The 58,105-nt window shown below is 50.6% G+C and overlaps 3 protein-coding genes across 11 annotated transcripts; all 3 read right to left on the bottom strand.

Moving 5' to 3' along the window:
• Nucleotides 1-1,976: 1,976 nt before the first annotated feature.
• DMTN (dematin actin binding protein) lies at nucleotides 1,977-11,260 on the bottom strand. 8 transcript variants are annotated; one of them, XM_063084297.1, is made up of 15 exons: nucleotides 11,214-11,260; nucleotides 10,959-11,033; nucleotides 10,464-10,619; nucleotides 9,492-9,536; nucleotides 9,013-9,112; nucleotides 8,648-8,704; nucleotides 8,264-8,416; nucleotides 7,587-7,714; nucleotides 6,888-6,993; nucleotides 3,275-3,339; nucleotides 3,057-3,105; nucleotides 2,890-2,897; nucleotides 2,636-2,701; nucleotides 2,319-2,399; nucleotides 1,977-2,153 (listed from the first exon to the last, which is right to left on the bottom strand). In XM_063084297.1, exons 1-15 carry the CDS (start codon nucleotides 11,229-11,231, stop codon nucleotides 2,040-2,042), a joined length of 1,221 nt encoding a protein of 406 aa, XP_062940367.1. In that variant the 5' UTR covers nucleotides 11,232-11,260; the 3' UTR covers nucleotides 1,977-2,039. The 8 variants fall into 8 exon arrangements, with proteins under 8 accessions (XP_062940367.1, XP_062940381.1, XP_062940374.1 ...); XM_063084311.1 differs by lacking the exon at nucleotides 9,492-9,536; XM_063084304.1 differs by lacking the exon at nucleotides 2,636-2,701.
• A 16,541-nt stretch (nucleotides 11,261-27,801) lies between these two features.
• FGF17 (fibroblast growth factor 17) lies at nucleotides 27,802-32,778 on the bottom strand. 2 transcript variants are annotated; one of them, XM_063087819.1, is made up of 5 exons: nucleotides 32,744-32,778; nucleotides 32,529-32,565; nucleotides 29,449-29,593; nucleotides 29,144-29,250; nucleotides 27,802-28,095 (listed from the first exon to the last, which is right to left on the bottom strand). In XM_063087819.1, the coding sequence occupies exons 1-5, from the start codon at nucleotides 32,776-32,778 to the stop codon at nucleotides 27,802-27,804; spliced, it is 618 nt and encodes a 205-aa protein (XP_062943889.1). The 2 variants fall into 2 exon arrangements, with proteins under 2 accessions (XP_062943889.1, XP_062943888.1); XM_063087818.1 differs by having other exon boundaries at nucleotides 29,449-29,626.
• Nucleotides 32,779-33,363: 585 nt separating this feature from the next.
• On the bottom strand, nucleotides 33,364-57,313 carry NPM2 (nucleophosmin/nucleoplasmin 2). The gene is made up of 10 exons (XM_063087714.1): nucleotides 57,259-57,313; nucleotides 56,994-57,079; nucleotides 56,739-56,864; nucleotides 40,601-40,694; nucleotides 39,515-39,678; nucleotides 39,251-39,285; nucleotides 38,115-38,148; nucleotides 37,097-37,134; nucleotides 36,942-37,005; nucleotides 33,364-33,450 (listed from the first exon to the last, which is right to left on the bottom strand). Exons 1-10 carry the CDS (start codon nucleotides 57,311-57,313, stop codon nucleotides 33,364-33,366), a joined length of 783 nt encoding a protein of 260 aa, XP_062943784.1.
• Nucleotides 57,314-58,105: the final 792 nt, after the last annotated feature.

Below are 58,105 nucleotides of genomic sequence, written 5' to 3' on the forward strand. Positions count from 1 at the left end.
GTGGATGCAACAGAACTCCTACAACTTAAAATAATCGTTCACATTTGAGTGATTTGCATCCATTTTGCTTTTGTTTCAGCCACAGGGGCTAGAAACTCATCTAGGGACTTGGGTCAGGGCCCAGCTCCAATGTTAGGTTCACAACATGGGCACCCCTCCAATTCACTGGTCCCTCTGACAACAGGCCTCTTCATGTGCGCAGTCATGGTCAGTTCTAGCCAGGTAAGGCCGGCCCCTCCCCCCATGAGCTCCCACACCCACAGTCCTCCTCCTGATCTTCCCATCACAGCTGCACCCCTCAACCCCCACCCTTAGACATGCAGTTCCACGTCTGTTCCCCTTGAGAGGACTTGCCAATTCTACCAAGACCAAATCACCACCGTGCTCCCTTGGGCTCCACTTGACCCTTGCTCCTGCTATATTTCATCAGCCATTTCTCCATGCCTTAGTTTCCCCTGTCTGGTCCTAGACTATCAGCTCACTGCATGCTCACGAACTGTTGACCTCTTCTGTGTGTTTGGCCTCCTCATTGAACTGGGAGCACCTGGGCCCTGGGGGGCACGATCACGTCAGATATTGATGAGCTTGACCGCCCAAGTGAGCGTTTCAGGCCTTGGTGGAGGACAGAGGTGGTCTCCCCTCCTCGCTGGCTTGCATAGCAGGCTCTATCTCAGGTATAGGCTCCCACCATCCCCCAAACACAAAGATTTCTGACCTACTGCCACCATCACAGAGCTGCTGAAGGACAGGAACCTGATGGGACTCTGCCTAGACTAGCCCCTGCTCTGTGGCCCAGGGCCGGGGGTAGAATAGTGTGTGTGCCACGTCCTACAACTCTATGTGCCCCCATCGGAACCCTTGTTCCCATGGCTGCCCCTCAGTCTGACAGCACCTGTCCCTCTCACCCAGGTCTGGTGGCTCATAAAGAACAAACAGATTTAGGGACCCAATGCAAACTTTTAATTCCAAGCAGAGTCCACCTCCCCCAGCATTATCACACACACAGTGGAAAGGGGTGCCAGGGTCTGGGCAGAAACAAAACCCGGACCTGGCAAAAATATATATGTAATTATGTACACATATGTATTCAGAGAGGAGTAAAGCTGGGAGTGTGATCAAGGTAGGGCAGAGAGGTGAGGAAAGCAGCTGGGGGCACTCCAATAAATTACATTCTTTAGAGAGCATAGTGAGGGATGCATGGGGATGGTGGGATCTGGCAGCCGGGACGCTCAGAAATGTCCCAAGCCTGGCCTCTTGATCCCATCCAAGGGACACTGAAGGCCTGGGCTCTGCCCGGTACCTGGGTTGGTGCGAGAAGGTAGAATTCCAGCTGGCTTTGCCTGGAGGCAGGTGCTGGCAAGGGCTTTGTATAGGCGGCATCTCCACTCAAAGCCAAGGCTTCCAGGGAAGCCACGGGGCTGGAGCAAGAGGCTTTGAAGCTTGCAGGTCGCAAGTAGAGGACAGGGCAAGCTGGAGGGCAGGTGACCTCCCTGCTGAAGGTCAAGCTGCAGCCTGCTCCTGAAGCAGAAGGCCTAGGTGCAGAGAGGCTGTCAGAAGCGGGTAGAGGAGGAGTGCTCGGGTGTGCACAGGGTCCTGGAGCTCTCCCTGCCTGGCTCTTCCCACCCCAGCCTCCTCCCACCCATCCTCGGAGACAGCAGACTGGTCAGACTGGCTGACCGCCAGTCCCCTCCCTTTCCCCTCACCCTCTCCTGGGGACCTTCCCATTGGGGTGAGGGACAGGAAGAGGGTGCAAACATTAACTCTGTGTGTGCTGGAGTCCAGACTGGGTTTGCCCTGTGCAGTGAAGACCAGGGATGAGAGAAGGAGGCCCCCGGGCCCAGTATGGAAAGAAAGTCCCTGCCCCACCGGACTGCAGAGACCTTGGCTCCCCTTCCACATGAGGATCGGAGCGCACCCCACTTCTGGCCCACTTCCCACCGCTCCCAGCCCGCCAGGGGAAGCGGAGGCTTTGGGGTCTGCGACCCCAGCTCCAGAGCCCCGAAGCAGCAGGGTGAGGGGGCAGTCATGGGCGGGGGCGATCAGAAGAGAGAGGCCTTCTTCTTCAGTTCATTCCGCTTCCAAAGAGCCAGCTTGCTAAACTCTTCTGGAGACATGGCGAATACCCTTGAGAAGTCCTCGGCGGATAGATGCCTCTGTAAGGGGACACACAGAGGCAGCTTAGGGAAAGGAGGCACACGTGGGGGCTGTGCTGAGTGACGAAGGGGACACTCAAACAAAGAAGCCCTGGGTCTTCTCCATTGGATAGGGAGGATGCCTGTGCCGGCCCCGCACCCGTGCGGTGCATTTTCCCTGCATACCTCAAGCCTCATCCGGTCCACACCTGGAGGCAGCTTGGTTCGTCCCTTGTTGGTCACCACCAGCATTTCATAGGGATAGATCTGGGGGCAGGGGGTGGAGAGGGGCAATCTTAGGCTCATCAAATTTCCTGTCAACATAACCTCTCGACTTCCTATCCCCTTATCCATATGCAGAGGCCGCTGGGGTTCATGCCATCTTGCCATCCCTGCTGTCCCTCCCGTCACCAGCTCCAGGAGGACCCCGCAGCGCATTCCACTTGCCTGGCTTCTCCCCAGCCGCCACCCCCCCACTGGGGGTGAGTTCTCTTGCCCCTCACCTTCTGCTCCAGCACACAGGGCAGGGAGTTCCCCCGGTCCATCCTCCCCCTCTGGCCCTCTCCGTTCTGGGGAGACCAAAGCTGCAGTGAGCCAGAATGGAGCAGGGAGACCTTCCCAGCCTTACCCCAGGCTTCTCGCATCTTCAGTCTCTGCCAAGCGACGCCATGGCCCCACACCCCCCTTCCACACACACTTCTAGTCGCCTGGCCCTGGCTGCTGGTGTGCCACCTGTTCCCCTGCAGGAGCCACTCACCTGCAGACCTGCGGGAGAGAAAAGTCATTGTGAGAGGCAGCTCTGGGGTTGCCAGGCCTCCAGACCTCCAAGCTCAGCCTCCCTGACCACTCCTGCCCACTTGCAGACACAGCCGCCCAGGGAGCCTGTGTAAGCCCCTTGCCCAGCTCTGCGTCTCTGCATCTCACCTGGGCTTCCAGTCTCACTCCCCGATGGGCTGAAGTCTGTAGACTGTAGCTAGACAGGACACAAAGGGATCAGGGGAAGCTGGAGATAGTCCTCTTGGTCCTCTTGACTTTGAGGGTCTCCCCACTCCCCAAGAATGCCCAGGTGGCTCAGTCACTCAGAAGTCCCCAATAAGCATTCCTCTCCCACAGAGTCCGTATCTCCGGCCGTGAGAACTTACCCGGCTCAGGGTGGTCCTGCCATAGGCAGGGAGAGAAGATGACTTGGACGTTCCGGTGTGCAAGGCTGGAAGAGAGCAAGAGGCCCCAGGTTCAGTCCCTCTGGCCCCGACAGTCCTTCCTGAGAGGGCGCTCTCGCTGGCCTTCCCCTGCCAGGGCAGGGCAGTGAAGGGTGAAGCTGGGACACTGGTGGGCTTCGCTGGCTTCCAGCTCCTGCCCGTTGCCAGCAAGTGACACAGTGCTGGCGATTCTGAACCGTCTATAACGCCTTCCCTCTTCTCTCTAACTAGTAGGGCACTAAATAAGCAACTGGGCCAAATGCCTGAGTGTTATAATTGATCGTCAGCCGAAGCTGAGGTTCACCACCATAAAATCAACCTTGGGATCTACACATAATCTAAAATCTAATCAAAATAATGGAATTACAATTTTATTAACAATGTTAATAATGAAATTTTCAGCGTTTGACATTATACTCCAGAAACAGTCCTTTCCTCGATATCACTGGCTGCCACGTTGCACCAGCCGTCAATATACTTCACATCTGCATCCCTGTGTCACTCTCAATGTGTACATTTAATACAATCTCTAATTTTTCAAGCACTGCAGGTTACAATTCAAGAAAATGTGTGTTCGCTAACGTGTCTTCCTAGAAAGAACCTTGTACCTAAGATTCTTAGCTTGGGCAGATCTCAAAATGCCTTCATCTCCAATGACTAGAAATGGTTGGCATTCTATAGCAACTATTTTGACAAGCATTTTTGTTTAAATGTTTAGCCTCCATAGATTCAAAACTATACAGAACTATCTTCTTTTTCTTTTTCTTTCTTTCTTTTTTTTTTTTTGGCAGCTGGCCGGTATGGGCATCTGAACCCGTGACCTTGGTTATCTTCTTAAAACATTCCTATAGTATCTGTTGCTTGGAAGTCCAATTGGTCAGAAAAAAAGTGGGTTTGGGGGACCTCATTTTCTCTTCCTAGCACTTATTTTTACATGGAAAATTATTAGCTTTCACAATCACCATTCATTATGGAAACATTCCACTCTTATAATAATGAGTATACATTTACACTTCGACTGACAGAATTTCAACCTTCGAAGCACATATGAAGATTTTTCAGTCCAAATTACTTATAGAATGCTCATTTATGTTTGAAAGTGACTATTCCAATGTTACCATTAAATTAGAGTGAAGCTGTTAAGGCTGATTAGCTATGACAGTAACCTATGCAATCTTGATCATACAAGTTCAGCGATGCCAAAAATGATGTTAATGGAGGCATTTGGCTATTCAACTTTAGGAGGCCAAAATAGAAGTTAAAGAGTTAATTCTGGCTGAACAGATTCCAGTGGAACACTGAGACCGAATCCAACCTTTGGGGCTTCAGGCCTTCACTGTTGATCGTGACTCTGCCCGCCCACACTGAAACAGCATCCTGGGACGCTGTGGACACCCTAGCCACGCATTAACCTTACAGCTCCTGGGATCCCCCAGTCCCAGTGGCTTCCACCCCACATCAGATGACCCTTTCAAAGGGCCTTGCCCTGGATCTGGCATCAGCCACACTGCTCCACCTGGAAACTGTAAGCCTGGACATCCCACTTTGTGGCCACAGCCGCCTCCTGCTCGGCCTCACCCCTCCACCCTGGCTCATTGATCTCATGGGGTCCTCCAGTTTCTTCATCCCCTCTCACAGCCCTCTTGGCCTTCTGTCCACACCTATGCAGCTTCAGCCCTGTGACTGGGTACATTAACCACCTTTACTGGCACCTCCGTGGCACAGCCTGGCCCCTCAGTTCCTCAGCACCTTCCTCACAAAATGCTATCCCCAGATTGTCCCAACCCCTCCTGTCCCAGGCCATGGAGATAAAATCCATAGCACGCAGACCAGCATCACTGCACAGGTGAAGCCCTGCCCATTCCCCATTCCCCTCTTAGCTATTCCAAGCCTTCCCCAATCTCACCCAGCCTCACCCCCTTATGCTCTGCAGGCAACATCAACTTCTCACGTGGCCTGCTCCCAGGCCCGTGTCCCCAACTCTTGGAGAATGAGGCCTTTCAAGTTGGCCTCTGAGGCCTTGTCTCCTTCCTGGGCTCCTCTAAACCAGCCCTCCAGATGGATCTTTAATGGATCTGTTCCTAGGACACAGCCCTGGTGGCCTCCCCTTCCCTTCTCTCTGCACAATCTCATCTTTCTTCATCTTACTGCTACACAGAAGCTGAAGACCCTAGAGCCTCCAACTAGCTCAACTCAGCTCCTGCCACGTGGGGCACTTCAAACCCAACACATCCGAAACCAGTCTCTTCCCCTTTCCCTGAAATTCTGCCTTTTTCATGATCTCAGTTCCAAGTCTGTCATCACCCAGCCTTCCAGACAAAAACCCCGACTCCTCCCTCCCTCCTTCCCTTCCCATGTCCAATCCAGTGGATTTGATCCCCTATGTGTTTCTCAAATCCTTTCCCTTCTCTCTAGACCCATGTATGTTTTCAGCCCTCCCCCAGACACTGGATAGTGTGGTAGGCTGTTTCCAAACATGGCCCATACCATGCCATGCCATCACCTCCCATCCTGCATGCCTTTTGCAATGAGACCTTGTGGTTCCTCCATTCAAGAGGCAGAGTCAAAAAAAAAAAATAAATAAAAAAAAAAAAAAGAAAAAGAAAAAGAAAAAAAAGCCTGGCTGGTTTGCTCACTTTGTCGGAGGTGGTGTTGATAACACCGGGGTCAAGGATTCAGATCCCCTTACTGGCCAGGCACAAAAAAAAAGCGGGGGGAGGGCAGAGTCTATCATCCCTCCCCTTGATCCAGGTTGCCAATAGAATGCCACAGAAGTGACGTTGTGTGGCTTCCAAGGCCAGGCTTTCAGAGGCCTACCATTTTGGGGTTCTCAGATCTCTCCCTGTCCTCTCCAGCACCATGCTCTAGGGAATTCACGGCACAGCGTTCAGCCGGGGCTCACCCCTCTCTCTGGCCTCCCTGCCCACTACTCCATGGGCAACCTTCTGCTTTGTAATCCCAGGCTCCTGGAGGTCTCTGAGCCGCCCAGGATGGCTCACGTTCCCTGCCGTCGTTCCTACATTCCTACACTGTTCCTGATGTCTGCGGTGGCCTTCTCCCCCACTCACTTTGTCTCACCCTTCAAGACTTGGCTGAGCCCTTAGACCCTGTGACTGTTCTCCCGAAGTGCACACTGCACGACACCTGCCACACTGCCCTGAAACCTGGTGTCCATGATAGTTTTCCCCTCTGGCCACAAGCTACTGGAGGTCAGGAATGTGTGTTCTCACTCTTGACATCCCCAGTGCCTAGCTCGTGGTAGACCCTCAGTTCATGTTTGTTAAATTAAACTAACTGTACTAATTCTGCTTTAGCTGATGTCATATATATACATATATGTATATATATATATATATATATATTTTTTTTTTTTTTTCAAAGAGGCAGTGAACTTGAACAGCTGATACTATTTTTTATCAGCTAATCTTGTTCTTTGACTGGTATTCTTGCCCTAAGAAAAACATGAGCACCTTGGGCTGGGGACCATATCTTCTATGTCCAACAACTCACAGGCGAATACAGCCTGGTGGTTCCGAGCCCCCTCCGAGGCACTCACAGGTATGGAAGGGTGTCCGGTCAGGCAGGGAACGGGTTTTTCTCCGGATAGGCAATGACTTTTCCATCTCTTCTTTCAAGATCATCTTTCCCAAGTTGGAAGTAACCTGCGAAGGGAGAAAGGAACATGGAGCCAAGACTTAGCTACTCGCCCATCATCTCCAAAGGGCCGGAGCTGGATATCGGCGGGCAGGACCAGGGACATTTTCCTCTCTTGTCTGATGCACAGTCACGCTGGGTTCCACACCCCGGACAGCAAGGAGATGCTTTGTGGAGCCTGAGCTCCTTGATGGAGCTCCACCCCAGTAGTCTCCCTGTCCCATGCCACCTGCCCAGAGCATGGGCCCATGTCATTGTCATTGGCCTTCCCATGGCTCTCAGCACTCTCTCCTCCCCTGGAAACCAGCAGCCACATTCTCCTCCTTTCTCTTCCCATCAACTACTCATTCTGCTGAAGCCTGCACTGGTGGGGCCACTCTCTGCTGCACTTTTGACCCTAATATCATGTAGCGTCCCCCAAAAGCAGTATAAAGTCCAGTGTCCCTTCAAAACTGGCAACCTGGAATCGTGGGAAAGGAGGAGGATGTCTCTGCTCTAACAAGGATGCCTTTCTGGCATGAACCCCTTTAGATCAGTTACGGAACCAGAACTTTTGCCCCCAGGAAGACACGGGGAGCGGGTGTGTGTAGTGAGATGCTACCTTACTGAGTTCCTCTTTCTGACGCTCCCTGAGAGCCTTCATCTCCTCTCCTGAGTCATCTTCTTCCTCCTCCTCCTCCTCCTCTTCCACGCCCCTCCGAGATGCCTTCCGCTTCCTCCATTCTGTCTCTAGGAGACACAAGCAAAGGTGGGTACAGCTATCAATCAACCATTTGCTCAACAACCATTTAGCAGGAGCTGGCTCCGGGCACAGCACTTGGGCTGGACCTTGATGAGGACACTACAAATTATTTCTTAAAAGTAAGAGTAACATTTCCTTGCCTCACCCTGAAGCTAGGAAGGAAACATACACACACACACTCATACTTGAACTTAAATTTGCTGGGGACCAAGACCTTCTCTCATTTATCTTTCTCTCTCTCAGAGCTCCTATCATAGAGCCCGGGATTCAGTAAAAGTTTAATAAATGTCTGTTGAGTGATCAAATAAAGAAATGGAAAGTAAGGAATCACTGATTAAATAGGGAGTGCAGGGAACGGGTGAGCAACTGGCCTGGAGGGTGGGGGGATCATGAAGATGGGAAAAAGCCTTTGAAGACACCACAGGGGACAGGGTGGGGATGGAGGTGGGTTTCAAAATGGGGCTCCAACAGGGGCCAAGAGGGAGGTGCAGGGAGGTGTCCCCGACTCCCCTTCCCAGTCTCCCCGGTTCTCCTACCCACAACGGCCAGTGATGGGGGGCAGGGCCAGTAGTCCGTTTCGATCTTGGCCGGCTGGTTAGGGTCCGGGGGCTGGGCCGCAGGGAACTTGGACGACTCAATGATGAGGTCCTCGATGAGGTGCTTGCTCTGGGGGCTGCCTCCCATGGACTCTGCAGACAAAGGCCGGAGTCAGACCACGGGCACCCGCCCCGAGGCCAACTCGGCTCCCCTTTGGCCCCCAACTCCCTCACCTCTCCCCCTCCACCCCTGTGAGAGCACAGGGCACGTAGCATGTGCTGTTAGGACAGTTATCCTCCCGTCACCCTCCCTGCCAGCTCCCGGCACATGGCACGACGTCTCAGCATGCGGCAGGAAGGCTGGGAAGTGGGGCGCTCCCTCACCTCTCTGCTTATAGATGGGTGGCTTCTTATAGATGTTGGAATCTGGGCGGGTGGTCTCTGTGAGGGGGAGCAAGAGCAGATGAGAAGGGGTGTGCCGACGGAGGGGAGGCAATGGGACGAGAGGAGGAGGACATTCACCAGCTCCCTTGAGGGGCTAGGATTTGCTGCACTTTTCTGCTTGGGTAGGAGGGAAGAAGCGACAGGCTCGCCCTCTCTGGGGGTTCCTGACATCATGAGGTCTGGCTAGATCTGTGGTGAGTATATACCCCCAAGAGGAGGGAACTGACAGGAAAGAGTTTGGGGTTCTTGAAGGAAAAACTGAGCTAGGATCTGAAGGATGGAGCTGCGCTGACTGTGAAACCTACCAGGATGGTGGAAATGGGGCAGACTGGTCCGGGGGGTGCCAGTGGTTCTCGGGGCTGAAGCCTGAGAGATGATTCCAGGGGACTTGCTCTCCGTCCACACCTGCAGAGCAGAAGTGTTCGGCTCCCAGGTGCCCCACTGTACCCCCGAACGCACACACACACTGCTTCACCTCATGCCACCCCTCTGTGACCTCCCACCCTGGCAGCCTGCATCCCCTCAACCCCAGGGAAATGTTGTGGCAGAGAAAGGGTATCCCAGGTCTCAACCTACTGATGGTGCCTGGCTCAGAGACAGAGGGTTAAATGAGGCCCTAGGTCAGACAGACAGATGGACACTGCTGGCCAGTGACTGGCTGGGGTCTGCTGATTCTGTCATCACCTGAGCTCTGCGGAGCTCCATCTGGACATGGGTGAGAAAGGGGAGTGGGGGGCCCCATCGGAGCAGGGCTGGGCAAGTTTCAGGTTTGGGGCAAACTCACCTCCGGTGATGGTGGGGGGGATGTGGATTTGGGTGACAGCGAGCGCTGTGAATGGAGAGGAGGCTGGTCAGAGCCAGAGGGTTGGATTAAACCCTCATCCCTAGAACACCAAAGGGGCCACTTCACCCCCCACCCAACTGGGCACCCTTTCCTGGCCAATTTCCTGGCCACCTCTCTCCCTCAGGTCCTTGCCACCTCCCAGTGCTGGCCTTCCACCTCCTTCTTAGTTTTCCTCCTAGACAAAGTCCTAAGTCCTTCCACATGAGGCACGAGGAAGAACATGGACCTTGGAACAGTGGGCTTGGTGCTCTGAGGGCTGATGGAAGAACAGCTATGGATGGCCCTGTCCTAAGAGCTGAATGACAGCTGGCAGGACAAGACCACCATACATCCAGGCATGAAGGCCAGGCTACTTGGCTGGGTATTTAGGGTCCCACAGTCTAGCCCCATGTCACTGCCCAGCCATGACACTCTGCTGTTCTTGCATACAGTTGACAGAGCACCTGCCTATGCATAACCTCATGCATCCTGACTACCTTGTGGGACAGGCTAGCAGAGGTATCACCTCCACTTTATAGGAGGGGAAACCGAGGCCACAACATCACACAGTTTCCTCAGCTAGGACTTCTGGCTGCTAAGTTCAGGCTTCTGAGCTCTTTCCCCAAAATTTGCTCTCTGCCCATTCCCACCCTTTTCCTACACACCCCCTCTCTGTGCTGCTGCCTTGAAATGTGGCCTCCCCTGCTCTACACCCAACCCGCACTCCAGCCTTGAGCCTGTCTCTGCATGCTCTCCACCAGCACTTGGCCAGTTGATGGGCTGACTGACTGGATGGCTCTTGTGCACAGATCCCTTGCTTGTTTTGCCAAGGCCAGGCTCCAGGACACAAAGCATGAGAAGGATTCTGTCTACCATCCCATGGGGCTGGGGGAACCCTTCCCCCAAGTCCTGTCCAAGAGGACCCTCTCTCACCTCCCGGCTTCTGGGCAGCTCCACGTGTTCCAGGAGGGAATAGGTAAAGTGAGGCTCGTAGATCATGAGATCAGGCCGCTCAATGTCCAGGATGGCCTTGTCCTTGGGGATGGCAGCCAGGTCCTTATAGCCTAGCACCTGATTGGCCATCTTGGCCTGAAGGGAAATGGTGCAAATGGGACAGATGTGCCGAAAGCCTTTCCAGACAAAGTCACAGTTCATTACCAAGAACACTAGCTGCCGTTTTGGATGTTAACAATTGTATAATTTCAATGTTAAGGATTTAGATAATTCCTTAAAAAATGATAGACCTTCACCTAGCACTTTCAGTGCAACGACACCAGACCAGTAGAAGGGGGGTGTGGGAAACCTTCTCTGGACTCCTGGATTCTCTGTGCCATAGGGGAGGCTCTGGGTGGAGCCGCCCAGCAGCGAGCAGTCCCCATCCTCCCCGCTCCCAGCCTGAGGGTGCAGGTGGCCGACAGGGGTACTCACCACGATGCTGGAGGGTGAGCCGGGCACGCTGGAGTCTCGGGAGGAGCTGACGCTCCCGGGGGACGTCAGGGGTTGCTGCGGAGAGCGAGAAGGCGGGCGCGTGGGCATGTGCGTGGGGGCGGGGGCGGGCTGCCCTAGGCCTCGGGGCCCCGGCGCGCTGCACTCGCGGGACCACCAGGTGGCGCCCTCGACTCCCGAGCCGACCCCCGTCCCGGGCCCGGCGCCCCCTGCCCGGCCGGGGGCCGCGCCGCGCACCTTCTGCAGCCGCTCCATGCAGCACGAGCTCGCGGGGCGGGTCACCGGCGGGCCCTGTGCGCGGGGGGAGAGGACAGGGTGTCAGGCGCGGCCCGGCTCCTGGGCGCTGCGCGCGCGGGCCCGCGGAGGCAGCGAGGGCGTCCCGGCGGGCGGTAGCGTCCTCATCCCTCGGCGGGCGACTGTCCCGGTTGCTGCCCGAGCGGCGGCGGCGGCGGCGGCGGAGGCTCTGGAGGGAGAAGGGGCGGGAGCCGGGCCGGAGAAGGCGGTTAGGCTCCGGGATCTCAGCGGTCACGCTCAGGCTTTCCATTCGCTCAGCCCCGGACAAAGTGCGTGTGGCCGGGAAGTGGCAAAGTGGCCGGACTGCACTTGTTTTTGAGCCATTGTTCTCGGGCTCGAAAGGAAATGACGGCAGGGGTCAGCCGGCTGCCCGGCGGTACGGCCTCTACATCCCCTGCTGTGCGCGCCCCGCCCCGCCCCGGCCCCTGACCCCCGGCCCTCTCTCCCTGGCCTTGTGCTGGCCCCGTCCCACCCTCGGCCCTTGGCCCACTCCCCTTCAATCCACTGTCCATTCCGCCAGCTCTTCCTTAGCCCGGGAAGGTCCCACACGGAGAGACTTAGTAATACCTGTGTGAGGACCCCCGGGAGGACAGGGGCAGGAAGGAAGCCGATTGGGGTGAAGCGGTGGCCTCACCGGTTGGGAGCTGCTGCTCAGCACCGGGAGGACGCCCGCACCCCCCTTGTCCCTGTTTGCTGCAGGGCAGCAGTCTCACTTGCAGGCACTCGGTAAAGCGCCCTTTGGGGCCTGGGCCACATGCCAGCTCCCACGAAGTTCTCAAAATGCCCCTGCTGAGAGTGCCCTCAAGTGCCACCACACTGCTGGTGGTGCCCCTGGTTCAGCAGGAAGGCGTTATGCTCTCTGCTTGTTCCTAGGGACTTGGGTTCGGTGACCGCAGTAGACTGTGGCCACAGCCCATTGTATCCTCTTTCCTGGGTAACTCCCTTAGCAGTCTTCCCCTCCCCACTGCGCTGGACAAAAAGCCATTCGATGAAGACCTGGCTGAGTGTCCAGTATGACAGTGTCAGTGGGGTCTCCTTTCCATCTGCTGGCAATAAGCCATAGCGTGAAGAGAGCTGCTGGCTAGAGAAGATACAGCAAAGAGGTTCATGCCATGGTTAAGAGCATGGACCTGGGCACAGAGTGCCTGGGCTTGAGTACTGATTCTGCTCCTCATAAGCTGTGTGACCTTGGGCAAATTACGTACCCTCTCTGTGCCTCAACGTTTCTCATCTGTAAAATGGTGGAGAGCAATAGTGCTTGTGTCATAGGGTTGCTCTGAGTATCAGAGGAATTATAACATGTGAAGTGTTTAAGACATACATTCTAAGTAAATTTCTAGCTCTGATTATTTCTATCTCCCCACAGACTGATGAAATTAGGTGGCTTTTCTATAGCCATTAGTTGTGACAGAGGGTCAGGAACGAACAAGGTCATTGGAGCTCCCATTCTTATCACCTGTACTTCGTATCAGGCCATTCTGCTGCTCGCTCAGTCACTAAAACTGCACCAGCTGTCCTCACTTCCACTCCCCTGCTTTAGCTCAAGCCCTTCCACTGCCTTGTCCACCTCTCTGCTCCCAGATGCCACCCATCCTTCAAGGTCCATCCTAAACCCCCCTCCTCTGGGAGGCCCCCCTGCCATTCTAGTCCTCACTGATAAAGTCTGCTGTGAATTCCAGGGGACTTAAAAAGAGGACCGTGCAACTAAGCACTTTACTGTATGCTGCCTGACATGGGAACATGTTTTTTGTCCTAACTGCTACTTTTGGAGGGCCACAATAACAATACTAAAAGTTATCATTCTTTTGAATGCTCACTATATGCTGTGTACTTTGATAAGCACTTTATGAGGATCATTTTGTCACATCCCTACAACAACCCTATAAAGCAGACCCGCTTTACAGATGAGTAAAATGAGGCTCAGAAGGGTTAAAAACTTGTCCAGGGTCGTGGAGCTGAAAATGACTGTGTCTTCAGTACAGGCACAATTTACAGTGCCTAACTAGTACTATGCCAGGCACACAGTGGGGCTAGCTAGAATTTGCCAGATTCCTCAAGACTTTTTGGAATTCTAGAACCATGGCGTCCTCAAGACAAGACTCTAGCCTACAGAGTCACACTAGATATTTGGTGCCCATGGAAAGACTCCATTCCAGAGCTCCAAACCTTTCTTACCTTCTTAGTGCTCACTTAGTAATGCTTTTAACTAGATGTCTGAGGACCAGAATAAATTCTAGTACATATTGGAAGAGTGGTTAACTCCCTTTCACTCCTCTCTGATCTTTACTCTGTTAATAGCTATTGTCAAACTAGCTATACACTTGGCTTAGCCCTTGAGGCAAATGCTTATCCATCCATCCATCTGTTCATCACCCACCCACCCACCTATCCAGTCTATATTGTTTTATCCATTCATTCAACAGATACTTTCTGAGCATCTATTCTGCCATGAACACAGATCAATTCTTCATAATAAGTCTTATAGAGACCAGAAAGATGAGTCAAAGAGCTCAGCTGCCCCTCCAGAAATAAGGCATGCCTATAGATAACTCCCATGCAAAGCAGAAAATTACATGTGCCAGATGAGATAACATAAAGAGCTATGAAAGGTCCTGGGGGAGAGAGAGATTACTCCTGCTGGGTGTCATGATGGGAAAACAAAAAGGTTTCTTGGTGGAGGAGGTATTTGAGGTAGGCCTTGAAGGATGCCCAGTTTGAGATCATGCAAAAATGGAAAACGGGATGCTTGACAGAGAAAGCACCATGAGTAAAGATGGGGACATGGAGATGTACTGGGTCTGGGAACAGCAAATATGGCTGGATCTTAGAGCTCAGGAGGTTGAGATACATTTGGGGCGGGAGGTTGGGGCCAGATTGTGGAATCCCTGAACCCAGACTCGAGTTAGATTGTAATCTGTGGGCAACAGGGGGCCATAGAAGGCTTAAGGAGAGAAGTGACATGATCCAAGCCATGCTTTGGGAAAATGAATCTGGCTGCAGCCTGGGAGCTGGATTGGACAGGCAGAGGCAGTCCACAGGGAGACCAGTAGCTCAGGCTGGGGTTATGAAGGTCTAGGCTTGGGCAGGGGGGCTGAGGAAGGAAAGGGGAAAGAGGGAAGAAGTCCTAGAGGCCAAATGTGCAAAGCAGGACTTGATCTGGAGATCCGCAGATCAAGAGAGGGGCAGGTTGCAAGCCTGAAAGACTGGGAGGAGGTGGGCAGGGGATGCATTCCCTTTTAACAGGCCAGGGCGGCGGTGGATGCAATAGGTGGACAGGCAGGAATGCCCAGGAGGAAAGGAGCTTTTGGGGAAGAGCCAGGCTGGAAATAGAGATGTGTGAGCCATTCACTTAGAGGTAGTAGTCTGAACACAAGGTGACCAAGGGAAAAAGAATGTCAAAAACAGCATCCTGGGGAACATGTAGGGGACTGGAAGAAAGAAACGGCTGGAGATGGCATGATCAGAAAGAAAGAAGGAAAATTAGGCATCCAGCTCTTTGGGGGCAGGGAGCATATCTAGAGATTCCTTGTGTTTTTAGCTAAGAGTCTGATACACCGTAAGTGTGCAATAAATATTGAGAGAACAAATGGGAAAGGGGGGGGGGCTAAGAAAATAGAATGCCATAAAGGCGAGAAGTGCTATCCCTCCAGTTTGGACGTCAGGACCCTGATGGCCTCCTGGTTAGGGATTACAGAGAGGGAGGGCCTGGTGAGCACTTACAGGCAGGGGGGTGGCACTTCCAAGAAGTGTGAGAGAAGGGCAGGAGGAGGGGAGGAGAGTAACTTGGGAGGAGGCAAGAGAGACTGAAAGTTTTAAGGAAGGGGAGACTTGAGCATGTCTGCAGGCAGCGAGGAGGGAACAGCAGAGAGGAGGAGACTGAGGCTGCAGGAGACGGGGTCAGTGATGGAGCCAGGGCTGGCAGAGGAAAGGGATTGGCTCTGGAAAGAAGGTGCATGCTCCCCAGAAAGCAGAGGAAAGGCAAGGAAGTCAGGGAGCAACAATCCAGTGGCATTTAGAGGGAGCCACTTGGGAGGCTTCTATTTTCCCAGTAAGAGTGAGAGATAAAGTCATATGCAAACTTTTTAGGGCTGAGACTTGAAGAGAATAGAGAGGGTTTGCAGGGGTCACTCTGTGGAGCAGGTACAGGGAGAGTGGATAGCTTTGGTGTGTTCTGGAGCCTCAGGTTGAGCCTGAAGGCCACCCAGGTACCCTTCCCTGAACACCGAGTGGGGCAATGCCTGTCTATCAGGGTGGAGAGGGGTCTGGGGGAGCCAGGTCACAGGTGTACCTGGTCATACATTGAGACCCAGACTCACACGTGCACAGACACCACCCCACAGGCACAGCCACTCAGGAGCATGATTCAAAATAATGATGGTCATAGCAGTGTTAATAGTGACTGTTGATGGAGTGTCCCTGTCATGGTGGTACTGTGCTAGCCACTTCTTTCTTTCTTTTTTTTTTTTTTTTCATTTAATCCTCATACCCCAATCCTGTGAACTGGCTATTATCTCAAGTTTTTAGATGAGGACACTGAGACTTAAACAAGTGAAGTGACTGGTCAAGGACACACTACCATATGGAATGTTAGCCTGGCTCCGCCTGACTTGAAACCATTAACCATGATACCACCCCATGCAAAGTGTGGCGTGAGGCGTTGAGCCCTGGCCTCCCGCCTCACTGTCATCCACAGCTGTCCACACCCCTCTGCTGGATCTGGCCCACTGGCCTCTGGGCCTCCTTTCCCTGGGCTCCTTTTGGGTCCTGCACCCCAGCACCCGCCTCATGTGTTAGAGAGCACACTGACAGTTAAATGGCAGAAATTCTGTCCTACTCCTCCAGGGGGCACCTGAATTTTAACTTGGGGCTAGCTTTGAGGAATAAGGTTCTTATTGGTGAAATTATAGGCTGTCGAAAGGCCAGTAGGGTAAATGTTTGGGGGTGGAGGAAAATGTGCATGCATGTGTGCACGCGCGTGCCCGTGTGTGTGTGTGTGTGTGCGTGTGTGTGTGTGTGTGCGTGTGTGTGCGTGTGTGTGTGTGTGTGTGTGTGTGTGAGAGAGAGAGAGAGAGAGAGAGAGAGAGAGAGAGTTTTCTCGGCTCCTGTCAAGTCACACCATGAAGGCAGCTGCCTACCCCACCCTCGTGTAGCCCTCCCCAAAGCTCATTTCCTGGCAGGTCAATGCAGGCTCTCCCTCTACCTCCTCCAGCCCTGACCCCTCTCCCATCTGTGCACACCGCTTGCCCATGCACAGGCACTCCCAAGGTCCCAGCAACCTCCTGTGGACAAAGAGACCAAAAGGGCAGACTGCAGCAGGAAGGGAGGGAGGAAGGCAAGCCCAGGTGGCGGAAGGGACATCTCAGCTGCCCGACTCTGGTCAGACGCCATCTCAGTCCCACCCTCCCCCAGCTGTGCATGCCTGCCTTATCTGAGCCACCATCCCAGCCACCTCAGCCACCACCCTCTCATCTCCACAGCAACCAAAGCCACTCAACTCCCCAGGATGGAGGTGATAAGACCCACCCACAGGGACCTGCAAGTTTGTGCCCACCCCGGCCGGCTGGGTCTCGTTCTAGGTAGGGGCTAAATCCAGACCGTGCTCCCCAGACTTTTAGAAATAAAGGCTCAACCAGCAGAATCGTGGCCTGGGGTCCTCTGGTCCAGCCTTTGTTCCTACCCCAAGCCAACCGTTACTTGCTCTGTGCCAGTCACTTGTGCTAGGGACAGTCACACATGCTCTCTAAACGTCACACAAAAGGGAAAAACAGGCTGAGAGGTTAACTTGCTAAAGGTCACCCAAACAGAAGCCAAGCTGCAATGCCTACCCAGGCCTACGGCCAGAGGCGATGAATCCTCTTTTCAATGAGTCCCTAAAGTTCTCACCTTAATCTGAACTTGAGGCTTGGGGTTTCAAGTACTAATATTAAGTGGTGAAGCCACCTGAATCCTGCTTGCTGATCTCACCTGTAGAAAAGGAGCTGGCAGCCTGGGGGACCCTGGCTCTGTGCCACGGGGAAGGGTCAAGCCAGGCTGGGGGCCGACGGTGCAGACAGTAAGTGAATTATGAAAGGAGGCGAGCTGTCCAAGTGGGCTGGGGGCAGGCTGGGCAGGGGACTCTTCCTCCAGTTTCACTAGCAGTGTGGCTGCCTTGCCCCCTCCCCTTTCTTTCTCTTGTCTTCCTGCTTCCCTTCCTTTTTCTTTTCTTTCATCTTTCTCCCTCCCTCCCTCTTTCCCTTTCACCCTCTCCCCTTCTAGGCCCCACCCCTGCAGTTACTGTGGCAACAACTCCAGGCCAGAAATCCAGGCAGGCTCCAGCTAGGTCACCAGTTCCCAGAACAGCATCCCAGAGTGGGGAGGAGGGGGTGGGTGCAGCAGGTCGCATACCAGGGTGCTGGGTGGCATGTGCGAGGCCAGGTGGGCTTGCGAGGGCTGCCGCCTGCTCTTTGGCTCACTGGAAGCGAAGTGTCCCTTCCTTAGGCCAAGCCTGACCCGTGAGTCTTTTCTGAGGCTGCCAAAGCCTAGTGACTCCCTCCTCTTCTCTAGTTCTCTCCCTCTCCCCTACCCCAATTTCCTTTTACCCTTCTTCTCTCTGCTAGGACTGGGGTTCCTCTGAGCCTAGAATCCACCTGCTGAGGTCCTTGCTTCCCCTGTTCTCTTGCTGACCACAGGACGGGGTCCTGGTGTCCATTTTTTCCCCATACAAATATGCACTGTTCATTCATTTTCTCTTAGGTCTCTCACTTGATTGGGTCTCTGTCTCCTCTGTCTACACCCTCCCTCTGAAGAGGTCCCTATTTTCTATGTCCCCAGCCCCTCAGGCATGCTCAGTCTCCTGCGTGTTCCTGCCCCAACCTTTACTTAAAGCTGCTCCCATGTTCAAATTGGACTGATAGGGCTGGGGGGGTTGGAAGGGTCTTGCCTCCTAAATTCAGCTTTTGGAGTTCTGCCGGCATCCCTGTGCTGGGCTTCGTGTGCACACGCAGGAGCTCTGCACAAGGAATTCTGCAGACATCCGCCTGCAGGTGGACAGTCTGCCCCAGGTGTTTGACACCTGGCCCTGGAGAGGCTGGCAGCACTGGGACTCACAGGTGCTCACAGGCAGAAGAGCCTGCACCAAAACCCGGTTGCAGAACTCCTGCACATGGGTGCACACGGGAAGACTGTGCAGCCCTGCCTGCCAGATCACACCCCCACTCTCCCAGCGAGGCCCCCACACAATGACACTCGGTGCCGCTGACTCCCACTCCCACCCACCCACTGATCCTCCCCTTGGCACTGTTCTCTAGGCTCCCAGCCCCCGGTACCACGTGCTGACACCTCTCCCCGATGTGCACATGTATAGCAACACACACAGAGCCCTCCATTTACCCATCCCCCCGAGGCTTCCCATGTCCCCCATTCCCAGAGCTCAACTGCCTTCCTTCTCCTAGACCTACTCTGCTCCCCTGACTCGGACCACCCGGCAACCAGTCTGCTGGGAGCGCAACACCAGGTGTGTCTACCCAGGAAAGGGCACTTGGCCTGCCAGGCCCAGGGAGGGACCGAGCTAAGAAAGGGGAGCCCCAGGACCCTGGCGGGCCTGTGTGTCCGTTCAGCCCCAGCCCCTTCAGGCACATCAGCAACCAGCACCAGGAGAACACTGGTTAGGCCTGCAGCCACGCCCTGCTGCCCAGCCTCATCCTTCCCTAGGCCGCCCCCCCCCCCCCCCGCCCCAGTCTGGCCAGCCCCAGCCCCTCCGCCTAAGGAGCAGGCTCCAAACCAACAGCATCAAGTGAACTGCTCCAACCCTCAAGGGTACCTGGAGCAGTGGGAGGGAGGATAGTAGCAGGAGAGACCGGCTCCCTGCCCACCCAGCCCCCACCATCCCATTGCTTCCATTGCTGGCCAGCACAGCTAGGTGGGCAGGCGGAGCAGCCAGGGAAGGGGGGACTGGAGTGGCAGCGTGGACTCCCTGTGATTTGAACACCCCAGCCCTCTTCCCCAAATCAGACAGAGGTTTGATCAGACCCAACCCAGCTAGTCAGGGGCCTGACAACCTGGGCCCATTCTCCGACTGACCAAGGGGTCACAGCTGACCCCTCCCTGGGGGATGCCTGCCACCACACGGAGCCTCACTCCCAGGTAGGTGTTGTGGCCCAAAGTGCCCACAGAGGGGAAGAGAGGCAGGAGACCCTGCCACCTACCTCTTCCCAGACAGGGTGGCCCAGACACTCTGAGGCCCCGAAAGGCGTAGGCCCCGATCCACGGGCCGCTGCTTTTTCTCAGGAGTCTAGGTAATGGGCGTCTTTTCCAGGAACCCAGCCGAGCTTTCCCAGAGCGCAAATGACAGGAAAAAAAGCCGGCTTGAGGTGGGTGGGGTGGGAGCTGGTGAAGGAGGGAAGCTGGTCGCAGATGAGCGGTCTGATCTCCCCTCTGGGCCCCCACCCTCTTCGCCCCCACTCTCCAGCCACGGCTGCGTGGATCCCCTGCTGCTGGGGAGCCGGGTCTGGTGGGTGGACGGGCGGGCCGCCGGCTCCCCCACACCCTCCCTGCACCCTCCCCACCTCCAGCTGATAGCGACTGGCCGGCCAGCGGGTGTGTGTGTTTGGGTGTGCGCTCTTCCACCTCGGCTAGGCTGCAGCTCAATCCATTTCAAACAAGAGGAGCATTAACCCGGCATCATGACGAAGCAGAATCAGTGAGCCACTGTCCTTTTCCCCTTTCCCACACCCCCAGCCCTGCAACACACACACACACACACACACACACACACACACACACACACACACAGAGCCTCTCAAGCCTCCTCATAAACAGCCAGAAAGTTCAAGTTGCGGGTGGCAGGGTGGGCTCTACTGGTAACCGAGGGGGACAACGCCAATGCCTGGTTGCTCCAGGCACCCGCACCTCCTATTCCGTTCATGGCTACCCCATCATCTAGCAGCAGCAAACGAGGCCTCTGGAGTCCCAGCCTCTCAGGGTGGGGGTGTGGGCAGAGATGCAAGAAATGGTCACCCCAGGATCAGCCCTCTCCATGGAAGGATGCAACAAACCAGGTCCTCAGTACTGGAGATTCAGGCTGGCCCTTCGGTAACCTGAATCCCTGGAAACTGCAATAGGGCGTGGCAGACAGAGCAAGAAGGACCCATTTCTCTACCAGGCAGCTTTATGAAAAGACATTTTCCTGCCAGGCGACCCCCAGATCCCAGCACAGAATTTACAGGGACATGCCTTCCCTTTCTCTGGCAAAACCTCCACCACCCCAGATCCTGTCACTGGCCTTGTGATGTGCCCCTGGTCAGGGAGAGGCCAGCAGACCCTCGCCCTGGCCCCAGCTCCCTCTCCACCTCTATGCCCACAGACTTGCCTACCTAGGCAGCCCTGGCCGTTGCTCTGGTAACTGCTGCCCACAGCCGGTCAGCTGATGGTATCAGCTGTTATTGGGGAAATCTAGAATCTGGGGAGGGGGCTCTGGGGCATCTGAATGGAAAATCACAGGGTGAGGGGGACAGGTGAGAGTGTGCCTCAGCATGTCAGGAGGGGACAGGAGGGGTGTGGTCAGTGGAGGACCGAGAAGACTGTAACCTGGAGGATGGGTTCCAGAAAGAAAGGGGAGGAGAAGATAGGTAGCAAGTGGCTGAGAAAGGGAGAAAGAGTCCAGGCTTAGCTGCTGGGGGAGGGGAGGTACAGGGAAAACCTGGGGAGGGGGAAGAGACGTCAGATCCATCAAACCACGCAGAAAAAGGGCAGGACAGTGATGGGGGAGGGGTACACCTTTAGTGTGGCAGGAGGGGGCAGTAGCCTTGGAGGAGGAGCTAAGCAGGCCTCTTCTCATAATCGGCCTGGCCTCAGCCAAGCCCCTCTGCCTTCTGTCCCCCCAGCCCCACTTCACCCTCAAGTCGGGGTCTGAGAGAGGTGAGGCCCCGGCCCCACTCCAGCCTGAACATACTCCCTCCATCCCTCCAGGAAACCAAGCACCGGGTGGGTGACTTGACACCTGAGCCCTTTAGGATTCCTGATTTTCCCACTACATCCCCCAGCCAGACCCCACCCCAGGAGATTTGTCTTCCGGTGCAAGGGTCCCCAGAGGTAGAGTTGGAATGAGCTGATGCCGAGAAGGACAGCTGTGGATGGGGCTGGAAGCAGGTTGGTCATGAGCAATGGAAACCAGCATGTGGTGCGGGACAGAGTGGGGGGAGTCAAGGGGAAAGGGAGGGGGAGGAGGGGGTGGGGGGGAGGGTTCTCAGTACCTTCAAGGGCCTGGGGCGTGGGGCAGGAGCACAGCAGCCTCCTCGGTGACATACACCTCCATCCCTCGGCGCATCTCCTCTCCGCCTCCCGTTGCCAAGACAACCTGCCAGCAGCCCAGGCCCGGCTCAGCAGCAGCGGTGGCGGTGGCAGGGAGGGGGGAGGAGGAAGCTGTGGCTCCTACTGCCTCTTCCTCAGCAACGGAAGGAGGGGGCCCGGGGTAGCCTCCTTGTGCTGAGGCTGGGGTCAGGGGAATGCTTCAGGAGCTAGTTGCCCCTCTAGGTCTCCTCTCCCCCCATTCCTAAGGCTCCAGGGGTGGCCTCAGAGGAACCGTAATTCAGGGCCAGAGAGCAGGCTGGTCTTGAAGGGGTCGCAGCACTGGGGAGATTTCCCCCATTCTGAGAACCCCTGCGTGGCATTGGGGAAGGGATGACCCTTGTCCAGAATGGCAGGAAGGGGAGGTGAGGTCCCTGGACAGTGGCCGGGTGGGCATGCGGCTGTGGGCTCTCACCTCTACTATCTCTATGTGAGCATCTCCTCCTAGGCCCAAACCCTCTCCCATTCCCCTCGACCTAGGAAAAACTCAGAGCACAGGACAGCTCTCTTCAAGTCTCCATTCCCACTGCCCCCCACACCAATGTCCCACATTCCACAGCAATGTCCCTCCACCTTAGGCAGGAATAGCTTTGCCCAGCCAGCCCTGGACCCAATGGGACTACAGAGTTAGGGCTCCCTCTGTCGACCCGAGGAGAGGTAGCTGCCAAGGTCATTCCTTGCTGGGAAGGATCCTGGTGTGTGTGTGTGTGTGTGTGTGTGTGTGTGTGTGTGTGTGTGTGTGTGTGTGTGTGTGTGTTGGGGGGGCAAAATTGTGTGTGTGTGTGTGTGTTTATGTGCTGGGGGGGCAAAATTGTGTGTGTGTGTGTGTGTGTTTATGTGCTGGGGGGGTGGCAAAATCTCCCCAGAAGCAGGCAGCACTGCCCACCAACTGCCTGTTGGTCCAGGCCACAGGCAGGCCCAGCAGGCGGGAGTCCGCGCACAGGACCGGCATACCTTTAGAAGTTCAGGAGATCTCCAGGCCTTGACGGTGGCACTTGTGTTGACAACAGGGGTCTGGGGCTCCTGCCTGTCTCAGACAGTGGGTTCCAGGCCTCAGACAGCTGGTTCCTGGCTCCGTTCCCCAGCAAGGTCACTGGTGCCAGATGTCCTGAGTGGACTCTGGCCCTGCCGCCTGCCCCCTCCCCTGGGCCCGTGCAATAGGCATCTCTGTCCCGTCTCTCATTTGTCTCAATCCAGTGCTCTGGCCCCACCCCATGCACCAACCTGCTGGGGAGGGGTGCCAGGGGTGCCCGACCATGCTGTTTAAATATTAACTCCTGGAGAGGTTGAACCAGGGCACCTGGACACCCAGGGAAGAAGAAAAGGCAACAGAAATCTGGGCTAAAGGAAGAAAAGGAAGGATGAGGGCCTAAAAGTGACTCTTTCACATCAAAGAGTGGAAGCCACGTCCCTTTACCTCCAGGCACTGTACTTGCTGCCTCAGACCCCAGAGCCTTGGCTCCCAGCACGCTGCCACCAGACCACTGCATCTGGTCACTCCCCTCCCAAAGCCCTATGCTCTTTCCTCCCTGCCACAGCATAAAGACCAAACTCTCCGTAATTGGACCCAATAGTTTCCTGACACTTCTCTATGCAAACGTGCAGTTGCAGCTAAACTGATCTGCTCACCTTCGCCTGAACACACCACACATCTTCCTGCCTCTAAGCCTTGCTTCTCATGCTGTCATCCCTCTCAACGTTTTCCCTTTGTGAGTCTTCTCCCATGAGAGACATGCAAACCCCACCCTTGCACTAAGCCCTCCCAAGCGCTCAGCCCCCGCTTTCTCCCACCCAGAACCCACTATGCCTGGGCAGGGGAGTAGAGTACAGAACATTTGCCCTTGAGATGCTAAGGGGACTGCAGTGCTCACCAGCCGTGCAACCGTGGACAGCTGAATGTTTTGACTGTGAGCGTCCCTGCATGTGGCACACGGGATTACTTTTATCGCCCTAAATAAGGGGTTCCATATGAGTATGCCTCCAGTGCCCCGGGCACACCTCTAGAGCTCAGTACATATCAGTTTCCTTATTTCCAATGATTCTTATAGCCTTTCACTCTGGAGACATACCAAAGGCTGCTTTGTTATGTTAAGAGTAAGAGAGATTTCCAGAAGTCCCACAAAAGAGCTTCCTTTTTATGGGGTTATCCCTCCAATTAAATTTCAAGTGCCCTGAGAGCTCTGTCTTGTCCATCTTTTTTTTGCTAACTGAAGAGTTATCACAAAGCTTGAATGTTGTGGGGAATAAATAACTATTTGGATTAATTGCATAAGACCCCTCCCCACCCAAGTCTGCCTAAGGCTGGAAGGTGAAAGCGGGATTCTGGCTTCTCACCTGTCCCCACCTTGAGGGACAGCAGGGTGCTAGGCCAGCACCTCCTTTCTGGGGCTCCACTGCTTTATTCTCTCAAGAAACACCCTGTGCGATGTACTGTGCTGGCCACTACAGGGGAGGCAACGACGGACTATTGCTACATCTGAGGAGCTTATTATCTAGCAGAATCACGACACAAACACCAATGACAACAGTTCCAGACAAGCTGGGACATGTGTCAAAAGGCAAGGGCAAGTGAACAGCAGGCATGGCCAGTGGCAGTGGAGAGTCTCCAGAGCAGGGGAGATGGCCGCGGTCTGGACGTGCAAGCATTTTGGAGAAGGGCATGCCAGGCAGTGGGAACTTCAAAGACGGGGACAGTGTGCTAGTTGGATGGCAAGGGTTCCAATTTTGCCAGCGTTCTAGAAGGGGGGTTGTAGGGATAGGGCTGGACAGGTAGACCAGACAGGAGTCTTGTAAACCATGCTAAAGGGTTTGCTAGTGATAGTGTGGCCGGGCAGAGCTGTGGCTTATGACAGGGTATGGTAAGTGGAGCCACTGTGCAATGTCCTCAAGTGGAGGGGAGTGGAGGGTGCAGAGAGACTATTTAGGAAGCTACTGCAGGAATTTAGACGGATCCCAGTGAGGTCTGGCAATGGTGCACAGTTGCAGATTTTGAGAGGGAAAATGGTGCACAGTTGCAGATTTTGGGAGTCACGTGCAAGGGGGTGACAGTTGAGATGTTGAGATTGCGCAGAGAGACAGTGTGCAGAACGAGGAGAAAAGAGAGTATAAGAAACCTCGGGGAATGTTTCTATGAAGAGGAGCCAGGAAAGAGAAGCCAGACAGGCCAGCCTCTCATAGGCCGAGGAGGGAAAGTGGTCAAGAGGGGGTGGTCCTCCATGATGTCAAGTGCTGTGGGGCTGAGGACGCAGGGCACTGAGGCCAGGCTTTAGGCTTGGTGACTGGGAGGTCAAGGAACAGGGTTGAATAGAGTGACCTAAGTAGAACCAGCTTGTGTGGCTAAAAAGCGAGTGGATCCCCCTCTGGCTTCCTGCTTTGGCCCCCCTCTGCTTCCTCTGGCTCTTTGGAGGACAGGACGGAGAAGGGAGTGATCAATACGGAGGCTATTCTTAGCTAGAGTTCCTGGTAATCCTAAACAGGCACAGGATTGGAGGCACACGGCCGCCACCTCCTGCCACCACCTCCCTCCACCTCGTCATGTCCTCCCCTTCATACATTCATCTCACCCCCACAGCAAGGGGCTATTAGTAAGCAGCCCCCTGTGGCCAGCCAGGCTCACACTTGTTTAGAATCTTCTGGCATGTGGAAGCACCAAAGGTTGCCGCAGTCAGGCGTGGTCTGAGGTCCTCGGGAAGCCCCCGTTCCCACCATATACACACACGTGCATTCAATCCCCTCTGAAGCTCCATGAGCAGGGATCCATTCCTTTGGCTTCTTCCTTTTAGCAGCTTTGAAGTCACACCGGTTCAGAGGGAATGAGCTGAACAGGCTTCCCCAGAGTGGCAAGAGTGGCTCAGGGTGTGAAGCCTGGACGCTGGGCACAGGCACCAAGAGCTGTGGTGAGTGGAAGTGTCAGGGCCCAGCCAGGGACCCAAGGCCAGAGGCAGGCGTCAGACACCCAGGCCTCCGACGCTGCCCTCCCTCACCCTTCCCCATCCTCTGCCCCTCCCTGCCAGGTCTCACCTCAAGAAACAAGAAAGAAAACAGTGAGGGCTTTCTGGAGCCGGCCCCCAGAGGCCTGTCTGTGCTGGGGAGGTCAAAGAGAGGGAGGGAGGGGCCGGAGAAAGGCCGAGAAGAAAGCGCAGGCAAGACAAAGGGCCCCGTCCACCTTTGAAGCCGTCTCTAACCCGAGTGAGGGAGGGGTAGGGGTGGGCCAAGAGCCCGGCTGGGGGGAGGCAGTCTAGAGTTTTAAAGAATGTCTCAAATCCCTGCGGAAATCAGAGGGATTGTAAGAGCTCCCCCTCCCCAGCACACTTCCTTCCCTGTCTCCTCCCCCAGCCCCCCCAAAGTCCAGTCCTCCACACCTGGGGGGCCCCCAATCCTTTGTCCTCAAGTAATTGCTGGGTGTTGCCCCTGTTTTAAAGTCCCATTGAACTCGCCAGTTATCAGCTGTGGCTCCAGACCACCCTCCCCACACACCCCCCAGAGAACTACCCCCAACACGTCCTGCAGTCCACCAGGATTAAGGCTCTTTGTGAAGGGGGGAGAGAAAAAAGCAACCTAGTGAAAAGCAATTAGGACAAACTGGAGGGAGAATGTCTGTCCTGGGGCCTGGGACCTCCCTCCTGGCCGCTGCTGTCCCATCCTCTCAACTGCCCAGGGTTGGGGATGCCAGACTCTGCTGCAGCCCTGGCCGTCAACCTGGACCGCCACTGCGTCCTCCCGCTGGACCAAACCAGGCGCCTCCACAATCCCCCCCCCTCTTTATTTTTAGGCCACTCGTGGGAGAGTGAGCAGAAGGGAAATCTTTCCTCCCTCTTCTTCACTCCCCCCATCCTCCTCCCCAACGTTTTCCAGGTAACAAGAGGAAGGGGAGGAGAAACCGAGGCTGCGGTACACCAGCAGAAGAGAGGGCTCAGTGAGGGTTTTTCCCTGAAGAGCAGGCTTGGGGCTGGGGGGGTGTCCCTGCCAGGAGGGGGCTCCCCCTCGACAAGGTTGAAAGCCAGTGCACAGAAGGAAAGGGGAGGCTTTTACAGCCTCAGAGTCCCATGCCCCAAATGCACACCTGGAGACCTGTGGGAAAGCCCACCGGAGCAGCTCGGATCACCGAGCTGTAGGGCCACCCCCTGCCTGCCCTCCCCGCCCCCGCCCCCGGGGCAAGCCGGGCCAGGCCCGCCGCCGCCTCTAATTGAGATTTGCCCTCAGGTGCGCCCCCCGCCCCCGCCCCCAGCGGGGACCTGGGAAAACAAGGGGACACCTCGGCCCCCGCCCCTTCCGCCCGCCACGGCCCTCCTCACCGGAAAAATAGTCCTGCTCCCCGCCAGGCGGCTGCGGGGTCCGCCGCCCCGGCCGCTCGGGCCGCCCCCGGGCTTGGGACTCGCTGCGCCCCAACAGGTAGCACGGGACGCGCCGGGCCAGCCCAGGAAACCCGAGCCCGCGGAGGAGGGGCTGCTACCGCTGCCCCGGCCCCGCCGCTCCCCCTCCTGGCGGTCAGTGGCCCCGGCCCCTGCGGGACACGGAGGGCCCGAGCGCCCGCCCCGCCACTTGCCAGGGCCATCCCGGACAGGCTGGGCGCTTCTCTCGCACGCACAGCCAGCTCGGGCGCCTCTCGGGCCTCTTGGACAAGCAACTTGCTACCAGTTGGGTTTCGCAGTCGTATCTCCCACCCCGCTTTAGATAACCCTCTTGCAGGAAAATGGTTTTATTCCGGGGCTGGGAGTCCGGGGTGGGGGCGCAGGCCTGGGTCATGTAATGTGAGGAATGGCCAACCTTCCTATTCTTCCCCCCGCCCCCCTTTCTTTTTTCCTGAAACCAAAAACGCAAATCCCTTCCTACAGTCTGGCCAGGAGGAGTTTGGGGGCTGAGGACAGACCGAGGGAGACACCTCTCCATGGTGTCTGCAAGGCCTGGAATCTGCTGACTTTTCTGCTTGCTTCAGGGCACCGCGGCTGGCCTTGGCGATGGGGTGATGACACTACAGTTCCTCTCCTGGGGGTTTGTCCCCTGGCCAGGAAGGGGCCTATTCCACTGTGGTGCCAGCCCTTGGTGGCCGCAGTCCTGCCCCTTCCCAGCTGGGGCACTGATTCTTCCAGGTCCTTAGGGTCCTCCTTGGGAGAGCTGGCTCCCCTCCCTCCACCCCAGCCCCGTCTTTGGATTGGGAAGGGAAGGGGATGGGAGGCTGCAGAGGGGCAGCTGCCTCCTGCCTCCCTGACTACGTGAGTGACTGGGGCCGCCGAGTGCGCTTGGTCCGGCGGGTGGGGGCTGAGCCCACGAACTCGAATGGCTTCTGCCTCTCGGCATGGTTGGGGAAGGGCAGCTGGCCCTGGTAGAGGCGCTTGATGAAGTGGGCCTCTCGCTGGTTCTGGCGGCTGCGGGAGGCCTGGCGGGGCCGCCCCTGCCGTGTGAAGGCCATGAACCAGCCCTCGTGCCTGGCATTCTGGAAGGCCGTGTAGTTGTTCTCCAGCACAATCTCCGTGAACACACAGTCTTTGCTCTTCCCGCTGGGCTACGGGAGAAGGAAAAAGAGGAGGGGGGATTTGTCCACCCACCCTGTCTCTGTTATCTGTCTTTGGGCCTATTTTGCAGGACTGAGGAGGGACCATCGGGGACTATGAGCCCAAGGAACTCTGCCTGGTGACATGGCACCTTTGTTAGGCAACAGTGGGAGAAATGAACAAGCTTTGCTGGAAGTCAGATCTGAACTTAAATAGAGGCTCATTGTTTGGCAGTTTTGTACCTTCAGCATGGTATGTAACCAGGCTGAGCCTCAGTTTCCTGAACTGTGGCATAAAGATCAAGGTAATTGTGCAGCTTGGTGCATACCCAGGGGCACTTGGTACATGAGAGCTGTCATTCAGTCTGGGTGGAGGGAGAGGAGGCAACAGTCTGGTGAAAAAAAAATGAGGGTGTCAGACACAGCAACCCATCTGGCCCTGTCGATAACTTGGGGGCTATGCCCATGTTCACAGAGGAAAAGGCTGAGACTTGACCAAAGATAAGCAAACCAGAGGTTCCTTGGTAAGCAACAGCCAGAATTGGAAGCCAGGATTGCCTGATTCCAAAGGAAATGGAGTTCTTCCTGCCCAGCAGCGCTGGGCCCACCCAGGCAGAGAGGGCTTATGCTCCAGGTGCAGCTCGCTAGTTGGAGCCCATGGGCCCACTGAACTTGGGTGACCTTCTGTCTTAGATGCATGCCCCAATTTTCAACCCTCATCAGCTCTCAGCCCCCCACACACGGACGGCAACATCATGTAGGTGCTAAAATTCTAACTGATTGATGCTGGGGCAATATTCCCTAAATCAGAGCTGAGGATCCTTGTGGCTCAGTCAGTCCCCTCCAAAGGCTTATAGAGCCCCGGGGACTCATTGAAATAGAGAAAACAGAGAGTGGCCAAATGGGTGGGCTGAGAGTAGAGTAAGAAGTCATAGTCCTGCCCAAGGCCCCTGTCCTTCCTCATGTGGGCCAGTCTCAGCGCAATGCTGTTGGGGCCCTGCGTGCCCCCACCCCAGTAGGACTGATTCATTCATCACCTTCGCCATCTCCTGGGCCTTACCTTCCCGATGAGCTTGCCTCTCTTGTTCATGCAGATGTACCTCTCACTCTCAGCCCCCTTGATGCGCACCCGGCTGCCAAATGTGTCGGTCTCCACTATGAGCTTGGCTGTGATGGGGGGAGGGGAGAAAGACCTCCGTCCATTGGGGCTGCTGGCAGCGGGTAGGGCAGGGGGCCCCCCAGCCCGACCACCAAACTGGGGTGAGGGGGCCCTCAGCCCTGACACAGGATCTGGGAATGGCACTGGGGGCAGAGCCAGGCAGGGGTGGGGGTGGCCTAGGCCGTGGGCCATGGGCCGGGTCTCACCAAACTTGTTGCCGTCCTCAGCGGTGGCGGAGATGCGACGCCCGGTGACCTGCACGTGCTTGCCGCTGGTCCGGCTGTAGAGCTGGTACTCGCGGATCTGCCGCCTGCTCAGCTGGTCAGTCATGGCGCCCTGGTCCCTCACGTACTGGTTAAAATTAGGAGACGGGTGACTCTCCCCCTTTGCGGTTACCAAGGGAAAAATAGTGTCAATTTGCTTTGGGTGACACCACCACTGGTCCATCCAGGGCAGACAGGTGAGTTGATGAGAGTGGGGGGGGGCAGGGCAGGCCACCTGCCCTGCAGAGTAGAGGGTGTAGGGTGAAGGGAGCATATGGCCATGACCTTCCCAGGCCACTGGGTGAGCTGGTCATGACCCCTTGGCTCTGTGTCCACCCTGGAGCAGGGGACTGGTGGGTGCCCAGGCATGGGGGACACTTAGTGATACAGTAGCGCAGACCTAGAGGGTTATAGTGTCCCATCCTGTGTTCTGTGGAGGAGGTGTGCAGGGGCACACAGCTCATTAGTGCCAGAATGGAGCTTGCCCCTCCGAGAACCCCAGGGCTGGCTGCATTAGCAAGGACACCCATACTTCTTAGCCGTCCCCAATGGCCTTGAGAGACCCCATCCCTGCACACACATGCACAGAGCCTATGGTCTGTTAGGTGCTTTGAGTTAGGGTTACAGGAGAGCTCTTTATTTAAGGCTTCTGCAGGGCCCCCGTGAGCCTTTCTTTACAGCATGCCCATCTCCCCTGCCTCGCCCCCTCAGAAGAGCCAGCCTCCCTTCCAGAGTTCCTCCCTGCTCTGCGGGCTCCGTGGGTGGGTGGCGAGGTGCCTCCTTAGCGAGGTTGGCGGGGGCAGTAGCGAAAGGTGCTATCAGCAGTGGCCCAATGGCTGCTCCTGGCAGGCCGAGGCTGCCTGCCTGTGCCACAATGTAACAGAGGCTCGTGACGGCCAGTCACGGGTGATGCTGCTTGCCCACCTGCTTCTTGGTGGGGTGGGGCGAGGAGCCATTTCCACCCACGCACTACACAGAGCTAGGATGGGGACTTCTTCAAGCTGGGTCTCTCCTTACCCAAGTGCAACCCAGAGTGCAGAGAAACAGACTACCTCCTGTTCCTGCCAGGTACGAACCAACCGGGATGACGTTTCCAGCTGCTGGTAATATCCTCCTCTCTAGCTCAAAAATGTACCTCGTTTTTGTTTCTCTCCACCTGTATCCTGCTGGCCTGTGCTGGGACAGTCTTTCCCTTTTTCTGCCCTGGGCCCCAAATCCCTAATGCCACCTTTATCCCAGGCCCAATCTTGACCATCTGGACAGAGCTAGACCCAGATCAGCATTTGTTAGGGGCCACTCTCTCCTAGAGAGGGGGTGGGAAATATCACCTTTGAGGAAGGGGGAGGTGAAGGAGCAGCTCTCCGAGCAGGGCCAGCGGAGGCAAGTTTAACCTGCTCAGGGTTAACCCTTCACATGCATCATTGCTCATATCTGACTCCAGTTCTCCCATAGGCCACAAGTGTCGCCAGGACCCCAGGAAGAAAGCAGTGTCTTCAGGACCTACCCTGCGCCCCACCCTGGAAAAACCTGAGGCCAACATTTGGGGTAGGGGATTGGCCCAGCCTGCCCCTCTTTGGCCTTCCTGCTGGGGCATGGGGTTCTTGCCTGTCGCAGCAGCCTAGAGACTCCTGGCCCAGGTTCAGGCCCTCCGCCCCTCTTGGCGGCAGCCTCCTTCTGGCAGTCTGTTCCAGGTCAGGAGCCGAGAGGAGAGGGGCCCCCCCGAAGCCCCCTCCTCTCCGTGTCCCCCTTCAAGCCTTTCACAAAAGCAGCCCCACGTCCCCCCACAGCCCATAGCCCTCAAGTCCCTCTCCCCGCGGGACCTTGCCTGTCCCTTTCATGTTCCCGCTGTGGGGGGACCTCCCCTTCCACCTCCGCAGACAGCTGCTTGTCAGACGGCCCCTCAAGCATGGCTGTGGTCCGGCCTGCTGGCCCCCCCTCCCAGGGGGGTGAGGGGGCACTTCAAGGGGGAAAGGACAGCTTTGCCACCTTCCCTAGAGTCCTGAATGGGGCCTCCGCCCGGCCATAAACGCCCAGGCCAGCCGCACCATTGTGCTAATTCCCCTTCCAGAACAGGTTGGGCCCACCCCCAGCCCCCTCCCAGCCAGGCTAGGGGCTTTCTTCTTGCTCTCTCTGGATGTGTGAAGCAAAGGGCCTGGAACGGGGGCTAGGGCTAGAGCGAAAGGGGGCAGGAAAAAGGGGAGAGTTGCCGCTCTCTCTCCCACCCCCCCACTGCTTCAAAGGCAGCCCCTTTCCCTCTCCCGGAGAAAAGGCATTTACCTTCAAAAAAAGTCCCCACTGGATATGAAGAGAAGTGGGCCTCTGGCCTGGGAAAGCCAAGCGATCTCTCCCCAGAGCGGTTCTGGACCAGTGCATTTTAATAGCTGCACTTTTATGGAGGATCACAAAAAAGGGACCAAGCTCGCAAAGAGGGCTGAGACTTGGGGGGTGGGATGGAGGGCTGACGTGGGGTGGGGGGAAAGTGGAGAAGCAAACCCTGAATCCTGTCCCAAACAAACCTCTTTGGGCTTGACCTGTTGCCCTATAGGTGAGGAGTCACCCCACCCTGGCTGGGCATTCTGACTGTGCCCATGAGACTCCCCCAGGACATCTGTGTTGGTGGGAGTGGGTGGTTAAGTGGAATGTACAAGTGGCTTTGCACCCAAGCCTGCCCTTTTAGGTGCTTGCAAGCTCAAGCCTCACCTGAGCATCACCTCCACCTCATTCCCACGACTCCATCCCTCAAGTCTCAAATGCCCTGCACTGGGGAGCCTAGTGTATAGAGATAGAGAAGTCGAGATCCAGGGGGAATGAGGGGGGATCATCAGAGGGAAGACTGAAATAAAAACCTCAGACAGTCCCCAAATCTTCCATAGAACTTCCCTCCCCTTCCCCCTGAAACCTCAGCGCCTCCTGGACCCGGGAGAGGCCAGAACCTGCCTCTGTCCACCGGAAAGGAGACTGCTCCACCCCCGTTAGGTGCAGTGGGAAAGATGGGGAAAAGCTGGTGGGGGGCGCCCGCCTACCTGAGTTTGACAGCAGAGCATCAACAGCGGCAGACACCTGTGAGGGGAGACGAGGCAGAGCCAGAAGTGGGTGCGGCGGACAGCCCAGGGCGCACACCCAGGCCCCCGCCCACCCCGCCCCCCAGGCCAGCCCGTGTGGGAGTCCCGGGAAGATTAGGTCTGCCCCGAGGCTGGAAATGGCAATGAAACTCCAGTCCCCAAGGCAGCACACTTACAGAATGAGGTTGGGGAGCAGGCGGGCGGCTCCCATCGCTGGACAGACTTCTTGAGGCGGTTGCCCCCCTGCCCCCAAACTCAGGAGCAGATAAGGGCAGTCCCCAGGGGTAGAGTCCCAGAGAAGCCAAGGTCTACCGAGTGAGCCACAGGTTTTCAGGGGGGAGAGGAGGAGAGAGAGGGGAGGAGGAGAAGGAGAGAGAAGAGGGGGGTGAAGGGGGAGGAGGAAGGGGAGGAGGGCGTAATTGGGAGACTGAGGTGTGAGGTGTCCACCTTCCCGGCCAGTGAGGCTGCAAAGCAGACGCTGGTGGGGGCCTGTGCACTGGTGCCCTCTGGGCTGCCAGCCTCTCGCTGGGCTACCCAGGTGCAGCAATGGAGCATTCTAGACAAGGAGGCCGGGCCCTGTGGTCTCCTGCTTTATTCCTGACCCTCACAGACCCAGCCAGACTTGGTGCTGGGCTTGTGGCTGGCAGGGCGAGGGAGGATGCTTCCTTCCCTCTCAGGGTCAGCCTCTCCTACCCTCAGGTGTGGCACCCCATCTCATCAAGGCTGAGCTGCAGGTATCAAACCGGGGCTGGGGTTGCAGTTTCTGGCTCCAGGTTGGAAATTCCCAGAAGCAGCCTTAGAAGGAGGAGTCTCCCTCCAGGGGGCAGGGGGTGGGCTTGGCCTGCAGCAGCTGCTTGCACTGCTTTTCTGTCACCCCTTGCCACTGGGAAGGAAGGGTTAAGGCTGTCCCAACTGGCAGCAAATAGCGGGTGCAACAGGTTGGGGGCCAGAGGAGAGGAGGAAGGTTCAGCTGGGTGTCGTGGAAGGACCCCAGTGGAGCTGAGAAAGCTGACCTGGGATGGAGACGTGAAGAGCTGGGTGCGCTGGCGCAAGCCACTTTTCTATGGGCCTCTGCAGTTTCCTCTGAGAAATGGGGACAGTGATGCCTCAGGTTGGGGGACCAAATAAGAGCATGTAACAGTCTTCAAATTGTACAATGTTCTGGACCTTGCCCTGGGCTAAGGCCCAGCCCCACTCACCACCACCATCCGCCCAGCCTCGCAGAGGCCATTCCAGAGCTTCTAGTTGCTGGGAGGAGCTCCGGGCCTCCTCTCCGTGCCCCCTGACAGCTGCCTGGGCTGTCATGCCCACCAGCCTCTTCATATGCCCTCCAGTCCCACACTGGTCTGTATCATGCCAACTATTACTCCATTTTGCAGATGAGGAAACTGAGGCACAGTGGTAGATAATTTGTTCACAATGACCCAGCTAGTGAGTGGGGTAACCAGGTTTCCAAAGCCCATGCTCTTTCTATTCTGCATGGATCGTGTCCACGCCCTCTAGGCCTCAACTCCACACAGGCTTCCTTGTAGGGGCCCAGAAGCCTTCCTGGATTTGCAGGAGTAAAGGTGATATCCGAGGTCCTGGAAGCTGGTGACCAAGGAGCTTATTCTGTTCCCTTCCCACAGAAAGGAGGGTGACGGGGACTGCAGAAGCGGGGTGCTTGTAGGTCTCTGAGGGAAGCCCAGTCTAAGGAAGCTGAGCTCAGGCCTCAGCTCTGGGCTCCCTGAAGTTCTTAGTGCCTCCAGGATGGGAAGAGAAGGGAAAAGCAGGATGTGGATTTATTTACCTAAATAGAAGGCTGGGAGGGGGAACTCTCACCCCCAGGCTCCTTCTCACCTTCCTGAGCTGGATCAATCCACAAAGTGGTCTGCTGCTCCTGGGCACACACACAAACAAGCACAGACCAAACGCCTCTGGGGGTGGGGGGGCTCTATCCAGCTCTGCCCTCCCCTCCCCAGGCTCAAAGGGCTGCACAGGGGCCCAAGGGTGAGCTGAGCCTGAGCTGGCTGGAAGAGGGTGGTGTATGCCCCGGCCTTGCATAGTTGGGGAAGTCCAGGGTTTTGGAATCAAACTCAAAGGATGTTAAAACCAGAAGGGATCTCAGAGACCCATCATCAGGTTCAGCCTCCTCTTTCTGAAGATGAGACCCAGAGAGGCAAAGGATCTGCCCAGAGTCTCCAGCTAGTCAGCGGCACGGCTGGGACAATGCATTAGGTGCCCAGCTCAGTGCTTGCTCCTCCCAGCACACCCCAGCCTGTCCTCTCTTGCTGCTTTTGCTCCTGTGGTCCTCCGGGTCATTTCCATATTCCACACATTCTTCCCACCACTTCAGGCCCGGTTTAAACTCTGCTTCTTCCATGGAAACGTCCTCAACACCACCTCTCCTCTGATCAGTTCTGGCTCTGTTCTCTGGGAAACCTTTAATCTCCCACCCACATCCCACCAGCTCCCAGCTCCCAGGCTGGGTGTTAAAGGTCAGAAGGCCCAGACTCCTGGAGGGGACAGCTCAGGTCAGGCTGGGCTCCTTGATGGAGGTATCAGTGGGGGGACAGAAGGCAGGTGTGAGGGTTCTGCCTTGTGCTGAGCTCATCAGCCACGGGGACAGTGGGAGCTGCTCAAGGCCTCTGAGCCTGAGCACCTGGTTCCTATCGGTAGGGACAGGGTCTGCTGTTACAGCCCAGCCTAGGTATCCATGGTAACATGCCAGCCAGCAAGCTCAGCCTTGGGGCTCAGCCAGGGAGCTGGTGCCAGGGGGCTCTGGGGCGTGGTTGGGTAGCCTGTTTCACAGGTGGGACATTTTTGGCTCCTTGTCCCTTCCCATTCTACACCTGCAGGCCTGGCTTTCTGACTTGGTTTGCTTGTTTGCACCCATCGGAAGGCCAGAGGTGGGCCCCAAGTGGGGAGGCAGGGTGGGGGCCACGCTAGGCTTGGACTCCGCATTTTATCTCCACGCTTTGCCCTGGTCCTGGTCCTTACAGGCTGTGTGACCTGTGGCAATTCCCTTCACTTTTCTGGCCTCAGGTTCCCAGTTTATAGAGAGGGAATGGCTACTATCATCGATGCTGTCAAAACTGCCATCATGAGTGTCAACTGTGATAAAGGACTTGCTGAAAAGTATCAAGTGCCCCCAAGAATGGGGGAAAGGGCAGGGACCCTCTATGTGGCTCAACCTCAGTTTACCTACACTTTGGCAGACTTTCTCCCTTGATTAGAATGAGCTGGGGGTAGGTGCGAGGAAGGAGGGCAGGATTCATTATCATTTGTTGTGGGGGGGGGGGAGTTGCAGGAGGTGATAAGGGACGTGAAAAGCGCCTGGGCTGCTGTGGTTAATCTCCACCCCCTAGTGCCAAGTTCAACACCCCCCAGCTGGGGCCGTCTCACGCCTGCTCCTCCTAACAGCCCAGCTGGTGCAAACACAGAGCCCACCTGCAGACCTGCCACTTGTCACCACCTGCTTCTGCCCCAGAGCCCACCCTTTTCCTGTTGAAAAGCAGAAGAGTTAGGGCAGAGGAAGGGGGAGGGCAAAGGGCACCCTGCCGATGCAGACAGACCCCATCTTTGCTATTTGATTCCTACTGCCTTCTTGCAAGTTAAAATTCAAAGATCACACGATCACAGGTTTACCTGTTGAGTGCCCTCATGTGCGGTATGTGGGTGGCTAGAGAGAGTCCCTTGAGGACTGCTCTTGCTTGGTGGGCTCACCACGCCCCTGCCCCACTTTATCAGAGCCCTCAAAAGCAAGGGCTCTAGGACCAGACTCTGCCAGACATGACCTTGAGGCAAGCTGTTTAACCTCTGTGTGCCTCACTTTCTTCATCTGAGAAGTGGGGCTAATGACCCCCACCCCCCCAGAGTGTGGGGGTTAAAGGCATGAGTCTGTGGAACGCGCTTATAGCAGCACCCAGTTCACACCGAGTGTGTGAGCGGTGTCTGCTCAGTCCCATCAGCCTTCTTTCTGTCCCAGCCCTCCCGGCTCCTCCCTGCCTCAGGCCCTTTGCTCTCTGCTCCCCTCATGTAGCACTTCGGGAGTGTGGTGCTGGCTTTTGTGTTTCTTTTAGACTAAGCAACTGGAAGGTGAGAAATGGGTTTTGTCTACCCCACATCGCTGTGCAGAGACCATGCTCAATAAACACTGGCCACCCACCTGGAGCACCCCTTGTTCTCTCTGGGTGACTGTAGGGTAACAACTTGTTCAGGTTAGAGGTTGGGACAGCGCCCACACCCGTCCAACGGGGTAGAAAATGAGCAGCAAGGATACCGCCCTTGCCCTCTTCTACCTCCTCTGTCTCTGGCCTCAGAGAGGCTAAAGCTGAGCAGGTGGCCACAACCTGGTTGCTGATCTTCCCCTGAAGGTGTTCAAAGCCCTCTGACCTCCAGGGGATCAAACTTGGGGGTGACGGGCAGGGTACCTCCCCCGGCTTGCTTCAGAACTGGCCTGTGGGGGTGCCAGGGAGAAGCCCAGCAGAGGTCCTGCAAGTGGCGGCCAGCTGTGTGTCTGCATGCTTCAGGGACTAAGCCAGGGTCACCAGCGGGTGAAGAGGGCCCCAAAGCCACTTGTGCAGCCCTGGGAGGGGCGGGGGACCAGAACCATGCAGTGGGTCCTCCACCCACTTCTCCAGTCCTCTATAGCTTGCTGCAACACTTGCTGGAGCCCTGCTCAAGTGGCACGTGGGGCTCAGCATGTCTGTAAAGACACAGATCTTTGCATGTGAGAGGTCCCTGTTAGCAGGAGCAAGCCCCTCACAGAAGTAAGTGTTGCAGGGCAGGTGCCCCGCGGTCCCACTGGACACTCGGCACGTTGACAACTGCCTGACATGCATGAGCAGGGCAGGGAGAGAAGACCCTCGGGTGGTTCCCTAGTTGTAGGCCTTAAATTCTGTCCCCGGCAACCTAGGCCCTGCCCAAAAGAAGTGTGGAGGCTGGAAGACCCAGGTGACAAGCAGCTTGGCAGAGGCTGAAGCTGGGCAAGAGGCTGATGCTCAGTTCTTCCCTCAAAGCTGGGGGTGTGGATGCCAGGAGGAGAGAGGAAGGCAGAGGGACAGGGCAGAGCCCTGCTGGGGCCCGTAGGGCTGGGAGTGGGGAGGCAGGGGAGCCTCCCGTCAGGCGTGCTGGTTCACGGCTGCCCTCTGCTGGGCACATCAGCTAGTGCAGCTGGGCAGGAGGATGGCTCCAGGAAGAGAGGAAAGTCCTGACAAAAGCAACCTTTATTGTGGCCCTGACGTTGGGCTCTTCTCTCCAAGGCTTCCTGAAGCCAGGGAGTTGGGGGTGAGGGGCTCTTGTGTTGGGTGGGAGGCACATTGTGACTGCGGCACAGCCCAAGGAAGGCCCACTGTGCACGGTGGTCTCGGGGACCCTCCCTCGGTCACTGCGGCCAGACCATTCCTAGCTCATTTCTTGGGTCCCAGCTTCTTAGGTTTGAGTGGGGGTTTGGCCTGTGGAGAGAAGGGGAGCTCCAGTCTCCCACTCCCTTCCCCAGCCTGGGCACCCTCCCCAAAGACCACCTGCCTCTCCCACGAGGAGCAGCCATTTCTGGTCAGTACTCACCTTTCTCACGGGGCTCTTCTCTTTAAGACTGGATCTAGAATAGGGTGGGGTTGGGCAAGAAGTAGGGACATGGGTGGGGAAAGAGAGCTCAGCTTGATGCCAACAGCTTGTATGCTGAGCCCTGGATAGTTCCAGGAAGCAGGGGGCACAGCCAGGACAGATGGAGGCTGTGGAATCCACCTCTCTACCTGGTCACCTACCAGGGACCACTTGGACTTTTTAAACAAGGTGTTTTTTTCTTTTTAGGTTTCCACTGACTCTCTTTTATATTTCACAAATATCTTTTTCATTATAAAAGTAATGTCCACCATATTGTACAAAATACAGCAAATAGTAAAGAGAATTACTTATAATTTTCTTTACCTCCCACCAATATTAACATTTTGGTGTATTTCCTTTTTTGGGGGGGGAGGAATCAATCTCCTAAAAATATGTGAAATAAAATGAAGATCTGGTATTCTATTCTTTTACCTCTATCAACACTTTCCAGGTTGCTATATTCTTCATAAGTATTATGCATTATTCCATAGAGAAGCTATAACAGTTTTGCCAATTATTATATTGGTAGACATTTAGAATGCTTCCATTTTTCATGATTATTTGAATTATATGGTGATAAGTTTTGACATGTAGTAATCGTACATATTTATGGGTACAGTGACATTTTGATGCACGTATATGACATGTAATGAACAAATCAGAATAATTAGCAATCCATCACCACAGACATTTATCATTAGTGTTGAGAAGTTTCTTAGTGCATATATTTTTCCTTATATTTTGGATGGTTTTTCTTTGTTTTTTTCTTTTTGGCAGCTGGCCAGTACAGGGATCAAATCCTGGATCTTGGTGTTCTCAGCTCCAAGCTGTAACCAACTGAGCTAACCAGCTAGCCTTGGATAGTATTCTTTGGAAGAAATTTCCTTATTTGGATTAGGTCAGAAGATAAGAAACATTTTTTAAAAAATCTAAATGCTTTTTGAAAAGGTTATGCCAAACTCTAGTGCTGCTGCACCTGTGTGCCCCTGTGCAGGTGTGTCTGTGTGCACATATGCACACCAACTGTACCATATTCTTTCTAGCCCTGTAAACCTCAGTGAAAAGTTTTTGGCTAATTTAATAGATGGAAAGAGTACCTCATTGCCTCCTCTTCTTTTTCCAGTTTTTTTTTCTGGGAACCAAAAACAAGCATCGTTAGGAGACTTAGGGTGAGGGCCAGGGCAGCCTCCCCAGATCTGTGAGGTCCCAGGCTGAGCACCTGGCAGGACTTGGCCGCAGTGTCCTGGGCCTGTCCTGTACACTCAACTTGGGAGGTTCAGCCAGGTTGCTGGTGCCCAGTCCCCATGAGGTGCCTCTGCAGGGTCACCACCTCATTTAAAGTAGCCAGGTTCCTTTCCCACCTTAGCAGCGCTCATCTGCTTCTGGGGCGCCGGCCTTTTGACTGGTTTAACGGGGGACTCCTCCTCTAGAGACACTTCATCATCATCGTCGTCGTCATCTTCCTCCTCTTCCTCCTCTGCCTCTTCCTCCTCCTCCTCCTCCTCCCAGGGCAGGTCTGACGTTTCTGGGATGGCATGGGAAAGCGGGCAGGGTTGGGGTGGGGGTGAGTGGCAAGAAGAACTCCTGAGCAACAGGGGTGATGGCTGTCTCTCGCTCCATGATTGGGTTTGCGCTCAGCATCACCCTGAGGGAGTCTCAGCACCCTCCCACTGCCTGGGAAGGGCCGTACCCTTTCTGGCCTCCCTGACAGAGTGGGGCCAGGATCTGGGAGGGATCCACACAGGGCTAGGGTGGTAGAAAGATGGCAGGGAAGTGGTTCTGGCTGGGGAGGAGGGTTCACACTGGGAAGGGGTGGGCTGAAGGTGGGCAGAGTGGGGAGGGGAGGGAGATGGTGGAGAGGAGGTTAATACAGGCAGCTGAGGAATTCAGACCTTATCTTAAGGGAAGAGGGACCTGTCCAGGGCTTTTGAGCAAGAGAGTACCCTGCTGAAAGAGGCACACTGCACAGAGAAGAGGTTAGTTAAAACAATCTCAGAGAGGTCAGCATCATGCCAATTGCTATGGTCCATGTTACTTTGACAGCCAAATTCTTAATAGCAGCCAGTGATTAAATGCTCCCTCATACGAGGTAGTACGTTAAGTGCTTTGCTTGAATATCTCATGTATTATTATTACTATTTTGATGTCTGGCCAGTCCAGGGATCATTTATTCTTCACAACCACTCTTTGAAGATGAAGCCAAGTACAGCCCCAATCTCATGTTATGGGGGAGGGGCTGAGGCCCCCCAAGGACACCGCAGGGAGGTCAAGAACTAGGGCCAGGACCCTTGCCTGGGGCCTTCTAGTCCAGGCTACTGGCAATCATGTTGCCCTTGGGATTTTCTCAAATTCAAGAATCCCTCAAGTGTTTGAGTTCTCAGAGCATCCCTGGCCCTGTGCTAAGCATTGTACTCTTAGACCTCTCCCGTGTCCAAGCTTGGACTTACCATGACATTCCTGGCCACTGAGGAACACGGGTCCCGAGCCAGCCCGGAGCTGAAAAGTGACTGGAGGAGAAAGTTCTAATCCCATCATGGTGACCTGCAGGGGGAAGAAGCAGGGAAGGCCGGGTGACTCAGGCCTGGCACCTGGTGGGTGGGGGCTGGCCTCAGGCAGAAACACTCAGTTTGTTCCTCCCCCAACCATGCACACTCAAGGGTTGTCTGCATCCCACTATATTCCCAGCCCTGCACCCTCCTGCTGAAATGGGCTCTGTCCAAGAAAAATGGGAACCTGATCATCTCCTTCTCACTAAGATCATAGATGGGTTCCGAGCAGAGGGGCAGCTGTTAAGAGAGAGAAGTCTGATTGCTACGGGCTGAGTTGTGTCTGCACCCCCAGTCAATATGTTGAAGCCCTAACCTCCAATGTTTTGGAGATGGGAACTTTGGGAGAACATTAGATGAGGTCATGAGGGTGGGGCACTCACGATGGCATTAGTGCCCTTATAAGAAGGGACACTAGGGCCAGACCTGTGGCTCACTCAGGAGAGTGCGGTGCTGGTAGCCTGTATAGGGATGGCCAGTGCGCTCACTGGCTGAGCATGGTGCAGACCACACCGTGCTGAGGGTTGCAATCCCCTTACTGGTCAAAAAAAAAAAAAAAAAAAAAAAAAGAAGAGACACCAGAGAGCTCTGTCTTCCCCTCCCCCTCACTTCCCTATATGAGCACACAGTGAGAAGGGGGCTGTCTGCAAGCCAGGGAGAGAGCCCTCACCTGAACCTAACCATGCTGGCACCCTGATCTCAGACTTCCAGCCTCCAGAACTGTGAGAAAATAAATGTCTATTGTTTAAGCCCAGTCTGTTGTATTTGTTATAGCAGCCTGAGCTGACTGAGATGCTGATCAGACAAGAAAAGCAGGTGCAAAGTTGTATGTACAGCACTGCTTCTGCCTTATGAGTTAGGTATGCATATACATATGAACAAAGGTTAAAAATATATTAGAGCACTAACCATAATTGTCAGTGTAGTAGGTATTACGGTTTTTATACTTTTTCAAACTTTCCAAATTTTCTAGAACAATGACGATAGCTTATGTCTTGAGTTTCTACCAGGTGCCAGGCACCATGCTAAGCGTTTTACCTACTTTATCTCATTTAAGTCCTCAGGAGAAGCCTATGACAGAAGTACTGTTACTTTGCAGAAGAGACCCGAGGCTTAGAGAGATTAACTTAAAGTTTCTGGCTCACACAGGAAGGTTGATAAGCGAAAATGGAGATGCTGCAGCCATCAACACTGAGAAACGCTGGATAAAATGTGATTTGATGTTTTTTTATTGCATGGCTGAACAGTAAGATGGAAAGAAGAGTCCTGTGCATCAGAAATGAAGAGGATTACGTGCAAGAGCTGATGTTGCAGCAACTGAAGGGAAAACGGGCCTGAGAACAGCCAGGGCTCTGGGTCTTGATACTCATCCACGGACAAGAGACAGGCCTGGGCTCAAAAGAGGAGGAGGGCGGCTAGGATCCTAAAAGGCTCCCTGCTTAGTAAAAGGCCCAGGGTGAGTATTGAGGATTAGGAACTAAATAACCCAAACCCACCAACAGAAACACCCTAGCCACTTTAAAGGAAGATAACAAGGGGACATGAGTGGGAATAAAAGAAGTCTCTTGTGAGAACCTAAAAAACTATGGCTGATAGCTGCACCTCTCACTCACATGCATCTGAATGTACTTGCGGGTACTATCAAGCAAGAAATCTGTATAAAATCCCAGGCTTGTGATATTTCTGAGGCAAATGGGAGAAGCAGACACAAAACTACTCTTTTGAACAACTCCCCAAATTGAAGCCACGCAGAATTCAGGAAAACACAAAAACAAACTAAAAACCTGAAGATGAGCTCACCATATAAAATTACAAAGCACAGGAGAAGCCATCCTATTAGAGCCAGCAGAAAGAGACAAAGTGACTGCAGACGAACACAGCCAGGAATTTGAGAGAACAACAATAAAAAAAACTATGAAATAAGTTTGATTAAAACCAAATACATGTAAAAGTGGGAATTGGAACCATAAGAACAAGACATTATGAAAAATAAGAGGAACCTCATGCAGCTTTGTAGACATGAAAAACAGCACTGAAATAAGTGGAACAAATGCTTAAAAAGCAGAATAAAACAGTGGAAGCGAGAATTAGATAGGACAGTGCTGTGATGAAATTACCCAGCACAAAGTGCACAGTGAGAGATTTTAAATATATGAAAGAGAGGCTGGCCGGTTAGCTCAGTTGTTCAGAGCACAGCCTCGTAACACCAAGGTCAAGGGTTTGGATCCCTGCACTGGCCAGCTTTCAAAAAAAAAAAAAAAAAAAAGAGGCTAATATGAGGAGGATAGAATGAGAACTTCTAACATGCAGATAATGCAGATAATCAGAGTGAGGGACCCAAGAGAAAGCAAGAAGAGACAATACTCAAAGTGATAACTGCTAAGAGTTTTCCAGAAATGATCGAAGACAGATCCTCATATCCAGGAAACCTAAGCCCCAAACATACAAATGAAAATACATTGAATATACTTGAACATAGTGTGGTGAGATTGTAGATAACAAAAACAAAGATTTTCTTAATAAAGCAGACAGGAAAGAGATTTCCAAAAAAGGGACAATAATCAGACAGACTGAGGATTTCAACAGCAACATCAGAAATAATAGACCGACATCTTCAAAGTTTTGAGGGAAACTCTCTACCTAGAGTTATATACATAGACAAACTATCATGAATGAATGAGGACAAAATAGGGACATTTCCAGGCAAATCCTGAGTAATTTTACTATTCCCAAAGCTACTAAAGTATGTTTCGAAAAGATGACAGTTAAATCCAGAAGGAAGCAGGTGCAGTGGCGAGCAAACAAACTGGTAAACAAAGAAAACCTGAGCCAAAACACTGGATAATGGCACATAAGTTAAGAAGAGGATTTATTTATTTATTTATTTATTTCGGTGGCTGGAGTTCTGGGGAACCGAACCTGTGACCTTGGTGTTATAAGGCTGCACTCTGACCAACTGAGGTAACCAGAATCATTTTGAAGGGATATCTGAACTCCCATTTTATTGCAGCTCTATACAATAGCCAAGAGTTGGAACCAACCTAAATGTCTATCAATGGACGGCTGGTTAAGGAAAAAGTGGTGTATATTTATACAACAGAATACTGCTCAGCCATAAAAAAGAATGAAATTCTGCCATTCCCAGCAACATGGATGAATTTAGAGAAAATCATAAGTGGGAGCTGGGGAAGAAAAGGGAAAAAAAAAAGGAAGAAAGATATAGTCACAATAATTCCTTGAATATTCAAAAGGAGAGAAAAGAACCAAGGCCACCAGAGGTGAGAAAGGCGGGGGGATGAGGGGGTGTAAGGAGAAATTGGTAAAGAGCCACAAAAAATGTTTATATTGTGCAGTGATTAACCCCCCCAAACTCCCCCCCCGGCCAAAAAACCTTTCCAACACCTCAAAACAAAACAAAAACAAATTAAGAAGAGGATACTTAAGAAAAGTTCCCTGGATTGTTTGGGGGGGGAATAAAACATTAATTTTAGACTTTGGGTCAAGCATGATTGTTACATTAAGGATAACTAACAAGTTAAAATGAAATTCTATAGCTTTAAAACCACTAGAAGAGAAAAGGGGAAAAATTTTAATCAATTTAATAAAGTACAGAAAAAGGAAAAAAATAAAGCAAGGAAAGTAGATGCACAAAGTACATATCACATATAAATCCATATATCAGCAAATATATCAGCAATCACAATATAAACAGACAATACCAGCCAGATAGATCGAAACAAAATCTAGCTTACAAGATACGGATGTCCCTTCAGGAAGCAGCACTAAAAGGACCCCAAATCAAGAAGCGTTAGAAACCATCCCAATAAACACATTTGGATACAAAAAAAATTTAACACAAAATAGATGGCTGATTTAAATGTGAAACATAAAACCATTAGACTTTTGGACACACACACAAAGAAAATCTTCAGAATCTAGAAGGCAAAGAGTTCTTACACTTGACACCAAAAGTCATAAAGTGAAAAACTGATAAAATGGATGTCATAAGAATTAAAAACTTTTGTAAAAGCTCATGTGGAGAGAATGAAAAGACAAGCTACAGACAGGGGAGAAAATATTTGCAAACCATCTTTCTGACAAAGGAGTAGTGTCTAGAATATAGAAAGACCACTCAAAACTCAACAGTAACAAAACAATCCAATTAGAAAATGGGCAACAGATGTGAGCAGATATTTTACTGAACAGGACATACAGATGTCAAACAAGGACATGAAAAGATGTTCAATGCCATCAGCCATTAGGGAAATGTAAATTAATAACAATGCAAAATCACTACACACATATCAGAATGGCTAAAATAAATAGTGACAACATGAAGTGTTGACAAGGATGCAGAGAGCCTGGATCACTCATGCATTGCTAGTGGAAATGTAAAATGGTACAGCACTTTAGAAAATAGTTTTGCAGCTTCTTAAAAAACTAAACATGCAACTACCATATGACCCAGTGATTGGACCCCTGGGCATTTATCCTAGAGAAATGAAAATTTATGCTCACACAAAAGCCTTTACACAAATGTTCATAGGAGCTCATATTCATAATAGCCCCAAACTGGAATCAGCCCAGATGTCCTTCAACAGATGAATGGTTAACTTGTGGTACATCTATAACATGGAATACTACTCAGCAATGAAAAGGGTGCACACAACTGGGATAAATCTCCAAGGAATTATGCTGAGTAAAAAAGGCCAGTTCCCCAAAGGTCTCATATTGTATGATTCTATCCATAGAACATTTTTGAAAGGACGAAATTTTAGAAATGGAAGACAGAGTGGTTGTTCCGGGGATAGGGAGTTGGGGAGGGAGCTGGAGGAAGGTAGATATGTTTATAAAAGGACAATCCAAGGGATCTCTGTGGTATTGGAACTGTTCAGCAGATTGACTATGGTGGTGGATGCATAAACTTAGGTGACAAAGTTGTATAAAACTTAACACACACACACACACAAACACACTACAAGGATAACTGGGGAAATCTGAATAAGGTCCCTGGATTATATCAATGTTAATATCCTTGTTGTGATATTATTATATCATTTGCAAAATGTTACCACCAGGGGAAACTGGGAAAAACATACAGGGATATCTCTAGATTCACATAAAATTGTAAGAAATAATACATTTAAAAAGTTTTCTATAAAAAACATATAAAGCAAACAAAATTATGGGAAGAATCCACTGAAAATCCACAGTCATAATAGGAAATCTTCATATACATTTTTGATAATTGATAGATCAACAAAATATATGTTTGAAAACAGTAAGCTTGATTTAATGGACACACGTAGAAACCTATAATACTACCATGTACTAGTCTATAAATTAAGTCTCAAATACCAAAGAATTGATATATATGGACCACATTTTCTGTTGCAATTACATTAAGAAAAAGAGTGATAATTCAGTCCACTCATACCTTTGGGAATTAAAAAAATCCTAAGTAACTCATAAAGAAATCATAATGGAAATTAGAAAATATTTAGAATGAAATAAAGTGAAGATACCACAAAACACAAATTGAGGGATGTAGCTGAAAATATCCTTAGAGGGAAATTTATAGCACTCAAAATAAGTAAATAAAATGTATTTGGAAAAAATGAGATAGAATATGAATGGGCTAAATATCTAATCCAAGAAGAAAAAGGAACAAAACAGCAGAAAATATCAGATAAACAGAAAAATTAATAAGATAGAAAATATCAATAATACTGAAATCACCGATTTTTTGAAAAGAAGGAAAAAAAAAGAAAAAAGAATGATATCCAGTGATGCAAGTGAAGGGGAAGAAAAGGAAAGATAAACATTACTGGGAATACAAAAAGGGAGCCATAATAGATATAGTTGTTATTAAAAAAATATCAGAAAATGGCATGAAAAATATCCATAAAATACAAATGATCAAAACTGACGCATGAAAAAAAAAAAAAAAATCCCCATACTGGCCAGCCATCCCCTCCCTGCTCCCCCCCACCAAAAGCTAAATCTGACTCAGAAAACATCTGGTTTAGGTCAAGTAAGTAACAGGAACTGAATTTACCTCCTAACCTGAAATAACTATAATAACAGATCTAATATGAAATAATGGCTTTCAAGACACTGGCAGCAGTCAGTGAGGAACTGTGATCCCGAGAAATGGGAAACAGATGAGATGAGCCCTGTGACCACCCTGGCTTGCTTCCCAGACAGTTTTCAGGCTGCAGTGCAGGGAGGGGGAACCCAGGCAGAGCCCAGTGTTCATTTCTGACAGAATGAAAGTGAGATGCCAGGGAAGCTAGAGTTCACAGAGCAGAGTATAGGAGAAAAGAGCTGCAAAGTCAGAACTCTAGAGATCTGCAGAAGGTCTCCCCAGTTAAGTATTCAGTCAACTAGTGATCAGAGCATGGACATGAGCAAACTACCTGAGGCTGGGGAAAGAATTATTCTAAAGGTGCCCAGAGCTCATATGAGGTTAGGAATAGTGCCTGTTTCTAACAGCCACAGTGGAAAATCTCATAATTCATGGAGCATCTGCTGGGAGTAGTAAGAAAGGTTTTGCTACAGTAATGGGGGAAAAAGAAACTCTAAACTCAGCTTTAACCCCACCTAACAAAGCTTTAAAATGAGACCCAAAAGCATCACAAGGTATTTAAGGAATTTGACTGCACCCCAGAACAAAATAAGAATATTTATAAAAGTATAAAAATATTCAGCATCTTGCAAAGTAAGTTTCATGGCTAGCAACCAATATAAAAATTTCCAGACATACAATGAAAGAAGATACAAACCATAATGAAGAGAAAAAAATTTCAATTAGAACTGGCACAGAAATGACAGATGACAGAACTGATAGACAAGAACATTTAAAACAATGATTATGACTATAAGTCCATACATTCAAGAAACTAGAAGACTGAAAATGTTAGAAACACGGAAGAGAAGACTAAAATCAAATTTCTAGAGATGAATGCTATAGTATCTGAGATGAAAATACACTGATGAGATTAAAAGCAACCTGGATACTGCAGGACAAAAACATAATGCCATTGCAGATATAGCAATAAATACTATCAAAACACAAAGAGAAAAATATTTTCAGAGAATGAACAGAACATCAGAAAATTGTGGGACAACTTTAAGTAGCTAAGCATATGTGTAATTAGACTCCCTGGTGGAGATGAGAGAGAAGTGGAAACAAAAAAATATTTGAGGAAATAATGGCTTAAAAATTACAAATTTGATAAAAGCTATAAACGCATAGATCCAAGAAGCTCAAGGAACCCTAAGGCATATTATAATCAAACTGCTGAAAACCAAGACAAGGAGAAAAATCTTAAAAGCAGCCAGAGGAAAAAAAGATTTCACTTGCAGAGGAGTGTGAGAAGATTTCTCTAAACAATACAAACTAAAAGACAATGGAACAACATTTTTCAAAAGAGTCTGTCTTCAAAAAATATTATATCACTTTCTTATGATCTTATACTTGATATAAGTATTGAAAGGAAAACAATTTAACCTAGAATTCTTTACCTCGTGAAAATATCTTTCAAAACTGAAGTAAAATAAGGACTTTCTAGACACACAAAAGCTGAAATAATTCATTACAAGCAGACCTGAATTCCAAGAAATGTCTAAGTTAGGGAGCAGGCCAGTTAGTTCATTGGTATAGCGTGGTGCTGCCAACACTGAGGGCAAGGGTTTAGATCCCTGCACTGGCCAGCTGCCCCCACCCCCTGTGAAAATGTCTTAGTCCTTCAAGCAGAAGGAAAATAATAAATGGAAACATGAACCTACACAAAGAATGAAGAGTACCAGAAATGGTAAACATGTGGGTAGATATAAAAAAAGGTTTTATTCTAATTTTTAATCTCTTTAAAATAGAGTTTTTAAAGCAAAAACATCGATGTAGTATGAGATTTATAGCATACATAGAAGTAAATGTTATCACAACAACAGCACATAGAGGTACGGAGTATCTTTTCCTGGATATGTATAAAGGAGGCGTTCCTTGCCAGAACTGAACTTCTCAGATAAAAAGCTGGCAAGGGAGAGAAACTTGATTTTACTAAAATCACAGTTTAATATTACCACCTAGCCACAGATTGAGCAGAAGCTATTTTGATTGTGAAGTGAGGGTCCCCATTTAGCCTGCCATCTAGCACAGAACTCTCTCAAATTTAATGCTTGTTAATTGTATATCTTCGCTAGCCCTTCTCTGGGGCTGAAATGGATTTGAATTCTTGGTGAGCACCCCCAGCATTTTCTTGGGCTGGTGTGGGCCAGTAAATAGTTACCTGAAGTGTTTATATATCATGGTCAAAAATTCAGTGAAATTTGTACTTTTTTGGTAACATTGGCATACACGATGCCCCTGCGGTTCCTCTTCTGTTTAGTAGTTTGTGACTCTAAAATTCTCATTGTTATGTGTGTTAATTTATGAAAATAATTTTTTTGAAAACCTTTAAAACCCACACACACGCATACGTGCACACACACAAAAAACAAGACCCACATAGCACAAGTGATGGGAAATGGGAGATGGAATTAATCTGTAGTAAGATTCTTGTATCATACAGGACACGGTATATTATCTTTGAAGAGAGACTGTTGTAAGTTAAAGATGCATATTGTGAACCCTAGAGCAACTACTAAAAAAGTAACAAAAAGATGAGGTATACAGCTAAGAAGCCATTGAAGGAGATCAAAATTTAATCTTAAAAACGATTTAGTTAATCCAAAAGAAGGCCAGAAGAGAAAGAAAGGAAAATAGATAGGGCAAACAAATAGTAACATGATAGATTTAAACCTAACCATGTTGATGACATTAAATTTAATGGTCTAAATATTCCAATAAAAAGGCAGAGATTATCAGAATGGAAAAAAAAGTAAGCCTCGATTATAAGCTCAATTAACTCTAGAGAAACCCACTTTATATATAAAGATACATCAGTTGGATAGAGCACAGCTTTAAAACAACAAGGTCATAGGTTCAGATCCCTATACCAGCCAGCCAGAAAAAAAAAGAAAAAAAGATACAAAGGAAAAATTAAAATGGTAAAACAAAATAGGAAAAATATACCATGCAAACACTAATCAGAAGAGCTACACTGACTATATTAATCAGACTAAGTAGACTTCAGAATATTTACCAGGGATAAAGAGGTTCACTTTGTGATAAAGGGATCAATTAATCAAAAGAATATAACAATTGTAGAGGTGTATGCACCTAATAAAAGAGCTTCAAAATATATAAAGCAAAAACTGATAATTAGAAGGAGAAATAGACAAAGTCACAATTATTGTTGTAGACTAACTTCTCTCTCAGTAATAAATCAAGTAGACAGAAAATGTAGGGATATAGAAGACTCAAACAAAACTATTAGCCAACCTGATATAATTGACATTTATAGAGCAATACACCCAACAACAGGAGAGAACACACATTCTTTAAGTGTAAATAAGATAATCATCAAGATAGAGCATATCTGGGCCATAAAACAGATCACAACATATTTAGACTGAAATCATTGATTAAGTTCTCAGATCACAATGGAATTAAACTAGAAATCAAAGAAAGAATCAGAAAATTCCTTATTATTTGGAAATTAAAAAAACCCAAATATACACACATACTTACAAATACTCCAGAGGCTGAAGAAGGAAACTAGAAAATAATAGGAACTGATTGAAAATGAAAACAGTACTTATCAAAATTTGAGTTGAAGCTAGAAAAGTGCTTAGAGGAAATCATAGCATAAAATGCTTGTAGCCAAAAAAGATTTTAAAAAAATGATGTAAGCTGCCTTAAGAAACTAGAAAAAGAGCAAGTTCAAACCAAAATAAGAAGAAAGGAAATAAAGAAAAAAGTAGATAGACAATAGAGAAAAATTGATGAGACCAAAAGCTAATTCTCGAAAAAGATTGATAAAACTATTAAACCCCTACTTAAACAAAGACAAGCTTTATAGAGGAAAAGAGGGAGAGAGCGGTAAGATGCAAAGTACCAATACCAGGAACAAAACAGCAGACTTCACTTTGATAATATAGAAAAAGAATGAGGGAATATCATGAACACCTATATGCCAATAAATTTGAAAACTCTGATGAAAAGGAAAACTTCCTTGAAAGATACAAACAAAGCTCTCTCAAGAAAAACCAGATAGCCCCAATAGTCCTGTGCCTATAAAAGACACTTGATATGTTAAATGTTAACCAAATGGCTCCACTGGTGAATTCTACAAAAATGTTTAAGAAATAAATAAGCAAATTTACATGAACTCTTCCAGAAAATAGAAAAGGAAAGAACACCTTCCTTTTCACTTTATGAGGCCAGCATTATCCTAATAAAACCAGACAAAAACATACGAAAACTACAGACCAATGTTGCTCATAAACAGACACAAATATCCTTAATAAAATATTAGAAAATTGAATCCAGCAATATACAAAAAGGTAATACATCATGATGAAATGGGGCTTACTCCAAGAATGCACAATGATCAATAAATGTAATTTACTGAAAAATCAATAAATGTAATTTGCCATATAACAGAATGAAATAGAAAAAAAAAAATAACCTCAATAGATGCAGAAAAGAATTGAAAAAATTCAACATCTAGTCTTGATAAAATATCTCAGAAAACTGGGAATAGAAAGAAACATCCTCAACCTGAATAGGACATCTACAAAATTCCTTCGTCTTGCTTAATGGTGAAAGACTGAATGCTTTCCCCTTAAGATCTGGAACAAGGCAAGGATGGTCCTACTCTTACTACTTTTATTCAGCATTGTACTTAAGGTCTTAGTCAGTGACATAAGACAAGAAATGTGAGGCATATAGATAAAAATTGAAGTTAAACTGTTTTGATTTACAGATGATGTGAATATATACATAACAAATTCTAAGGAATCAACAAAAAAGCTGCTAGGACTAATATGCAAATTTAGCAAGGTCATGATACAAAAAACAATTGTATAGCTATGAACAATTTTAAAGTGAAATCAAAATACCATCTGTGTACCTCACATCATATTCAAAAGTTAACTCAAGATGGTCCATAGACTTAAATATAAGAACTCAAACTATAAAACTTCTAGAAGACAACGTAAGAGTAAATCTTTGTGACCTTGGGTTAGGCAATAGTTTCTTAGATTCAACATTAAAAGCACAAGCTACAACAACAAAAAGATACAAATTCAACTACATGAAAATTAAAAACTTTTGTGCTGCAAATGATATCATCAGGAAAGTGAAAAGAACATACAATATGGGAAAAAATATTGCAAATTATCTGAAAATATACAGAATATATAAAGAATTCATTCAACTCAATAGTAGAAAGATAAATATTAAATCTGGAAGATAAGTTGGAAGACACTAATTTCAGACTTACTATAAAACTACAATAATCAAGTTGATGTGTTATTGGCATAAGGGTAACATAAAACAAAATGGAACAGAGTGTAGAAATATATATATACATACATGGTCAATTGATTTTTGCCAAAAATGCCAAAGTAATCATACAGGAAAAAGATAACTTTTTCAAAAAAAAAAAAAAAAAAGCCAGAGCACTGAATATCAATGAGGAAAAAAAAAATGTACCTCTACCCTTACCTCATACCATATGAAAATATTACTTTTAAATGGGCCATAGACTTAAAGAGCAAAAGCAATAGCACTTGTAGAAGAAGACTTAGAAAAAAATAACCGGGACCTTAGTTCAGGCAACAGTTCGTTAGGACACCAAAAGAATGAGCCATAAGAGAAAACAATGTTAAGTCGAACACTATCAAAATTAAAAACTTACGCTGTTAAAAAAAAAAAAAAAAAAAACTATTACAGAAATGAAAAGGGAAGCCACACATGTGGAGAAAATATTTGAAGTCCATACTTTCGATAAAGGACTCGTATCCAAAATACATAAAGAACTCCTACAACTCGTAAGAATAACCACCCAATTTAAAAATGGGCAAAACATCTATTCCAGCTTTTTGCAAAAGAAGATATACAAATGGCCAATAAACAGATAAGGTGGTCAACATCACCAGTCATCAAGGAAATATAAATAAAAACTACAATAATATACCACTTTATATCTACTAAAATGGCAAAAATTGAGAAGACTGACAATACCAAGTGTTGGTGAGAATGTGAAACAACTGGAATTCTCAAAGATTGATGTTAGGAATGCAAAATGGTACAGAAATTTGGAAAACAGTTTAGCAGTTTTGTATAAACTTTAATGTATGCTTACCATATGATTCAGCAATTCTGCTCCTAGATATTTACCCAAGAGAAATGAAGACATATTCACACAAAGACTTACACTCAAACGTTCATAGCAGCTTTATTATAGTAGTCTAAAACTGGGAACTACCTAAAAGTCCTGTAAGAGGCAATGGAATCAACAAATCATGATATATACACAGAATGGAATATTACTCAGACATAAAGAGAACACTTTTGTTTTACCAACAATGTGGAAAAATATCAAAAGCATTTTGCTAAGTGACAAAACCTGGCATAAGAGACTACGTACTGTGTGAATCCATTTAAATGAAATTCTAGTAAAGGCAAAACTACGATGGTAAAAAGTAGATCAATGGTTGCCAGAAACAGGGGTAGGTGGAAGGGACTGACTGCAAAGAGGCATGAAGAAATCTTGGGGGGTGATGGAAATTCATTGTGGTTGTGGTCTCATAATTATATACATTTCTCAAGCACATCAAGTTGTATACTTAACACTGGTGAATTTTATTGTATATAAGTTATACTTCAATAAAGCTGATGAAAACGGACTTAAAGAGAAACATCTGAGTAGACCTAAGTCCCTGCTCGCTCGGAACTTACGTTCTGGTTGGGGAGAAAGACAATGCACAAATCACAACCATGGTGCCAGTGATGGGTCCTATGGGGAAAGAGTGGTTATGGGTGGGGCAGGAAGAGGGGAGGCTGCTTGTGGTCAGGGAAACCTCTTTGAGATGGCATTTGAGAGATTGGACTGAAATGGAGGGTGAGCCATGGGTAGACACAGGAGTACGGGGAACGGTAAATGCAAAGACCCCAAGGAAAGGGTGTGTTTGGAGCTTAGGTTACAGTCAAGAAAGCCAATATGGTTGGATCACGGTTAGGGAGGGGAGAGCAGCAAATGTTGAATTGAGAAAGGTTGCTGAGGGCCAGCACATTACGGGCTCTGAGGTCAGCCATGGTAAGGCTCTTGGATTTTTCTTCTGGGCAGCTGGTCGATAAGGAGATCCGAACCTGTGACCCTGTTGTTATAAGGCTGTGTTAAGGCCCTAGGATCTTATTCTAAGTGAAATGGAAAGCCACTGACCTAAGATTTCTAGCAGAAAAGCAACATGATCTGGCTTTGGTTTAAAAGAACCTTTCTGGGGAAACCCCTTACACTGTTGGTGGGACTGTAAATTAGTGCAGCTATTATTGAAAACAGTATGAAGGTTCCTTAGACAACTACAGATAGATGTGCCATATGATCCAGCAATGCCACTGCTGGGTGTGTACCCAAAGGAATGGAAATCATGTCAAAGGGACACCTGCACTCCTCCGTTCATTGCAGTTCTGTTCACAATAGCCAAGAGTTGGAACCAACCTAAATATATGTTAATGGATGAGTGGATGAGGAAAATATGGTATATATACACAATGGAATACTACTCTGCCATAAAAAAGAATGAAATTCTGCCATTCACAGCAACACAGATGAACTCAGAGAAAATTATGTTAAGTGAAACAAGCTGGGCACAGAAAGAGAAATACTTCCTGTCCTCACGCATAAGTGGGAGCTGAAAAATAAAGACACAATCACAATAATCCATTGAACTTTCCAAAGGAGAGAACAGAACCAAGGCCACCAGAGATGGGGGATGAGGAGGGGTGTTAGTGAGAAATTGGTAAAGGGCCACAAAAAATGATTACATTGTGTAATGTTGAATATACTAACCATCCTGATTTCAGCGTATATTGTACACAGGTATTGATATTCAACGCTGTACCCCACAGTATGTACAATCAATTATGTTTTGATAAAAAATAAAATAAAACAAGGATCTTTGTGGGGCTGGCTGGTTGGCTCAGTTTGTTAGAGCACAGTGTTATAACACCAAGGTTAAGGGTTTGTATCCCCATACCAGTCAGCCACCAATAAAAATAGAAGGATCTTTCTGTGATTAGCATTAATTTACTGCATCTTATCAAATGGCTAGAAGATTGAATGTTCTCATCACAAAGAAATGATTAGTTTTGTAATGATGAATCAGCTAATTATACTGATTTTATCACGCATTGTATACATGTATTAATGTTCAACACTGTACCCCACAAATATATATAATCAATGTTTCAATTAAAAATAGAAAAAGGTTAGATTGAAAAATAAATATATCTTTCTGGCAGCTATGTATAGAATACAGCAGAGATCAGGAAACTTTCTGTAAAGGGCCAGATGATAGTAATTTTAGGCTTGCAAACTGTGTGATCTCTATCCAGACTACTCAACTTTGCTATTACTGAGGGAAAGCTCCCATAGAGGATATATGAATAAATAAGTGTGGCTGTGTTCCAATAAAACTTTACTTATAAAAGCAGGCAGTGGGCCAGATTTAGCTCTGTAGTTTGTCTACCCCTGGAATAGACTATAGGGGACCAGAGGTGAAGGTAGGTAAACCAGTCGGGAGCCCTACAATAGAACTGAGCAAGAGGTGATGGTTACCTGGACCAGGGTGTAGCAGGGGATATAGCAAGACGTGGCTGGATTTGGGTATATTGCAAAGGTTGAGCCAACAGGATTAGCTGGTGGATCAGATGTGGGGTTTGGAGAAAGGTTTTTGTCCTGAGTAGTTGGAAGAACAACTATTTACTGGGAGAATTTCAGGTTGGAGGGGGAAGATTATATGCTTAAAAAATCGCAGGAATTTGGATTTAGACATTTTAAGATGGGGATATCTATTAAATACATTAAGTTGGATATAGGACCTGGAGCTCAAGAGACAGATTGGGTTTATAGAAATAAGTATCATAATCTTCATCTACAGATGGTCTTTAAAACCATGGAAATGGATGAGATCTCCTGCGAGTGTATATACATAGGAAAGAAAAATAGATCTTAGGGCAGTTTTATAGAAGGGTTTCCCAAATCTTCAAGGACAGCTAATCTTACTCCTATACTTGCTGTTCCAGGAAATAGGAGGGAACACTCCATCCTCAGTTTGAGGCTAGTATCCCTTCATACCCAAGTGAGATTATTGGCATGTAAGTTAAAAGAAAAGTCTCAACATATTAGCAAAGCAAATCTAGAATTTATAATTTGATTGAGTACTGTTTATCCCAGGAATGCAAAGCAGTTCAAATATTGTTCTATGACTATAATTTACCACATTAACAGGTTAAAGAAGAACTCAGGATCGTAAAAGTAGAAAAGGACTTGATAAAATTTAACCCCTATTCATGATTAAAAATAAAAAAAAATTTAAAGCGAACAAAGTTTTTTTCCCCAAACACTTCCTACTTAATGGAGAAACATTAGGATCACTCTTTTAAAAATAATCAGGAAGGAAATAAAGGTGTCAACCATTATCACCTTTATCCAATATCATACTGGTGGTCCTAGCCACTGCAGCAGTGCAGAAGGATTAAAGAAAAAAAAAGAAAAGAAAGACACAAAACCTGCCATTATTCACAAACAATGATCAGTTGCATAGAAAACCCATGATAAATTGATAGAAACAAGAAAATTTCTGGGTACACAACCAAGATGTAAATCAGCGTTCCTGTCACTAGCAGCGAGTAGCTTAAAAATGTAATTTTTTCGGATCCCCATACCGGCCAGCTGCCAAAAAAAACCCAAAACACAAAAACAAAAAAAGTACTTTTTGAAGAGAAATTGTTCAACTCGCCCCAGGTCTCAGTTCCAGGGGGTGGTGAGCTGGGATGGAAAGCGAACCTTAGTGCTTCTGGAGGTTGGACCTGAGGGTGGGGCTGGAGCAGGCAGTAGTTTCCCCACAGCTTCAGGGAAAAGCTCACCATGGGGAGGACAGAGGCCTGGAGCGAGGCAATGGTCACCGGCTGCGACTTCTTGTCTTCAGGGGTGGCGGGGGGCAGGATCTCCACGCGGTTCATCTCCTCTTTGGCTTTCTCCCCCAAGCAAATCTGAGAGGGGTTGAGAACAGAGACACCCCATCACCCCGAGGGCAGATGGAGGGAAACCTGTTGTCACCTGCAGGGACCAGAGAATCCCACCTGCTCCATCCATCCTCCCCTCCTTGGGGGGACACCCACCGTCCTGAGCGACAGCTTACAGTCCTGCTTCCCTTCCACCTGGGGTTTGAAGGTGCAAGTCCGCTTCTCCTGATTTAGCTCACAGCCTGCGGCGGGGAGAGGGGAAGAGTGGGGGCTGGGAGGCTCAGGAGAGGCTCTTCATTCTCCGGTGTGGCCCTGACCCCCGGGGGAGGGGCTCATTGGCACCCTCGAGCCGGCCCTTGCCGGCGACAGTGGTGGGGCGTGGCCGGGGCTGCTGTGGGAACGAGCCTGGGTCGTCACTCACCCCAGAGCACGGTCCTCATTGGCTTTTCGTCTGTGCTGCTGCTGCTGCGGTTCATGGCGCTGGCGGAGGCGCTGGGGTAAGAAGGGGCACCTGAGGTGAGGCAGGGGGAGGCCGTGGCCCCTGCTCTTCTGCTCTGAGCTCAGCCCCACTCGGCCTCTGCTGAGCGAGGCTGGGGACCGGCCAGCATCATTAGGCGACGAGGCCTTGGCTCTGGCCCTAGAGCGCCCACCACGGCCAAAGGCTCATTATAAACTCCTGCAGGACAAGTACCAACTGCCTCACCGGTCAGAGCAGCCCAGACCTGCACCTGGACAGGCAAAACAGCCCGACTTATGGAGCAGATGATTCCATCAAGCCCACGCTCGAACGCTTGCTGTGAGATCCCCTGGCTGCCCACTGGGCCCTCCTGCCACCCATGGGGAGAGTGCCAGGGGGTGTGCAACCTCCACGGGGGGCTCAGAGCAAGGGCCCGGTTCGGTCCCAGTTCCACTCATCCCATGGGTCCTGCCCCCCTCGACCCTCCTCAGCCTTACCGTCCCTAATCCAAGTGCTGCCAGTCAAGCCATGGGGTCTTCCCCAGAGCGCAGCGCAGCTCTCTCGGAGACCCCTCACTCCAGCCTCATACCAGCTCCACCGCAAGGCCGGCTGCCCATGCCAGGCTGTTAAGAAGCCTGGGAAGGGGAAATGGGAAGGGGAGGCGTCCAATCAGCCTTAAAGCAGCAGCCCTCCTCTCCCGATTCCATTCTTCCGTTCTTTCCTCCTCTCTGTGCTTGTGCACGCCATCACCTGGAGGCCTTGTTAAAACAGCAGGGCTGGGCCCCACCTCCACGGTTTCCCCTGCTGCGTA

Source organism: Cynocephalus volans, chromosome 2, assembly GCF_027409185.1.
Source record: "Cynocephalus volans isolate mCynVol1 chromosome 2, mCynVol1.pri, whole genome shotgun sequence".
NCBI classification, from domain to species: Eukaryota; Metazoa; Chordata; class Mammalia; order Dermoptera; family Cynocephalidae; genus Cynocephalus; species Cynocephalus volans.

Bases quoted from the DNA above. Each gene is read 5' to 3' on its own strand.
- NPM2 (XM_063087714.1), bottom strand. From the start codon at position 57,313: ATGAACCGCAGCAGCAGCAGCACAGACGAAAAGCCAATGAGGACCGTG. The intron at 37,135-38,114 runs GTGAGTACTGAC...CGCCCCTCCCAG, and splicing joins AGAAGAGCCCCGTGAGAAAG to GGCTGCACAAGTGGCTTTGG. The intron at 37,006-37,096 runs GTGACCCTGGCT...GCACCCCCACAG, and splicing joins GGGGCCCTCTTCACCCGCTG to GCCAGTTCTGAAGCAAGCCG.
- DMTN (XM_063084297.1), bottom strand. The intron at 8,417-8,647 runs GTGAGGGAGCGC...CTTTGTCTGCAG, and splicing joins ACCCATCTATAAGCAGAGAG to AGTCCATGGGAGGCAGCCCC. The intron at 6,994-7,586 runs GTAGCATCTCAC...CTCCCTTCGCAG, and splicing joins AGAAAGAGGAACTCAGTAAG to GTTACTTCCAACTTGGGAAA.
- FGF17 (XM_063087818.1), bottom strand. From the start codon at position 32,778: ATGGGAGCCGCCCGCCTGCTCCCCAACCTCATTCT. The intron at 32,566-32,743 runs GTAAGTGTGCTG...CTCCCCTCACAG, and splicing joins CTGCTCCCCAACCTCATTCT to GTGTCTGCCGCTGTTGATGC. The intron at 29,627-32,528 runs GTAGGCGGGCGC...GTAACCGCAAAG, and splicing joins TGCTCTGCTGTCAAACTCAG to GGGGAGAGTCACCCGTCTCC.